Below are 72089 nucleotides of genomic sequence, written 5' to 3' on the forward strand. Positions count from 1 at the left end.
ATATGAACACAAACAATCAGCTGGATATTTATTTATACTGATATTATATCAATTTACTGTTAAACACACGCAGATGCTGAATAGGTTTGTATGAAATTAGGACCAATCAGGTAGTTATGCACAGTCAAGTCCATTTTCCAAGCCGTTAAAAAAAGATTTTAGATTGATAACCATTCGGTGTCGCTATCATTTAGATTCATTGCACATTATACTATGCAAAAAACAATTCATCACTTCTAGTAACTCACATTGATTTGTTGTAGTTAGCTATGGATTGCAGCTGCTAGCAGGAACTGTTCTGAACAAGATTAGAGTTTAATGGTGCGTTCAAGTCCTGCAACCAAGAAATGCACATCCAATGTTAAAATATTAACATGGTTTCAACGCCTCCTTCAAGGATGTTATAGATTTGTATTGATTATGATTACTCAAAAACTTGTGGTTGGTTTTCCAGGATTAGTTTTTAATCAGATGTTAAGAGTTAATCTAGATCCAAGAACGTTTATTACGAAAGTTATGAATGGGTTATAACAACTAAACAAATTTGGACAATTTTGCATCTTCACAAACGCATATCAAAGAGAAATAAGAAAAATCAAGGCAAAACCGGGCCAAAATTTCCACTATCTGAAGGGACTTATCAGCACAAATGCCACAATAACAGTTTATTATTTTGGCTATGAATGAAGCCGTGTGTTCCCATTTTTAATAATACCAAAACTGACCAAAAGTCTACTCACTGTTCTGTATAATCAAAGTAGCTGTGAGGAAAAAAAAAACAGGTTGTATCTTTAAAGTTTATGATTGTTGTATAAAGAAAAAGCAGTTTGTTTTTAGTACGGTTAACACGAGAGCAACAACCAGTTCAATCTGTGAATATTTTAGCGGTTCAGTAGAACAGAGTAAGGATCTGTGGACTGCTTGATCCTCTTTATTCCATGTACCTGTCCAAAAGCATCGTGTTACCCTCTACTGTATCTTGTGCTGTGCCTCCGAGACAAGACATACCAACTGCTGAGTTACCTAACGCATGACCTGAGATCCTCCCCCTCTTCCTTCCTGTCCTCAGGCGCTGCTCTGTGCTCTGGGGACGCTGTAAAGGCAGCGTATTTAAAAAGGCACAGCACAGCTACTGGATCCAAGTGACATCAGGTACTTGTAGGGCCGCAGGGGGATTTCATGACTGCACTGAGATCACACTTTTTCTGAACATGAAGCACTTCTCCTACTGGCTTGAGGTGATCGTGATATAGGCCTTTATGAACGTCAGACAATGTTGCATAAGATCATTGGTTAATGGAAATCTGAAGAGCTCTCAGAGAGGTTTTTGTTATGAGGCTGAGGCCGTGACATGCTCACAAAGAACCAATTTTGCTCTCAGTGAGCTCACTTTCAGTCTTGCCTACGCTGCGAAAATATTCATTGTGTTGTTCTATATCGGCACTGAAAGCCCATCTTGGTGTAATTTAAGCCTTTAAACACCACATGTACCAAAGAGCAGTATTCCTTTTTTGATATGAGGCTGTTTTATCCAGATTTGATTTGACATCATATTTTTAATCTGCACATTTTTTCAATTAATCAATTTCTTTCATGCAAAAGAAAAATATGAAAGAGAAACCATCTCGCAATGGGAATTCCAACAGTCAGACACTTGTTTGTGGAAGTAACCTACTTACAGTATGCACTCACTGGACACTTTATTGGTTACACGTTTAACTGCTCCTTAATATAAATATCTAATCAGCAAATCACCTTTCAGTCATTCAAAGCAGTTAGTTATGTAGACACAATGAAGGTGACCTGCTAAGGTTCAAACTGAGCAGGGTTGGTCCCACACAACCATCTCTAGGGTTTAAAGAAAATGGTCTGAAACTGGAAAATATCCAGTAAGGGTTAAAATACCTTGGTGATTTCAGAGGAGAATGGACAGGTTGCTTTGAATGAACAGGAAGGCAAAGGTAACTAAAATAACCACATGTTACATACAAGATATAGCCAACCAATACAAGACTGGAAAAACACTGCCTGGTGTGATGAGTCTCAATTTCTGCTGTGACATCTGGATGTTAGGCTCAGAATTTGGCATAAACAGCAAGCATGGACTCATTCTGCCTTTTATCGATGCTTCAGGCTGCTGGTGGTGTAATGGTGTGGGGGATATCTTCTTGGCACACTCGGCCACTTTGCACCAACTGAGCATCATTTAAACACCACAGCCATCCTGAGTGTTGTTGCTGACCATGTCCATCCTTTAATGACCACAGTGTACATATCTTCTGATGTCTGTTCTAGCAGGATAACACAGCATGTCACAAAGCTCAGATCACCCTAAACTGGTTTCTTAAACATGACTTGAATTCACTGTATTCAAATGTCCTCCACAGTCACCAGATCTCGGTCTAATAGAGCACCTTTGGGATGTGGTAGAACAGCAGATTTACATCATGGATGTGCAGCTGACCAATCTGCAGCTACTGCTTAATGCTATCATGACAATATGGACCAAAATCTGTGATGAATGTTTCCAGCACCTTGTTGAATCTGTTCAATAAAGAATTAAGGCTGTTCTGAATGATAAAGGGGGTGAAACCCATTACTAGCAAGACATATAATAAAGTGGCTGATGAGTGCAAGTGGTGGTTTCTACCACAATAGCCTCATTTCCTTCATGTTGTAAAACCGTAGCTCAGATGTGTTTCAGTAAGACTGATGCAAATGTTCAAAACTTTCTTCATATTAAAAACACTTCACACACAAGTGTTTTGGGAATAACTTACATCTCAGCTGTGTGAAAGCTGTTGGAGCAATTCCTCACGGAGATGCATCAGCCGTTTTTCTACATAAATTCAACTTGTTTAATGTCACTCGCACCTCCTCTGGTAATCAGTCGAATGTTTTATCCCATGTAATGAAGCAGGTGATGCCTCACGATGTCCTGACCCTCAGACTCGAAAGTTTTTTCTTTTACCCGCCCACGCTGAACATCAGAAGCACAGAATACCCTCCCACTCACTACACAGAAATGAAAAATAAGCTAAAGGACCAAGGACCAATCCTGTCCTCTTGAGTCAACCCACCTACATGTCCTCGGGTATTTTTCTCATTTTACCTCTCCTTTATCTATTTTCTGATTATTAGATGGTGAGCATCACACAGAGCCACTGTTTGCATAGATCCTTGTTTCCAGTAGCCGATGCCTGGCACCTCCTTCTGTAGCAGGTTGTGAAAGACAGCAGCGTAGGTGACCAGTCCACAGCCGGTTATGTGTCTCAGCTGAGTCACACTAAAAATTTATGACTGCAGTAGCCTAAGCTAACAGGGTGATCATCCTATCAAACAAAAATATTGTGTGTTTACTTATTGTTGTATCTGGAAGCAACAGTGCATATCCAGCCCATCTTATCTCTAAGGGATTCCCCATCTGCTCCCTTACATTTACTTTGTGGCTCATTCTGACTCACACATTCAGAAATGAAAATTTACTTAATGTTGCCTACACTCTCGGGGACCAGCGTCCTTTTTTATTGTGAAGTTGGATTGGTTTTACAGTTAGATGGTGGATAATTAGAAGATTTTTCACACTGTTTGAATGCCTTCTTCTAAATGCTAAAAGGCCTTGAGACATTTTGGAGGAGGGGACAAAAAAACAGCAGTGGATGATTGCATCATGTACATAAATGCATCTTCTCAAAGGAATGTCATTTGAGGCTCTAAAGCTGTTCAGGGCTTCCACTATGATGCATCAGTTGGGTAGTACAGCGGTGCAGAGAGTTATATTGGAGGTGACACCCGTCAGGGCTATAAATAGCTTTGCACTTTCCCCCCAGGAGCTCAGCTAGCGCTCTCCCAGGCATTTGATCACTTGTTTGTAGTGAACTGACATCACCCACTTCTGCCTTTTTCTCACTGACTTTCTGACTCCTGCACATAAACACACGCACACATACACACGCATACAAAACGCTGTAGCTTAATTATAGCTTGAATACAGTGCTCATGGAGACCTTCATCAGCTGCTGTGATGATGGTGCCTTTGAGGGCAGATAGTTTGCCTCAGGGTTTCCCTAAACTACGCTACTACACTTACTGATGACTCACGTAATCGCTTAAGACTCAACTGCGACTGCTGCGAACAAAGCCGTGGGCACAGAGTAAAGTCAATTCTCAGATACAGCATCACTCTTTAATAAATAAACTGCTGCTCTTAATTGAAGGGGAAGGGGATTTGGGCACAAGCCTCATAACATGTGGGAGTATGAAGCGAGTGAAAACGAAAAAAGATACACAAAACCCCCTGCAGGCTGTGTCTGACCCCGGTGAGTCACTGTCTACGCGAGCTTCTGCAGAACTGAACATGACTCAGTAACAAGCACAAACATTAGTGAAGTGCACTTCTATTGCTGGCTACCTTACTCCAGCTTGGAGTTTTATCTCATTTATTGGAACACAGAGTGCCGCTTGTACAGTTTTTGCTTTTTGAAGTGCAATTCCATTTTTCCTTTAGACAAAAATGCCTCACTGAGATGTTACAAAAACACCGAAAATTGCAGTATGTTTTGGAGACGGGGTGAGCATGTTCTCTTAGCACTTAATCAATTTACACTTTAAGAATTTTTAAGGAAGAAACAACTTTGTTAATGGTTAGTAAACTACTATGGTTAATGACCAATTTATGGGCAATTATAAAGTCTGAATTCATATAAAAATAGACTGGTATTTAACAAACAACATGATGTAAACTGATTAAAACTTAATTTGATTAACATTTTATTCTTGTTTAAATGATTAATAATGGTTGTGAACCCAAACTTTGTTTTATTAACACCAGTTTTTAAATTGTCAGGCAGTGAAATGTTCCAAAAGTCACACCCTTTGACATAACATTTAACCCTATAAGCATTTATAAAATACTATAATTTATAACTAATCGCTTTATTAAACAGAGCACTGTCGTACCGAAGTTTAAGGAAACCCCCTTGTAACTTGACATTAAGAAAGACTTATGGCTGTATATATAGCAAATGTTTCACTTACTAATGATTTAAAGCTCCACCTTCCAAAGTCATTAACATGAACAACTTCAGTGCGTCCAAAATAACTAGCTAAAATGGATTATAACACTATCCGCATCCACTGAAAGGTTTGCGAACTGACAGAAGGCTAACAGAGGGTGAAGAACTTATTTTCTTAATTAAAGACCTACTGCTTCTGTGGCCGATTAGAAGTCAGTAGATCGAGGATTATTTAACTTTGAGTTACATACGTTATTAACAAGATCATTGCCAAATTAATAAAAGGATATAACCACATGGACTCCTGAGAGACAGCTGATGTCTGATCTGCAAAGCAAGGGCATTTCAGTGAGTCTTTCCAAGTCGGTGGGAGAGTGGGACCAAAAACACAGCAGGTTTAAACAAAATTAAAAACACAGTTTTCAGGTTTGATTGTGTGAAAATTGGTGCTGTATAAGAATTTACACATATCTTTATGTTGGATTTTTTTAAACAAATGACAAAAGTAAACGTTAATTTTTCTTACTCGTTGTACTCGGTTACATTCTTACTGTTACTGTCTATGCTCCAATCCAGTGGAGTTGAGTACTCTTAATCTTACAGTCCTTTAGTCCATCGTATTTGATCATGTTTTAATTTCTTTTTTGTTTTACATAAATAGAAAGTGAATTCAACGGGACATTTTTTGGCACTGTTCAATGTCCTCCCCTTAAAAATGAATCAAAGATAAATTAAATGAAAAAATAAAATATAAAATCGATTCAAGATAAAATTGTGTAAAGAATTTTTTTTTACTGTTACTGCAGTAATTCGTGGCAAATAAATGTTTCTTCGTATATTTAAGTCAAATTTTAGGCGAAAATCCCGTTAACAAAATTTAAAAAGTGACATTCTAAAAGTCCTACCTTCAAACTGCAGTCTGTTTATTTTTGCATCTAAGACAGAAAATATGACATGCCAAATCTATGCACGTAATAAATAATTCATATGAGCAAAAGGGGGGCGTGTGCACCTTGTGCCATTTGGTGACGGCTGATCCGTCTCCCATTATTCAGAAACACATCCCGGAGTTTATCTGCGCCCTTTGCCTCTACATCCACGCTGATTGGGAGCAAAGGGCGATCAGTGCGAAACTCGCCGGTGAATAACTGAAGCGTGACGACTTGTGTTTGCGCTCAAGTTTGCTCAAGGTGAGCCGAACGAGGCATCGACAAAAGATTCGAACATGTAGGAAACGAGGTGAAGCTTGGGTTCATTTTTTCTGTGATCATGTTTTTGTTCTGTCATTCATCACACTTGCTTTTCTCGGTGCCCCACAGATCGCTCTCTGCCTGATGGCTGTTCCGTTCGCGTGTTGTTCAAACTGTCGTGGCTGCTGAAAGACGTGACCCCCGCACATCGCAGAGCGCCACAAGCGCACCTGTCGGATGTAAGTGGGAAGCGGTCGGTGAGGGAGAGGGAGAGAGAGAGAGATGGTGACTGCTGGGTTCAGCACGCTGGATAGCGCTCGAGGAATTTGGAAAGTACGGCGGCGGCGGCGCGCGGACGCACGAGGATCTAAGTGAAACGAGTGCGTGGAGCCGCCGGAGAGATGAGCGACCATGGTGGATTTGAAGTTCTCGTTTACAACAACAGGCGCAGGTAACGTGCGAGTGGACTTTCTGGAGTGAGACATGGACTTTGCTGAAATCATTTTCGCTTTGTTCATCGTCGTGGTCGCGATCGTCTCGCTGTTGTCCAACTTGTTGGTGCTGCTATGTTTCGTCCACAGCACCGAGATACGCCGACAGGTGCCTGGTGTTTTCACCATGAACTTGTCTTTCTGCAACATACTCATCACTGTTTTGAACATGCCGGCCACTCTGGTGGGGATTATCAGAAAGCAGCAGCCCTTCGGAGATTGCGTTTGCCACACGGTGAGCTTTCTGGAGACTTTTCTCACTGCAAACACCATGCTGAGCATGGCGGCTCTCAGCATAGATCGGTGGATAGCGGTCGTCTTCCCGCTCAGTTACTCCACCAAAATGCGCTACAAGGACGCGCTGATCATGGTGTGCTACTCCTGGCTGCACTCCTTTACCTTCTCCCTGACGGCGCTGCTCTTCTCCTGGGTCGACTACAGCGACGTTTACGCGTCCTGCACCTTGCAGCCGAGCGAGGAAGGCAGCGACAGGATTAAGTTTACAATCTTCACTATCGTTTTCCACGCCACCAGTTTCATTCTGTCCCTGCTCATCTTGTGTTTCACCTATTTGAAGGTGTTGAAGGTCGCTAGGTTTCACTGCAAGAGGATTGACATTATCACCATGCAGACTCTGTTCCTGCTGGTCGATATTCACCCAAGGTAGTTCACCTCGTGTATTGTGAGCATGATTTCTCCCGGTCTGTTTTGACAGTGGCCTTGTGGCAAAAAAGTCTAAATGTTCTTTGCTGTTTTCAGCGTGAAACAAAGATGCTTAGCAGAGCAAAAGAGGAGAAAGCAGAGAGCCACGAAGAAGATCAGCATCTTCATCGGCTCATTTATCATCTGCTTTGCTCCTTATGTAATCACAAGGTGAGTCAACTCATACATAATTCAACTTACTGCAAAACTACTGCTTAAGAAATAACTGACCCCACACATTTGTCAAATAATACATCTTCGACAGCATTTGACTAAGTAAAAAATACATATAGCCAGCATGTTAAGATCTGCATCCACACTGATCAGCTTTGCAGACCTGTTTTCTTCACATGCTAATGCAGTACAAACTCACAAATCTGTCACAATGTCAGATCAGATACAAGCAAACAGTTTATTCCTAGCTGACAGCACACCGCTCATAATTTCAATGATCATTTCCTTAAACTGTGATATGGCTCATTAGCCACCTGTGCTGCGCTGTACATAAACATGGCAGGCTACTTCCAGTGAAAGACACGCATTAGAGTCTAGGACAATAGATACAGTTCAAACAACCAAAGAGGCTCCCAGAGAAGCGTGGAAATGCTTTAGTGGGCCACAAATCGCCCAGATGCGGTGCTGATGATCCATCAATTTGACATTTGTGGTGTGCTCATATGTGCAAGGGAAGAAGGAGGACAAATTAGCAAAGAGCAGCATTCGAGGTGGAGTAACCCCCCACTGACCGTGCCTGCCCACAGGAAGTGTCTAGAGTGACAGTTGGCACCAAAGCATCCAATTATGATAATTCATACACATATTTTATCTTTTGTACTTATAAAGTAGTCTTTGCCTCTGTGGTATTTTGATGGTCCTGTTTGATTTCACTGTTCCACATCCCCCCTGACCAGAAGAATACAGGAGACTGTGTTAGAAATGTGGAGAGGCACTCAGCTGTGTGGTTTAAGTTGAAAAAGGCGAAACCCTGCGCTGTGTTTCAAATACTTTAACTGCTAATATAGTAAGTAAATAAATAAATAAATGAATAAATAAATAAGAAAATGTAATCTCCACTGGACAGAAAAAACAAAAGAAAAAACTTCTTTATTGGATAATTTGAAGCGCCTTAATAAAATCTACACATATCTATGGTCATATGTAATGCCTTGAAAAATTATAATTTCTCCACCTTTTTTAATGTTTTGATTTGATGTTAACGTGGCATTGAAAATTCTTTAGCATTTAATCCAGTAACTAACATAATGATTTGGAAACTATCGAAATATCTGTGTAGGTTCTGAGTAATCCAGGTCATAGTAGTCTAAGGAGCTTGAAAAGAAGGTGATGGGACTTGTTTAACTGAAGACGATTCTTAGATGAGACGTGAAACATCGTCAAAAACTTAAAGTCCAGTCATCTTCTTTTCAAGCTCCTTAGACAACTATCTAAACCCTTTTTAAAAAAAATTGTGTCAAATGAGACCGTGTTTTCAAAACAATCTGTTCATTTTTAATTTGATGGGACCAATATGTTTAAAAAACATTAACTGGTGAGACAGGGACACATCTGTCCCTGTGCTGCTTCAGCGTTTCTTCTACATGCTGTAGTTTTCAAATGTATTTTTTCACCTGCTCAGCAGAGTATCCTTGACTAGGATTTTTAGATAAAGTCTCCCCTGTGAGAGTTAAACCTCACAATTCCTTAAACACGATGAGAGTCTTCAAGGCCTTTTTTGGGTATCTGTCTATATTTTGCTTTTGTTTACTGGCCTCTTCAGCCAAAAAAAGCGGATTTTTAGGTTATTAGAAAGTGCCTTATCTAAAATATAAAAATGCAGTCAGTAGGAGGACAGCTTAACAATTGGGGCAATTGAGAGGTTTTTCTTGGTATAGTATGACAAATAAGCCACAGTAAATAAGCCTACTGACGTTTTCTTTCTTTACTTAGGAAACTTGGTTCTGTCAAAATTTATAGTGACATTGGCTTTTTTTTTTAACTTTAATCATAAAAATAAAGGGTGGTTGGCCTGCAGGGTAGCCAATCTATCATCAGGATCCCCTTACTGCAGAGTCATACTGTTAGATAACACACACAACACAATTTGGTGTTGTCTTGGTGTTATAATAGGTTACACTTTCCCTGAAAAGGACATTGTCTGTGTGGCAGCATATGTCACTTCGAAACCTGCATACATTATTCAGCATTAATGGGTCATCATAAATGTGCATAGTACTCATGTAGTGTGCACTAATGCACCCTCACACTGTCAGAGACAACAGCTTTTGAAGTGTGCTCTGATAACAGAAAGCAATGATCCTGTCATAGTTCTGAGACTTAAAGACACAAATATACATAAACTGAGGCTTAGTGGAAGGAGAGGGCTATTTATACACATGGGGTAAACAGGGAAGTGGAAACAGCTGGGTGAAATGAGACGGGTGAAAACAATCAAGACAATCAGAGGGAGGGAGTAAAATCCAGATACAGGAGACATGTTTGAAAGAAAAAATAGAAATAGCAAAAGCTCCAACCAAAAACAGGAACAAAAAATACAATAACAAAAAATCTGAACGGGATTTTACAGGGAAAATTCAAATCCAGATACTTTTACTAAGCAAACTGAAAACAGGGCCAAACTGAGGGACCACAGCAGGTCTTCTTAAATCCAGAGGACACAGCGTCTGTGATTTAAAAAAAAAGTCAGATTTAATTGAAATAAAACAAGAAAAATGATCAGTTTCATCACTAATATTTTGTCTGTGTGCTGTTTTTTAGTTAAAAATAGCTTTTGATTATTAGTTTTTGTTAACGTTTCACACAGCCTCCCAACTTTGGTCGAAAATGGAGTTCTTTGTTTGGTTTGTTTTTCATTTAGGCATTTTCAAATCTGCCACACAGTTCCTTTTGATCATTAATAACACGAGTGGTTTGAACATAAAAATCCGAGGTGAAAAAATGATAAAAGATCTCCTTCTTTTGAAAGGTCAGAGTTATAAAAAAAAATTACACCACGTTACACCTACCTTTGCAAAAGAAAAGAGCACACAATTGCATTTCCAAGCCTCTTTTATGATCATTATAGAGTACCTAATGTGTTAAAGGTTTTATGGTCAGTCTTACCTAATCATCTGACATAACATCAGGACAAATCTCTGAGCGGCACCTTCACTAAAATGCACTCTGTTTAGTCATGTTTCTCCTGACGCCCCTTCAGGTTGGCTGAGCTTCTCCCGTTCGTGGACGTCAACCGCCACTGGGGAATCATCAGTAAGTGCCTGACATATAGCAAGGCTGCGTCTGACCCCTTTGCCTACTCTCTCCTACGTCAGCAGTACAAGAAAGTCCTGGTCACCGTCGTCAACAGGCTACTCCGACGTGACCTTTACCCTTCGTCTGGCCATAACAGCTCTTTAGACACAGAGAACGACTACTGTCTCCAGAGGATCAGTTAATGGCAAATGCAGGACGTGACATATACACACGCTACAGCGCAGGCCAAAAATAAAGGTTGCCTCTTGCAGAAAAAAAGGTGGGTGGAGAGAAAAAAAGAACAGGAGAGAGAAAGAGAGGACAGGTTATTGTTAGAAAGAGAAAAGAGAGTCGAAAGATGGGACAAGGAAGTGGGTGGAAGGTGAAGAAGAGAGCAAAAAAAACCCATAAAGAAGACGGTGGGCGGACAGGAATGAAAAGGTGGCGATGTGGGGGAGGATGAATGGACAAAAAGATAAAGAAGAGATGGGTAAGACGGCAGATAGGGAGCGACAGGAGCAAGGTGGAGACGTTGGGGAGTGACGGCAAACAAGGGATCTGTGATTCATCAGGAACAGCAAGCCCCAGAAACCACACGGCCAGTCTATTTCACTGAATAAGTCATTGGCTCATCTAAAACTGAGGGGCCGCACAGCTGGAGATGAGGTCCCTTCTTCACTCTGAGCGACATGTAAAAGGTGGCCTTCCTCTACTCCAACAACTTTATAATCATTTCAAACCTGTTCTTGGCCCACTTAACATCGCACACACGGAGGCTGGTGGTCGATAAGCAGCCGAGCGACGACGGGCAAAGAGGGAAAGACGTTTGTTGCTCGTGCTTCTGTATAATGTACTGTCAGTGAATGGATGCAGACTTAAATGTGGAGGCTCAGCTGCTGCACATTATTGCCATGTTCTGTATTGACTGTGTTAGACTACTTTGCAGTGTCATGTCAGTCACTTAATATTGATGCACTTTGTCTAATTCTCTCAGAGATGCTATACCTAAAGGAGCCAAAGGCATTTGACATTTACACCCTAATCTTAAAGGATGAGTCTGGTGAGAGGCTTTATTCTTTGTTACTGTCACCAAAATCAATTGGTTGGTCGGTTTCTCAGTATTTTCCAACTTCCCAAGCATCCCTGTTCTTTGAATTTCTCAAGTATAGACAGCAATTAATGTGCATGTTTAGACTATTTCCATTAATACACAGGCCAGTCTTTAAAAGTTTATTTTTTAAAAATAATTGAAAGTTATATTTTGTATCCATCACACGTACAATGAAATATGCCAAGGCTTTGTTTGTTTTAGTTTTTCTAATTATGTTTTATAGCTCATGAAAATCACACATCCAGTACAACATTTACTAACGTCAATCATAGAATTATTTATGATGGAGAGATGCCCAACGTTTTAAAAGTATGCAGAGGTGATCTGTGGCTCTGCTGAGGTTGTTATTGAAGCGGGGCAGGTGCAGGAAAAAGAAATCAGGATCTCCATAAGGCTCGCCAGCAGATGAAAGCATGACACGCTCTGAAACCTCCTGGTAGATGCTCCTTTTACTTTGGACTTCATAAAACACAGTGGACCAACTTTTAATAATGCCAGCAGATGACACAGCAGCCCAGTTCATCAAGGACTGCAGAAGCTTCACACTGGACTTTAAACACTCCACTCCACTCTCCTCCAGGCACTAGGACTGAGATTTTCAAATAACATATAAAAACATATAAAATTTTGGGACATTGACCCCAACAGTACATTTCTTTCCCAGGTAAGATACTTCTGACATCTGTGGTTCAGAAGTGGCTTGATATTAGGAATCAAAGTGGTAAATGGTAATGGACTGGTTCTTACACAGCACTATTCTACTTGACTTGAACACTCAAAGCTCTCTGATATAACATGCCTAATTCAACCATTCACACCCATTCATACAAGCGCTTTTTTTCTACACCTAAGTGCTTTCTGTTTAACATTCACATACATTCACACTCTGATGGATACATTGGAGTGCAACTTGGGGTTCAGTATTTTGCCCAAGGATACTTGCACACTTGCACGCAGACCAGAGCAGCCAGGGATCAAATCACTAACCTTCTGATTAGTAGATGGCCACGACCAGCTGACATTTGCACGTGGTGGCCCTTGATGCCAAGTCACCAGCCTCAGTCCACTCCTCGTGAAGCCCTCATTTTCTTGAATTGACTTTTCTTGGCAGTCCTCTCAAGGCTACAATTATTCCTGCTGCTCATGCACTTTTCCTACCACACGTTTCCCTTCAAGTCAACTGTCCATTAATATGCTTCAATTCAGCTCTCAGTGAAAACAGCCAGTCTTTTCAGTTGAGACTGTCGGTGGTTTTACTCTGTTTGTGGAGGGTGTTGGTGATCGACATCTGGACAGTCGTCAAGTCAGCAGTCTTCCTGTTGATCGTGGTTGCGAGGCCTGAAATAGAATCAGAGAAATACAGTATTTATGACGTGTGAATAGCAATTTACTCAAACTGAGAATGAAATCGTAAGATAACGAGATACCGGATTTCTGATTTTCATGACCTATCATCAAAGTTACAGACAAAAATATGTCAGAAATATTTCACATTGCATGCAATGAATACAATGAATGCAATGAATATTTTAATTAAATTGAAAATAAATGAACCTTTTCACAATATTGCAGTTGTCAGGATACACTTGTAGACGGCAGAAAGAAGATAAAAAACTACTTGACCACAAAGCATCCATCACTGAATACTTGGGTTTCTTGGTTTTCCCAAATTTTATGTTAGTATGCATTTGAGTCATTATCTAATTAAATATGCACCAGTCTGCAGGTTGAATAAAGCTAGGTTGTGTGGGCATATCCCAAGAAATTAGGAAATGTTCCTTTGATCAGTCCATAATTTTATAATGCCATTTTAGCTTGGAGGGTTAATAAGAGGGGGAAGAACACTTTTTTTTTTTTTTTCATTTTGTGGATTTGTTGACAGTAAGAAAAAATATGGCAAATTACCAGATTTATACTTTTAAGTTAGAGTTTTTAACTGAATGTACCTGATCGCCCACTTTTAACTGAAATGCGTTTGTATAATTGTGTTTTGTTTTGCCAGCTGACTGGAGAAGTCGTTTCTATGGATATTTACATAATGATATTACATATTTTGCACTGTACAGGAACAACTTTTTGTCTAGATAAATGGGGAGCAACGTGATGTAGCATAGGAGTGTTTTCAAAGTGCTTTAAAACACACTGCTCTGTGTTTGTGCCAGATTTAAATATGTGATTTTTTCCAGCTGTTCCACACAAGAACCAGAATAGCTGCTTTATTATAATAACAATTATTATTATTACTAAAGTAAAAATCTGTTTATTTGGATGTATTTTACTCACATGTATTTTTTCCTCCTGTGAGCCACTTGCTGTTCTTTGGCAGTGTGATTAGCTATTAGTGGAATATGTGCAATAATAAAAAGCTGTCAATTATAAAATATGAATATGAATGTTTTCACTGCAACGTTGCTGAACGTACACAAATGTCCTTTAATTACATCATATTTCATCTCCAGATTTGATTTGCCAGTTTTTATATTGAATTCAGCCCATGGACACGACAGGCCGGCACACTGAAAGACAAATAGCATGTCTTTTATTTAAATTTGGACTCATTAATTTCAGATTTTACAGTCTTAAATAAATAAAGATGAAACAGATGCATTTGAAAAGGCTTACACGGGGACGTGTTCTAAGTTATTCTCTGAATAATAAAAAGCTTTCCGGGTCACACCTGTTTCTGCCTCACAGCCCTGATTGTGGTGCAGATAGCATGCAACATAAAAAATGACTCTGGTGTCACATGAAGAACTTCTCTTGCAATATCGGCAAGTATAATTAAAGAGAGGAGTTCATCTTTGTCAATTAATATATTCAAACTCAGTAATGAATCTCTTTTAATCTGATGCGTGGAAACAGACCAGCAGTAATTACTGGCAACATTAAAATTAGAAATCCCCATTTTTGGTGGCTCGCTCAACCACCGGCACCTCTGAATTCACAGGCAGTTAACGCTTAAAGCAGCTCAGGCTTGTGCAGAAGCCAGAGCTCGGCTATTTTTGCACCTCTTAATTAACCCCAATCACCAGAACCTGATAAAGGAGAAACTGGTAATTAAAACTGCTCAAATGGAAAATGTATGCATGGCACAATATGTGTCACAGCTGCTCGGTTTAAAAGTACGGAATCGACTGAGCGAGTTTGCAGACTGTCGGGCCTCTCTTGAAAATATGCTTTCTACATGGCTATTAATACATGACTCCTCTCACACTCTGGAGCAGCCTGAGGAGGATTTAAAGATAGCAGCATTGTCTGCATCAGTGGTAAATACCTTAACCTCCTTCCACACTTCAGTCCACCTACATATGGTGATAAAGTAGACGAAATAATAAGCTTGTAATTAAAATAAGGAAGAAAAAAATCCAAGATAAACTGAATTAGAAGAGTCTGATTTCCATATAAGCAGCTTGTTTTCTATTATTATTCTAGAGTGTTGATGGAGAAGGAAGGAGAAGGTCAGAAGGTCAGAAGGTCATAGGAGAGGGCGCCACGAGAGGAACTGTGGTGCTGCATGAGGAAGTCAGGAGCGGCAGAGACATGTATGAAGGTGGTGCAGGACATGTATGAGGACAGTGAGACAGGGCTGAGGTGTGCTGCAGGAGTGATAGGTGGGTTCAATGTGGGAGTGGGACTACATCAATGATGATCGGCTCTGAACATCTTCTTGTTCGCAAAAGTCAGGCAGGAGTCTCTGTGGGCTGTGACGTTTGCAGAAGACTTTGTGGTGTGTAGGGAGAGTGGGGAACAGGTGGAGGAGAGCCTGGAGAGGTGGAGGTATGCTCTGAAGAGAAGAGGAACAAAAGACAGAATATATGTGTGGGAATAAGAGGGACACAGGTGTAACAGTGAAGCCGCAGGGAGCAGAGGTAGTGAAGGTGGATGAGTTCTTGTGAACCATCCACACCGCACAAGAGAGGTGAAGATAAGAGTGCAGGCAGGGTGGAGTGGGTGGGGATGAGTGCCAGGGGTGATTTGTGAGAGAAGGATAACAGCAAGAGTGAAAGGGAAGGTTTACAAGATGGTAGTGAGACCTGCTGTGATGTATGGTTTGGAGGCGGTGGCACTGACAGAAAGAGGCCGAGCTGAAGATGCTCAGATTTTCATTGGGAGTGAGCACGCACATATATTTGTATGTATATATATATATACACATATATATAGTTTGTTCATTAAAAGCTGTTCTAAACACTTTAAAACACTTGTCCGTTGCTACAGATCCACTCCTTTTTTTCTCCAGCTCAGTTTCCCACAGAGACACTTGATCAAAATCACAATTTACAAGTTTGTGCGTGTTTTCCATAGAGGGTCACGTCTCCCACGAGGCTCTTTTTCCATTCAGTTTCTGGGGCATGTAGTAATTTGCATAATACAAGACTGTGTTAAGGATCTAATCAATATTCCTGGTTTAGCTGAAGGATGTAATAGTATTTTTACTTTACCTCCACACCATCCTCCACCTGCCTGCATGATGAATACCCAGGCTTCCGGTTATGCAAATTCAACTCTGCCCAGCTTGAAGAAGAAAGGACTCTAAAACTGGCTCAATAAGAAAAACAGATCACCTTCAAAATGTTATTTACTACTAATAATATTTGTTTGTCTAATAATGATTAAGATTTCTGCAGTATTTTATGTGACTAAGCCATCTGAACATCACCGTAAAAGCTGCTATGCATCCACTTTGATTGAATGGAAGCAAATTAAGTCTCAGGTTTTGCACTATCATGGCAGCAAGTTTGAGGATTTTAAATTGTAAATGTTTCTTGGTTGCTAGGTTTATTTAATCACAGCCAACTGGTTGTTGCTCCAACCTTGTGAGTTGGACTCAGGCTTACAAATATTCTTAAAAAGTCTTAAAAAGCTTAATTAAAAATGACATGTTGTCCTATCAGTGCAAACAATAAATACTAATGGAGGCAATTTTTAACAAAGAAAAACAAAACTGACGCCAAAGAGTGAAGGCAAGAATAGATCAAAAGATATCAAGTACCTTAAGTATTTGCCAGATGTACAGCTACGTCAGGTGTGTTATATACACTCACTGGCCACTTTGTTAGGTACAACACTTCACCTGCCCATTAATGCAAATGTCCAATCAGCCAGTCACATGGCAGCAATTCGATGCATTTAGGTATGTAGACATCGTTTACAGTCTAAAGTTCAAACTGAGTATCAGAATAAAGAGGAAAGGTGACTTTGAATGCAGCATGGCTGTTGGTGTTACATTTTCTGAGTATTTCAGAAACTGCTGATCTGCTGGATTTTCACACACAGCCATCTCTGGGGTTTACAGAGACTGTTCTGAAAAAGAGAAAACATCCAATAAGCAGCAGTTCTCTGGATTAAAATGCCTTGTTGATGTCAGAGGTCAGAGGAGAATAGCCAGACTGCATTGAGCTCACAGGAATGCAACAATAACTCTGGTAACCAGGAGAAGAGCATCTCTGAATGCACATGTTGAACCTTGAAGCAGATGGGCTAATGATGGGCAGATGGGTAGTAGCAGCAAGAGAGGCAAAAAAGCAAGTCTGAGAAATCTTTAAAACCTTTCAATACACAAAATGACCAATACAGGAAAAATAAAAACACAAGTCACATAAAGACTTCACTAAAACTAGCAACTCTGGTACTAAGTACTTGCAACATACGTTATTATTATTATTATATGTAAGTTCTGACTGTGACTCACACACTGAAAGCAGCATTAGTTGCTTGTACTCTGTTTCTCTGCGGACACGTGACTGGTTTGGGGGGATTTTTGTGGATTAGACCGCTTTAAGTGTTTAGAACAGACAAATAAAACTAGAATAGTGTGTTTATATGTAGCACAAAGCTTCCCACAGGAAGGGGGATACAGAATGAAATGATAATCTGTGGCTTCATGACTACAAGAAGGCTCACACTGACATTTAATATGATGTTATAATTTTTTAAAAATGTTGATTATAGCCAGTTTAAAGCAAGAAGAAGCACCGACACGAACTATAAATTATTGTTCTTCAGAATGAGGATTCATGTGAAGTGAAAATGTGAGGTTATTAATCTAAATACGCAGAGCCAGTTTTGAGTTTCGAGTTAAACCGAGCAGCAGGCCCGTGAAACAGCCACCAGCTGTACTGAAAACAGAAGACGCAGCAAAATGTGACCGAAATTTTGCCCATCTTTTCATGCACTTATCCCCGTTTTACCTCAGAGCCATTTCCTCTGTAACTCGATAGGAAACCGTAATGCTTGTAATAAAGTCGCTCACAGAGTTGCTCGGAGGAAAGTTTTGCAGACTTGGGACACTCCAACGCGCACACTCACGCCCTCTGGCTCAGTGTGTGAGGTGCCACATCGAAACGGAACATAAGTGTCGGAAAGTGCGCATCATGCTGCTGATCCTGCTGCAGTTGTTGGTTTTTGCGTCTTGTGCTCCTCCGCGATGCGACCCGACGTTTCGAGGTAAACTTTCTGCTCCTTTTGCGATAACAAACTTTATGCTGATGTGCGCATCTGGACCTGCCGCGCAAAAACTGGACAGGACGTCACGTGCAGGCTGTGGACTATTTTTGATTCAGAAGCTCATTTTTGTGCAATTAGACTTGTGAAAAATTCTTGTATGTAACTTTTAAAAAACCTAAAGCTACAGGATGAGTGAGCTGAATTAGATAGTGACTGATCTAAAGTCTGACAGATGGTGTTAATGTTTTAGATGGAAGCAAGTTTAATGAATACGATTTATAGTCCTGGAAAATGTGATCCTCGAGGGACTTAATGATTCTTTGTACACTGACAGGCTTTATAGAGAGTTGTTGAAGCAAGCACAGTGTTCTGTAGGCCACACTGTGGCATTTACAAAAACCACCCTGCCATCTAGTGTCTACTCAGTGTCAGCTAATGGCATGCTGGTATGTCTTGCAGGACAGTGCAAGCCAATAATAGAAGAAAAACGTAAGTACACATGGGCTTAAAGCAAGAAAAGTGTCATGCATGTGCTGTTTGCTATCTTGCTTTTCTGTACACTTTCTAATTTCTAACCAATCAGTCTTTTGTGCCTCTAACACTGGAACAAAGTCAAGCCTCAAAGTCCCCCTTCTCCCCCCTTAATATGCCAAGTGACTGCAACAGGACTGTTTTTCACAACAAACAGGAGGAGATTATAAATGACAGTGGGTGTAGTTTTAGTGGAATCTGTCCCCAAAGCCATAAAATCATTGAGTATTTTTAGATGATCGATGGCAGCATGAAATATTCAAATTCTAATTTCCAGAGATAATAGAAATATTTAGGACTAGATGATTGAGGACGGCACAGTGAAGCTCATGATTAAGTGCTGCAACAGATGGAGACACACATCTTGATCTGTTACTTTCTAAGCTGATCCCTGATCTGTCTTCATTGTGGAATTTTTCTACTTAGCCAAATGCACAGATCTAATGCTGTCCTACTGCGATGACATGCCCTACACTCAAACCATGTTCCCAAACATCCTCGGTCACAAGACTCGTGAGGATGCTGAAGCTGGCGCTGAGTACCTCCTCATCAGCGTGGCTGAATCTCTGCTGGGCGGAGATTGCAACCCAGAGATTCGCATGCTGGGCTGCTCGGTGTTGGCCCCACGCTGTGAGAAGGAGAAGGTGCTGAAGCCGTGCCGCAGCACGTGTGAAGCCGTGCGCAGAAGATGCAGTCGCACGTTTGACAAGATACAGATGGCCTGGCCCTACTTCCTCGACTGCGATCGCTTCTTTGTCAGTGACCAAGAGGGATGTTATGACCCGCTGGAGGGCCTCAGAGGTGAGTATAATCACAGCATACTATCATTACTGTTGACCTTTGTTGAGCTGAATTGACCTTAGTCTTGGATGTGGCTGATGACATCCTTGTAAATGTTTTAAATACTGACATTAGCTTCTTTTTTCCACCTGAAAAAAAGAGCAACTAAAATAAAAAGCAGGCATGAAAATTTCAGCAGTGCACTCCTTCTCCTAAACACGTTTTCTGAAGACATCTGGTTTGCAGACATGCTTATGTGGCTCACTTTAAGATATAGCCTAACTGGAACGCCTTACTTCCCCTATAAACTGTCACTAATGCTTGATTCCGTGGTTATCTTCTGGTGTTTTTATTGGCAGTGGCTTTATAAACAACCCACAGTGAACCACAGAAAGGCACACATTGCTAAATCATATCTTCCCAAAATAGCTGAAAAGTCTTTATAGTAAAAAACAAAACACAAAAACAATAACAGACCCAAATATGTATTGTGCTACCACTCTTTACAGCTCCATGTGTGAACCAGACGAGCGCGTGAACAGCAGCAACTTCTGCACAGACACATGGAACCAATTTGAGTAGTTAAGTTGTGTCATTTCAACATTTATAGACAGTATAATGTGTACATTTCATGAATTGTATGCAGGTAGAGCTTTTTAAATTGTGTTGCAAAACTTTCATGAAGCACGGTCTGGTAGTATGTTAGGCTGATATCAGTATAAGAACTCCAGCTGTTCTTCTTTCACTGTGCTGCATATCATATTAGGACAGCAACATTCACGAGGGCAACTAAAGGTCTGCATTAACAGTGTTCTCCTGAATGCACCCTTATAAACTATATCATCTTAAATAATAAAACAACAGACACAACAAGCTGTAGCAGATACTACAATACATTCTTAAGTTTGGACTCCCCTCACGGGCCTCTCAGTTCTTTGGCCCGCTGCCTGACATTGTCTTACTCCTTTATTTTGCAGCAGTAAAGCTAACTTTACTTCTATCACTCAGCACAATAAAACTTAATGTTTGTAGGCAGACTGAGTCAGTGTGTGTGCGTGTGGCGCAGTGTGATAGGTTGATTTCCTCATGTGTCATTTCAAAAATCCTGATAATATTAAATCTTCCTATTTAGAAACATTACATAAATGTAAAAACATAATTCGGGTGCATACTAGGGACCGATATTGGCTCATATCAGTATTTATAAAGGCCGATAAATGAAAATTTTGAAAAAGTGGAAACGAGAGAAACAATCAACCACAACATGATGTTACATAATTTATCCACCAGAGGGCGCTCAAATGCAACAACAAGCTGATCCGAGCAGAGGCATTAGGTAGTGCTAGCACAAAACTTAAGCGAAATAGTTCGCAAACCTCAACTCTACTAATTTATTTTGCCGACCTTCATCAGAGGCTCAAACAAAATGGAGGTCATACTATTTATACACAGCAATTCGGAAGATGATACTGTCGTGCTAATCCACTTCCAGGTCTCATATCTGACAATCCAACAGCAACTACAAATCTTAAAACAGAACAGTGTGATTGCAAGCCTGGTTACAAGTTTTATCAGAAACATTCTGGGTTTTTTTTCATATTTTATATAAACATGTTCACACAAAACATTTTAAGCTGAAGTCGTCATTCAGTCCAGCAGACATCATCGGGTTGACTTGAGAACCAGCACGTTTCTCCTTGATTGCCCCATCTGACTTGTCCAATGTAAAGTTGAGGTTTGGTATAGCACCACAGATGAATGACCTGGAGAGGTGCATCTTCTTCAGATTGAATTCATGAAAGAAGACTACATTGTCAGTAAAGATTCATAAATAACTACAGATAACAAACATGATGGAAATCTGTTTAGGTTTTGTGTGTCTTACAGAAAAAAAGCATTGATTGATATGGTTTTTGAAATCACTAAATATCTGCATCAGTCTTAAAATTTAAAATTTCCATATTGGCCAAGCATACACTATATATCGGGGTTAGACAAAGTTTTCTAATGATAATCTCCCACTTTCTATTGAGATACATTATCAATACAGTAGTGTCAATTATCAATATATTTATAAAACATGCAGTTGGTCTTGGGTTGTTTTTCCTTGTACTGTGATTTTTTTGTTATATGATTGTCTCGTGCAACTCTGTGATTTCCACCCTTTAAATTGTATATATGCAAAGACATAATAGGGAAAAAGAAAGGGCCTCTGAGGTGTGAGTGCATGTACCATATGGGATGATTTCTCCACAATATGAGTGCTTATATAAACCATCTGTAGCTGATAATGTAGCCAGCAGCTCTGTGTTGCAGTCATAGATGTTCAAGTTTTCATATAATACAGTTTTACACTGCGTAAATCATGTTTTTTAAACCAGGAGTGAAAGGTTTTACAGCCTTTCTAGGTCTGGTCTCAGCTGGTGTCAGAAATAAGTGTGAATCCTAAAATCAGGGCAGACTTGTACAGATTTTGGGGGAGGGGCGGGGTGGCAGTTGAAATAAACACTTCTAACTAATTATAGATTTGAAGTACTTCAACTTTTTCTCTTTTAGATTTCTTTTGTAAACTGCAATATTTATACCCTGGAAAACCTTACACAAATAAGGATAGTACTTCCGTTTGAGGTAGGTGAGATGGAACAAGTCATTGTTAAACCAGCTTCACTATGTTTGTCTCTACAGGGCAGGAGGAAGAAGAAGCTGCTGATGCCCTGGATATTCTACTCACTGCGGACTCCCCTGACACTTTGCAGTTCACCTATCATTCCAACACTGACCTGATCAGTGTCTTAAAGAAGACCGAGGAGCAGTGCTCCAGCATAGCCCGGACCTACAGCATAGGCCGCAGTATGGAGGGCAGAGAGCTGCTTGTGATCGAGTTCTCTAACAATCCCGGAGAGCATGAACTACGTAAGTCAGGCTCCTCAGTCTTCATAAGGTCTGCTTTCTTTTTTCTTACAAATGTAGGTAAAACTTAAACGTGGCTCTCTGCAGTTGAGCCGGAGGTAAAGTATATTGGGAACATGCACGGAAATGAAGTCCTTGGCCGCCAACTACTCATCTCCTTGGCTCAGCACATGTGCTCAGAGTATTTGCTCGGCAATGAGCGGATTCAGACTCTAATCAACACCACCCGCATCCACATTCTGCCCTCCATGAACCCCGATGGGTATGAGATGGCTGTTTCCGGAGTCAGTGACAATAACTATGATTTTGAGCAGGTGAGCTATTTACAGTTACAAGCAGTAAAGATATTGATGTGCAGTTTGAGTCAATAGTTAAGTAATTAGTAATGCATGATTCCCTGCACAGAGCAGCAGAATATCAGCTCTTTAAACTGATGCCCATGAGCACAAAGCCAAACGCTCACCTTACAGAATATATTGTAGTCTGTTATAGTTGATTGGCAATTTCTGTATGACTCATACTGCTAATATCTAAAACACCTAAAACACATATTATTAAGGCAATAATATTTAATCCTCAGGAGGATCAAAGATATGATTCTTGGAACATCGGCCGAAATAACGCCCAGAACATCGACCTGAACCGAAACTTCCCCGACCTGACGTCCATCGTTTACAGCAGACGCAGACAAAAGGGCTACCGCACCGACCACATCCCAATCCCAGACTATTACTGGTTTGGTAAGGTACAGTGTGAATCCTTATCCATATATAGTGAATGACACTGCACATACTTTATGAAATAACGAGCTGTTGCAAACTTTGCCTCTTTACAATAAACTGACTTAATCAGTTAGACCAATAAGAAGTGTTAATGCTGAATTCCAGGTTGCCCCGGAGACCTACGCTGTCATGAAGTGGGTCCGCTCCATCCCGTTTGTGCTCTCCGCTAACTTCCATGGTGGAGACTTGGTGGTGTCTTACCCTTATGATCTGTCCAAACACCCGCTGGGACGCGACATGTTCTGCCCAACCCCAGATGATAAGGTAAAAAGGGTTCTTTTGGAAACTTATAGAGTTACAGAATAGTTTGTAATAATCAAAAACAAAGTGAAACCTAAACAAACCCCAAAAAATAGAAAATATAAAGGACCTCAATTATTACTGTCATCAGTACAGGTATGAACATGTAGTATATGTTTAGAGGAAGCTGGAAAAAGAATAGACTGTTGACTGTAGCCACAGACATTCTGGTTATTTGATTTGCCTTTTTAATCTCTTAACATCTGCCAGGTCAATGGTGGGTCAACCAATGCTAAACAAGCATAAACTACAAGATGAAGAGCATGTCTCTTAAACGTATTACAGTTCTTCCATTATAAGAACAGGTGAAAGTTTCACATAAAGGCTTGGACGTGTTAGATGTGAACCTAACCTTAATTTAATTGCATGTTTAGTCCAGTTCTCAGTGTATATATTCCCCTCTTTCTCATGAAAAATTGGGCATCCTTGACTCCTCTCATTGCATCTTAGGCCTCCCAACACACAAGCAAATAAAAGAGGTGAGGATTCCCGTGGAGCGAGGAGCCGGGGCAACAGGGATTTTTAAAAAAAGAAGAAAGCCATTTTAAAGCAGTGTTAATTAAATGATACCTGACATGACTGTATGATAAATATAAACACAAAAGATACACCAGTGCATCCTTTGTGACCGAGTGTGCATCCTCCAGGAGTGCACAATGCTCTATGCTTTTTCCTACAGTCACTGGTCAGTTCTGAAAACCTTCTACACCCTTATATTCTTGCTTTATGCAATATATCAGTCATGTTTTCATGAGTTAAAATCTATAAAGTGAAGTACCCATGATGGTGTAGACTACAGCTACTACAACTGTAACGGGACTGGCAAATCACAGTAAGGTGTAATATTGAATATTATTTGCAGTGTGCTCCCATAAAACACTTAATGCAGTGACATGCCTGTTTACTGCTCTTTGAGGCAAGATAGGAAGCAATGAGTCATCGCTAACAACAGAAAACAGATGGCAAAAAAATAGGACAAAACATTATTAAGATCAGCAGACTCTGATTTTTTATTTATTTATTTTGCCCTGGTTTTCTTTTCTAGATATTTTCAGTGATTGCTTTTCATAAAACCATGTGAACATGTGGTTTAAATCAGTGGTTATTTTTTCATCTGAACAAAGAGAGAAACAGTTAACCAGTTTTACATTTTGCAGGTTTTCAAATTTATCGCAGCAACTTATGCAAATGCCCACGAAACCATGTCCAATGAAAACGCACGCTGTGGATCGTCTCGTACTCACAGCCAGAAAGGGATCGTTAATGGAGCTCAGTGGTCCAGCTTGGCAGGCGGTGAGTTGGGGGGGCACACAAATCCAGAGAAGATTTCTGAGTCAGGAAGGAAAGTGCTGTTGTCTGCTGAGTCTACTAGAGGGTGCTGTAAGACCAGTTATGAACCTGTGAGTGTGTTTTTTGGATATTTGTTTTTTTTGTGGTCAGGAATGCAAGACTTCAACTATCTCCACACCAACTGCTTTGAGGTGACTGTGAATGTGGGATGTGATAGATTTCCCCCTGAAGAGGAACTGGCCTTTGCCTGGCATGAAAACCAAGAATCATTGCTCTCATTTATGGAGGCAGTAAGACTCTTTTAGCAGATATCCTGATTTTTGTTGGCCTGGCAGTTCAGCACATGTTAGCAATAGCATACTGAATTTCAAGTGCGATGAATGAAATGATCTATTTGCAAACAACTTTCTTGGGTGTTGGTCCTCAGGCCCATCGTGGCATCAAAGGGATTGTAAAAGATGAAGAGGGAAATGCTATAAAAGGTGCCAGGATATCTGTCAGAGGGATACAGCATGACATTACAACAGGTAATAACTATCACCCGCTAACAAAACATACGCCTTTACAAAAGTTCATTTAGTTATGACATTAGTTTTGTCTCTTAGTCAATTTTTAAGCTCTATATGGCCAACATGATTTTTATTCAGTAATTCAGACATGTAGCATCTTAAATATTAAAAAGATATGAGCTATAATGGCAAAAAAGGCATTTTGAGGTTGTAGTCCAGTATAAGTACAACTTCCTGTGTCAGGTTTTATGAAAAACCTGACACAGGAAGGTTTTATGAAAATCGAGCTCATAACAAAGCTCGATAACATCATTGTTTATTCTGATCACTACCTTCCAACCACCCTTCAACCATGTTATGAGTGTTACTGTTGCACAGTAAGGCACTCTACAACTTCCCTTAGGGTAAAATGTGTTTGGCCACAAATTCAATAACCAAGTGAGAATCTGAGAAGCATCACATGTAAACACCTTGTTGTGACAGTAAAACAAGATTCAGCATCAAGTAGCCACTAACAGCAGCACAAAACTTTGAAAATAATTGACAAATCTCAACTTTTTTGTCATATTATCTGAGTAATCTGTTTATTTTAGTTTTTTTCTTGTGTTTGGAAGGTAAAAAATATCTGATATATATATTTATATAAATCCTATCTAGGTTCTCGAAGTGGAAGTACCTGAAAACCAAATAAATATCTTACTTCAACTAAAGTTATTTAAGGCCATTGCAGTTCTTTGTGTACCAAACACCTACTCCCACAGTTTGTATTACAGGGTTTCTACAAGTTGTATAAATGCATCTTGATGTGTAAAATGAATATTTCTCTACAAATATATTCATACTCATGTACTATGTATTTATGTCAATTATAAGCCCAAACACCCTTTCTCTTCCTGCCCCAGCTGAAAATGGAGACTACTGGCGCCTCCTCACTCCTGGCATCCACATAATCTCCGCCTCTGCGCGAGGCTACACCAGAGCCACCAAGAAAATCCAGCTGCCCTCTCGCATGAAGACTGCAGGCCGGGTGGACTTTGTGTTGCAGAAAGCACCTGTGGACTCTGACGCACAGGAAGAGGACGACGACATCTCGTCCATGGGCACCTACGACAAGTTTGACCCTTACAACCAGTACCAGCGCTACACCCAGATGGCTGATTTGAGCCAGAACCAAGAGGAGAGAGCAGAGAAGCCCTGGTGGTGGAATTACTTTGCTTTGCCTGGAGTACCTGCCCCCACCTGGCTCCTGAAGCACTATTAGAGCTTTAACAAGAGAAGCAAGAAATGAGTCTGTCTTTCTACATTATGCAGAAAAACATGGAAGTGTTTCTTTTTACTGACGCTACTCCTGCTTCACAATTTTGCCTTTTTGTGCTGTGTCTGGTCCGAAGCCCAAACCTGAATTATAATGTAAGCACCTTACAAGCTTTTGCCTGGACAGTAACATAACTTTAGTTAATGGCCACGATTGAATAAAAAACATGTTAAAAGATTTGACCTGCAGTTTTATAGCACTATTTCACCAGAACTATGGATGTTTTTCATGAATTATTGGCATATTTAGACCTGACCCCTGACTACTTACAATTACCAAAGACAAGGTTTCTGATGGCCACTAGGGGGCAAGCTAAACCAACATCTGGCTGAAGTTGCTCCAAACGGTGATAACTCCTCAACACGGTGTGCAACTTGTAAAATTGGCGTAAATAGACATGTCATTGGGAGTAAATAGTTTTGCATTCATTTCTATCATTAGTGAGTCTAAGGAAGAATTTGGTTTGTGATATAATCTGTTATTTAAGCGATTATAAAAAGAAATTAAAGCTTTTACATTGACTATAAAACAACAATTTACTCACTATACACAACTCTCACCTGTCCAAGATTGTGAAAGTGTCCTCATATACAGCGCAGAACAGTAGTTTTCAACTTTTATCATTTTTTTTATGCTATTTAGATTTCATGAGTCATGATTCAAATTCAAAAAACACTTTATTTATTCCCCAAGAGGCAATTAAAAACACACCAACAGAACATCAAACAAACATAAACATGAAAGCATCAGTATAACTGACCGATCACAGTTCAGGTACACTGAGCAGGTCAATTATAAAATATAATATTTTATAATTATATTATTACTGTATTACTCCTAAAATGCATTCTTAACCTAAAACCCCTCCACACGTAGACATGCTGTCCTGCAATCTGCATCCTGCATCTGTATGTCGTTCCACCAAAGAGTGACTGGCCTTCATTGCTGAATAATTGTTAGACACTTGATGAAGTTATATTCTCCACTTTTCCCACAGAAAATAAACCAAACGTCTTGGAGGGATCCTGACCTCTTGTATAGTTTATTTACAACCAAGCCCGGGGTAATCAGCTCAAACTTCTGTCAGTGTATAGGGTGTATTGCATGTCGACCTTCCTTAGAGGAAGAGCGTTCGGTCAAATTAGACCTCATTTCTTTTGGAGTCCATAAATAGTGGCAGACAATAAAGTGCATTACGTAGACTTGTGTACAAACAACAATGGAGGAATAAGCAAGAAGTGCCAAGAAGATAAAGATATATCTTTATCTTCTTAGAAGGCAAATTTGTTACAGTTAAAGAAAAATCTAAACATCCACAACAACAGAATTTCACAGAGAAATTGGACACTAAATGGACACTAGATCCCGATAATGAAAAGTAGCCCAACCAGAGTAAGGCATGCATTCGCATTGGCAGCCCTGGGGTCCAGTGAAGTCCCAAATCCTATAAACAAAACAGCTCTTAAGAATTTTTTTATGAAAGGTCATGAAAGAAGCATGGGAAAAGCAAATTACCCCCAGATAAAGGTCGAGGAATAGTATTATAAAATCATAGTGAAAAGTCTGCTTAGAGAACTACTTGACCCATGACAAGTCAGTGAAAAAAACACCGGGCTTCTCAGGGGATTTATAAAACACAAACACATGATTTGGCACCAAACTCGGTCAGCCAAACAACAGAGACCTCCATCTACAGGAGAATAGGAAAATACTCCACACTCTCCCAGGATCACATAACCCTGTGTGCAGGGCTTTCAGCACACTGTCAGAGGGCATCAGAATGCCTGCAGGTCCATGCAGGATGTTACAAATACTGGATTTCATTATGTACCGTACTGGCATTGCAGTACCTCTAATGGTATTGTTTACAGTGATATTGCAATGGTACCTGCAGCAACATCTATACCACCATGTTCATGGTCACATACGGTATATCAAAGTAGTGGGCTTTAAGCTGCAAGCATTGATAACGTTTCCTACTCAGGGTTTGGGGTGGAAGTAGAGGGATGGGGTGGTGTCTCCTACACCAGGACTAATAAACGTATTCCTTTCTCCCTTTCTTATTCTTTTTTATTCATTTCCTGAATGTGGATGAGTGTTTCTTTAATGTCTGACTTCTTCAGTCACGTTATTTTGCTCATTCACTATGGTGGCCTTTGTTTTGTCAAGTAAACATATATGAAGCTGCTACACTAACATACCATAAATCTGAGGAGCTAATGAAGCTGCAAACTTGTCATAACAAGGTTCACCCACTGTTTCAGCAGCTTTAATTACAATCTTTTGGCCATCAGTTGTTCAGTTGTGGCGAAGATGGTTAAGAGTGTTATCATGTGACCTTTGCAATCACTTAACTGTCATCACTTGTTGCATTAGACTGAAAGCTGCGGAAGCTAATAAGTGGATCTTAGGTTGACAAGGTCAAGAGTGAAAGTTCAAGCTTGACTGAGATAAAGTAGCTCTACAGGTGAACACTGCAGGTAAGGTTTAAAAGGTCTCAATGGAAATTTGACATTGCGTGACATTTTAAGTGCAATAACTGACAGTTTGGCATACAAAATCCAACTGTTTATCCAACAGGATATCACCATTGCAATGTCAGTTTATAAAATTACTGTCCACTTAGATATTCTTAGTGGTATTATCGCAAAGTGGAAGCATTTAGGAACCACAGCGACTAAGCCGCACAGTCGCAGACCATGTAACTACAGAAATCCTAACATCCTCTGGCATTAACATCAGCACAAATCCTGTCCACTGGGAGCTTCATGGGATGGGGATCTATACCTGAGCAGTTCCTGTTGTTTTAATGTGTAGGTGGTCCAGTACTTTTTTCCATATGTTACTGCTGGCTGGGTTTTAAGGATAGTGTTTCAGATATTTTTCCTTTTTCGTCTCTATTTGCCCTTTTTTCCTTTAATTTCATGAATGAGTTGATCAAGTTTCACTTGTTTTTTAGTTTCTTTTTTATTTTTGTTTTATTTAAACCATGTGCCATTCAAACTGTTTTTACTGCACTTTGCAGCTCTTGGAAATTACAATTAAAACACCAGACATATCAACATGAGAATGTAATATAAGAAACTTTAGATATTTTATAGACAAATGTCCTTGATTTAATGGCGCTCCCATGCAGGTCCCATGCAGAATTGAACCTGTTTGCTTTTCTGGGCCCGCTTCCTTGAGCCTACGATGTCAGGTGGGGTGCCAGGTCACCAATTACTTGGTAAGGCTGAGAAAGTAGCAAAGAGCTGCCCTGAGCTGCCATGTTGTGTTAGCATCATGCTGCTGGCAAGTAGGTAAGTAACGCCTCATTTCAGTTCAGTGAACCTGCTCTCTTTTCTCAGAGCACTTTTAATACGCTTATGTCCCACCTCGAGACCAGTTTGTTAAATATGACTATTTATGAATGCTTAGTCCACCATGTGGATACAGTGCCACCAGGTGCCAGCATTGAAGCAGGGGGTACTTTCATTTAATACTCTCATTAACTCATTTTAGTATGAGACTGACAAGTCTGCTGCACGTCAGACAAAGTGCTGTTATCTGTGTAAATGTATATTAATATAATACGCAGACATACTTTTATCATGTTGCGCTTTTCAAAACAGAAGTCTCTTAAAAAAGAATAAATTGTGGCAATTGAGACAGAGAGAGTAATAAGAAGCAATAGGTAAATTGCAATATATATCATATATAACTTCACAATAGGCTAGGTGCTTTTATTTGTGGGTTAATTGTTGGTTAAACATTTCTTTCATATATCATTTGAGAAAATGTTCTAGGACATTAGAAGTTACAACAAAAATTGAAAATGCCATCCACCATGGTGAAAAGAAAGTACACCCACTTTAAATTCTGAGGTTTTATGTATTAGAATATTATAACAATTACCCATCCTTAGCAGGTGTTAATTTAAATAAGCACAACCTATAATGAACCACAAAGCTTGACTTATTTACACAGCGTCATTATGAAATTTAACAAAAGCTAAATCAAAAAGCAGAAATAGTGTGTGAAAAACAAAACACACCGCTACTGATACCAAATGAATTAAGGCGCAAAGGTTTTGGCAGTTTGCAGGTCTGGAGCGTTCAGGTGTGTGCTAACATAATCACACAATCTTCCCAGCAAATTCATCCTATGGTCAGACCATGCACAAGAGCTACATCTCAGACTCTACAGGCCTCAGTTGTCATGTTAAATGTTAAAGTTCACAATAGTACAAAAGACTGTCCTTTTGCACAGATAAGGCCAAAGTGTTGATGTTTGGCCATAATGTGCAGAACCACAATTGAAGAAAACCAAGTACAGCATATCAGCACAAACACCTCACCTCAACTGTGAGGCACGCTGATGGAGGGGTGATGATTTGGGCTTGTTTTGCAGCCACAGGACTTGTGCACGTTACAGTAACTGAATGGACCATGAACTCCTCTGTTTAGCAGAGTATTCTAGAGTCAAATATGTCTGTCTAACAGATTGGTTGAAATTGGTTCATTCTACAGGACAATGATCCCAGGCACAGCAGCAAATCTAGTCCAGATCTCAACATGATTGAAATATCCTTGAATGCTTGCAAATGTCAGTGAACTCAAACAATGCTGTTGCAAAGAGTTTGCCAAAGAGAGCAGAGAGGGTTTGAATTGGAGATTATGCATCGGAATTTCAGGAGCAGGACCACGCCTCCAAACACGCTCCTTCCGGTTCTCATCTATATAGGTTCCCCCAGTTCTGCAAGCTGTTCAATCTCGTTTACGTGCCCCACCCTCTCTCCCTCTTTGTTCTCAATTCTTTAACTTCTTCATTTCTATTTAGTACACGGGGATCTGCCACCAGTCCCCTTCGAGGCCCTCCCCAAACCGCAGCTCAATTCATGTCCAAGCATTTACCTTTACCTACTAAAACGCTGTCAAACCTAAAATGAGGACATGGGCCCAGCTAATGAAATGATGATAACCGGACAGAAGATAAGTAAATGTATTAATAGCTTCTTTCACTTCTTGTTTTTGTTTATTTGTTCTTTCGTTTTTGTTTTTTTTTAATGGTACAATAAGTTGAGCGGTATTAGAGGTCAAAGACACAATCAAGGTGAAGTGTTCCCATTCCTGAGCTTCTTTCCGAATTTACAGTTAGTGTGTAATGCAGGGGTGTCCAATTCCAGACCTCGAGGGCCAGTGTCCTGCAGGTTTTAGATGTGTCCTTGATCCAACACAGCTGATTTAAATGGCTAAATGACCTCCTCAACATGCCCTGAAGTTCTCCAGACTAACTAATCATTTGATTCAGGTGTGTCGACCCAGGGTGATATGTAAAACCTGCAGGACATCGGCCCTCAAGTCCTGGAGTTGGACATCCCTGGCATAATGTCAAGGTCTCACCTTTTTGTTTGTTTTTTCATGACAGGAACAAGAACTGACTCCTCTGTAATAGGTGTGTGCTTTTGAAATGTTAGCACGTCTTGCAATACAAGCACTGCTGTATAGCTGTATGGAACCACATCAAGTCTAGTCATTGAGTGGGTAGCCATAGAAAATCTACTCACCACAGGAAGTACTAATACCAGGGAGAAATATAGTTTAGTGGATCTCAAACTCAACTTTTATTCACAACTTTCAACCAGTTGTGTTGCTTACAGTGAAAATCATGCCTCCGACGTCAGACTTCCACTGCCTCTCCGTGACTGTAACTCTCTTTTCATAATCCTTACAGGGGAGAGTCACTGGGCCCTGCCAAACTCCCATAATTGGAAAAACAGCATTTCATTTCCTAATAATGGCTCAATGTCAAGTCCAATTCAGTCCGCTTGTTAAGCGGCAGCAATTACTGAATGGTACATGTGCAGACAACTCCTCCAGTGGGTGATAATAAGCCACTTTCTTTGTTACAGACCCTGAACAAACTCGTAGGGGAACACGTGAAGCAAAGATAATGCGACCAGTCGAGCGAGAGTGTATACAAAACCCCACCAATCATTCTTGTAGAAAACCCCTCAGCTATGACAAAAGCAGGTCCAACTGGGTTAAGGTGATTCCACTTTAATAGTGATGGGATCCGCAGCCACAACACCACATAACAATAGAACATACAGCTGCTCGTTTGTGGAAGTCACTTACTTTTGGGAATAAGAGGCTGCGTCCGGGTTGACTAGCTGCTTATGTATATGAACTTGGGAGGTACGCTGCAAATCTGAGAGTTTCTTTGTGGACTTCTTCTGTTGGTTTGTTTGGGGTTTCTTCTTCAGCGTGACAGTCAGAGGTCATCGTCCAACAAAGCCACACAGGCTCCAGAGTGACCTGCAGGCTCAGATGAAGAATCATGTTTGTTGACATGTTCCCATTGTGTTCATTTATTTTGATTTATTTCTGCAACGCTCTGATACTCTCTTATAGAGGGGGATCAAAGTGAGGATCTTGTGTTCTGGTTCAGTTACAGGGCTTTGTCTGTTGGCACAGGAGCAGTGCAGACCATTTCATTTTAACTGAATCTGTCAAATCATTTTGTTGTAGCAAAAGTAAATGTTAGAGATTTCTTTTCAAAGTTAAAAACTTTTTTTTTATTCATTGTTGGGTAAGAAATATCTTTGAATAAGCCATACAAAAAGAAAAAAAAGTTCTCTGAGCTACAGATGCATGATGGACAGAATCACGCTGCTAGTATGGCTAAAGTATTGTTAGCCTTCTACATTAGGGCTGACAAAGGAAATATCCATCCATCCATCCATCCATCCATCCATCCATCAAATCCATCCATCCATCCATCCATCAAATCCATCCATCCATCCATCCATCCATCAAATCCATCCATCCATCCATCCATCAAATCCATCCATCCATCCATCCATCAAATCCATCCATCCATCCATCCATCCATCCATCAAATCCATCCATCCATCCATCAAATCCATCCATCCATCCATCCATCCATCCATCCATCAAATCCATCCATCCATCCATCTGCTTATCGGGGTTGCAGTTGGATTGGAGCCTATCCCAGCTGTTATAGGGGAAGAGGTGGGGTACACCTTGGACAGGTTGTCAGTCTATTGCAGGGCTAAAAGAAAGATGAATACCAAATTCAATGCAGAAAGTGAGCCTACATTTAAACAAAAACATGCGGCCAAAACCAACTAATCAAGGGTTTGTGAACCCTTTGGTGCAATCTACTTTCTTTTGAAAGAAAGGACCTGGACAGTTTCACATTATTCAGCACAAATACCCAGCAGCAAAGTAAATACTTCCTCCAGATAAACAACATAACTTCTAGTGGTACTAACTTTAGTAAATAACTCAACGTTTCTTTAAACCAGCCATCTCTTCTAAAGATTTAAATGCACCGTATGAACTATTATTTGTGTAATCAGTATTTTCAGATCCTGTATACTCTGTAGTATCAAGCACGTCTTCCCTGTTAGACAAGATGATCTATTAGCTGTGGTTAACGTGACAGTGATTTATTGCAAGGTTTAAATTCACCACTCTGTCAAGCCTAATTCACCCAGACTCAACGGAAACAGACCGAGTTCACGCAATAGAAATGCACTCTGACAGCTACTGAAACATGAGAGTAACAAAATCTGGACAATGGGGATAAACAAAAATTTGCCATGACACTAAATTTTTCATGTCTAAATTTAGGAATATGTGGCTTTAGCAGAGAGTAATTGCACTGGACATTATTCTGTGTGGAGTTCTTCACAAACTACAGTTCCAAGCATAAATATCAGTGCCATACAAATAATGTCATTTTACATTATATCTATTATATATTCTATTTGTCTTTTGCTGCCCATTGGCAAATCAGTGTAAACACTGTGTTTAAAATGCACACTGATGATGATGAGACCACATTCATTGTCCCAACAGTTGTTTCTCCTTAGGCTTGCAGAGCATAATTACTGCGATGTCCCTTCTGAAGCAGCATTTTGAAGCAGCAAAAATATTAACTGGAAATGACTTGGACTTTACAGTACTATGTAAAAGTCTTGAGCAATAGACAAAGTGATCCTGAGCAATAGTTCCTCAAGCCTTCTGAAGCTTTTACAAAGTTTTTCATGAAAATTGGCTGCTTTGTCACTCATTTTCAGTCCAGGTCTTGGACTGAAGGGAAGGGAAACAGGTAGAAAAGGTTGAAGCATGCCAAATTACACAGGAACTGGACTGAAAATCAGTGGCAGCTGGTCTTATGGTGTGATGAATCCAAATTACAAGTTTCAATGGTTCAAGGTCAATATGTACAGAGGTCAACAGAGAGACACAACCGTGAGTGTCTACAGGCATCTGTGGAGGCTCTGTCATGGTTTTGGGGCCGCATTTCAGCCAGTGGTGTTGAATTGAGTTGAACTGAATTGCCTTTAATATCATGCAACATACAAGATAGGACACTGACTAGAAGATGCAGTGCAGCAAAAGCATACCTGGACAGAAAAACACACAATATAAGTATCACAGTTTTAATATTAGTCATGGATTGGCCTCCCCAGAGCCAGAACCTCGGCATTATTGAAGCAGTGTGGGATTATCTTGACAGAGAACAGATCAAAATGCAGCAAACATCTAAAGAAGAGCTTTTCTTCAGTCCTTCAAGAATCCTGGAGGACTATGGCAAGGAATGGTAAGAAAGCTTGCCTCAGAGACTTCTGCCTGTGTTGAAGAATAAAGGTGCTTATGCCAAATATTTACTTTCAAGCTTGTCAGATTTGTGCAAACTCCGTTTTTACCTTATGAACTGCATTTTCATGTATGCTTGCACATTTTCATAAATGACTGCATCTATTTCCTATTTTCCCAGCAGAATATAAAGAAATGAAAGGTCACTCACGACTTTTGCACAGTAAGTTTGACTTGCAGGATAAAAATTTGGAGTTTATGAAAAATCCTTCATCTTTGTTTTGTTAAAGAAGGTTTCCTCATATTTCGCCATCATGGGTGATTTTCTTAGTGCTAACAAGCGCAGGGGTCTGTGTGGATGTCATTGTGTTCCACTGCTTTGTTGAGCTGCTCTGTCACTGCCTGGATGCTACGAAAAATAAATTGTGGTTTGGTGTCAGGCTGAATGATTGTGTATGTTCAAGACGAATAAAGGATATTTTACTTTTCTATGATGAAAGCATCAAACAGCATGTTTCTGTATTAAGTTTTGAAATCTCTTGGTTCCCAGGCTGTGAAACTGGGTGTGCGTAGGTAATGACAGTACCTGGAGGCTTTCCAGTGTATGAATGTGAATAAACAGACTTTCACATGGACTTAAATTCATTGTGTCAGAGAGAAGGAATATTTTGGCACATTTTAAGGGGTTGCATTACACAGCTCTCATATTCTGTGTTTCATTTGGTCTTGCGGCCCTTGAACTTGTGTTTCTTATTATTGCACTGTCTCAGTAATCTCTGCACAAGAAAAATGACACTATACCTGAAACACTGTGAAACTCCATCTGTTAGAAGTGTAGCTTAATGAGCTGCCAGTGGTAAATGCTGCATAAACAAAACAATAAAGCATGCTTATTTCTTGCATATTAACGATTATAGAGTTTAGCATACATTGTATGGAACTGAGGCACAGAGAGTGGTTTGCTATGACTTGTTTTGTTCATTTTGATGAAAGGTCAGGTGAGAGTTTCACACAGATACATTTTAAATCACTTTGGTTGTTCATTGCAGTCACCAGTTTACCAGTTTGTGGATTTCTTTGGTCAGTCTGATGTATTAAAAAGTATTTTGGCTCACTATGAATGTGTTTCATGCTGGACCAGTTTAAAGAAACTGGTGAGTGTCTTTGTTGTTGTTTTTTTTAAGTCTTTGCTTCTTTCCCAGATATTTCATTTGATTTTTCCACCCTGATAACTTTAATCTGTTCAGCTGTCTCTCCTGTCTTTCTACTTTTGTCAGTCCATCCTTATGCCAACCTGTATTTCCAGCTTTTGTTTCTTGATATTGTTTCTCTGACATCCTGTTTTCTTGGTTTGTGCCCCCCCATAAAAAAAAAAAAAACAACATTTACTTTTTCCAGTCCTTCCATCCATTTCCTGCCACTTATCCAGGTCTGGGTCAAAAGGCTGAAGTTTAAGCAGAGCTCTCACCCTCCACCCCATCCTCAACCATCTTCTAAAGCTCACCTAGGGGGATATCGAGGTTTTCCCAAGCAAGATGAGAGACATAATCTCTTCAGGTTTTTTTGGGTTGGCACCAAAGTTTCCTTCTGGGGGACATGCCCAACACAACTCAGCTAGGAGGCATCCAGGAGGCAGCCTCGTCAAACTGCTGAACCACCTCAACTGGCACCTCTGCGGAGAAGAAGTGACTATAGTGAGTCCCTCATGAAAGATGAATCTCCTCACCCTGCCTCTAAGAGAGAGACCAGACACCCTAGATAGAAAACTTATTTTGGTACTATACTTTGGATTTTCTTGGAAAAAAAGTTTAAGTTTGCTCTTTTGATCTTTTTGTATCACTTTTTATTATTTAAACTCACCTGGGGTCGCCTTAGTATCTGACCGTTTCAGTGTCCTCCATTTGGGTTTGACAAAAAAACAAACATACATGTAGTTAGACACTGATGAACAATTCCTCTCTATAGTCATGTAATTAACAAAGACTGTTTTTGCTTTGGGAAAGAAAGAAGTCATTCTTGGCAAAAACAAACAAACAAACAAAAAAAACCCTAACAATTTTCTAATGTTACATCCTTAGAGTCAACTTTCCTGCAACAGCAGGAGATTCTCCCATTTGAGCTATTCTAAGCAAAGCTCAGTCTAGACACTGCTAAATTTAAGGGCCGAATAAAACATAAAGCACAATTGAAATAAGTGTTCTTGATCTTAATGCACATTATCGCTGTGTCCCAGGGATAAAACACTTAAAATTCAGTCATGAGGAAGAGAAAGCCTGAGGGCTCTTTAGGCTGGGTACATGTCCGTGATGCACCCAGCTACTTTAGCTGTCATGCAGCAATATCTCAGAGTCTTCTCTGGGTGCACTGATGCTTGGCTTAAGCCATTTAGCAGCGCCCTGGTTAACTGAAACCGACAAAACTTCTGATTCCAGCCTGATCTTAGAATAACACCCCTGGCAATTGCGAAGCTGTCTTTGCCCATTTCATCCAGCGTGGTCCCACAACTGCATTTGTAGCTGACACAAATGCAGAAGAAGATGCTTCGTGATGTTACAAATGTTTCCCCGAGAATTAAATCAAATGTAAATCATTTAAAAGAGAAATAAGATCTGGTGGACTGTAGTGGAAGAAAAAAAGGGGGCTTGAGCCTTGCTTTTGCTGGAAGAGAGTGTAAGACTAAAGGGTGCAGAAGTGCAGTAGCATAAATAAAACACGATGGCATTTGGCCACTTAAAGCCAACGGCTGGTCCAAAGGGTAAAACGATGGTTGATTCCAGTCTAATATTTGCCAAGAATTGCTCTTTGCACAAAGTAGTTGCCTGGAATCATGCAGAGCAACAACACTGGTGATGAGATGTTTACAGCTGAGTAGAAATGTTAACACCGGGCACATTAAAAGTCAAACTTACTCATAACACTGCAAAAAAAATGCCACTATACATTACAAATTCCACTTTGGCAGCGTGTGAGGTCTAAAAATGGCTGCCTGTCCAACACATCTTAAGCTGACAGCAACTGAGTGTCTTTCTAAGCCCATCTTTGTTTTGTGTAAGGCTCATTTGGGCATTTAAGCAAGATTAAGCATCAATGTTAGCAAATCTTGTGCTAACATATAATGCTACATTAGCTGACACGACAAAAGCAGCAATTGGATAGTTGTACTGTTGTTTTCAAGAAACATGCTGGCCTGTCTGCAAACTGGCTAACTACTAGCTGAACAGTAGGAAACCTTCAAGTGTGATGGAAACTGAAAAAGCAATGCATTTGACTTTTTAAATGTGTTGGCTTCAGTGGTGAAGCACAGTTTTAACTTTAAAGGCAGTCCATTTCCAGTTTGTGACTCATTTTTCAGTTTCACTACTCTTCGGAGATTAGCTGGATATGATTTGCAGACAAGCTAGCATGTTCCATGCAAACTATTAGCGACTGCAGCAATGTGTTAGCAACTAAATCAACCACAAAGAGGTTTTTGTTAACTGGTCACGAAATGCTCTTTTTTCTTCTTCTCATGACTGGTAGTTGTTGATGATCACTGACTTGTCTCTAGGACTGTGTGACTGGGGCTTTATTCACTTGATCCTACGTTGTCGGGATCACTCAAATGTTATTAGTGATCATGCTAAACCTCAATAGCCTACATCATTGGAATGACCAAAAACATTAACTTCTGTTGATTTTGTGTGTTTTTATCAGATGGAGTTTTTTCAGCAAGGCGTCCAGCAAGGGCCTCTTGTGGTCCAGCAACAGCAAGGGTCCAGAGTTATGAAGTTATGAAGACCTGGACAGCCTGGTGTTGACCACGAGACCATCCCATACTTAAGTTAGTTCTGTGATGCAAACTCTGAAGAATTCTATGAATCTGTCTTTGATGAATACTCAAGTCTTACCAAGAAGAAACACTTCCTCTTAATGCAACTGTATTGAATATATAATATTTATTTTTCTCTGATGTATCACACCCTTGTTTTTGTGTCATGCAGCACACTTTAGCCACTAGTAAAGTGCAGCAGCCTGACAATTTGTAAAACAAATGCAGTCCATAAAGGCCAGTGTTTCTGTCGCAGCATGCTCATGCTAACAAGTTAATTAGGCATAGTCCTCTGCACATGAACTTTAAGCTTGTATTAGTGGTCAAAAGAGATCTGTTGTAAGGTGCACTGAGCTAATTATGCGTTGAATCTCCTATTGCATGGGGTAATTTCTCTGTGCTCTTTAAAGATAGTAGAGGATATGGCAGATAACTGCTTGAAGCCTTTGCGAGTCAGCAGCAGCTAAGCTAAATGTGGCAGCAAGTGTCAGGCCAAATCAATACACGCTTCCCAGGATTCCTTTGGTGCCATAATCCAGGCTGTGGTGGGCACTGACCCTGGGGAGGCCTGGCCTCTTGTTTTCGTGCCCTGTTTTTTATAAAAGCAGCTGCACTTATGGAGATGACAGCATTGAGCACAAGCTAATTACCTTAAAAAAGGAGCAGAACTTGTGCTGTAAACCACTTAGCTCACAGCTAAGATGTGCTGAAACCTCTCCTCCCAGTGCTGGGCAGGTAGATAGCACTGGGGAACTGAACCGTGCAGAATTTAAACAAAGGTGTTTACAAAAATTGGCGGTGACTTCAGGGACATAAGCAATGCAATTTTTAGGAGCTGTGAAACTGGGCTGTTAATGTGTGCTGCATAGATGTTCCATGTGTCAAACATTCCTTTTGGACATGCACTTTTGTTCAACTATTGCACTTCAGCATTTCATGATTTGACTGGTATGAGCTGCATTTTGAAGACTTTCCTTTGAGAGAGGCCCCTGGTGTCTTCCAGCTGATTTCACAGATCCCATTAAGTCATAATCTTGTGTTATTTGCCTTAAAATAACGAGAGATAATCCTGGCATCAAGCAAATCAGCCATAAAACTGAGGAATCTCTGACTGGATTACATGTCTGCAAGTTCACAGAAGCAATGTGCAGTAATAACACAAAAAGTATAGTTTTTCTCCAAATATATATATGTATATTTATTCTTAATATTCACTGTACAATCTTCGTGAGTTCTGGCTTTTTTTGTTTGTTTTAACAGAAGTCCCAAAGGAGACCAGCCACCAGGAGAGATCATTTAATCCAGAACAAGGAGGTAGAAGGTGTGTGGAAGAAGATTTCCAGAACATCACATCCTCGCTTGTAAGCTGTACTCACTTACTCAAGCCATCAGACCGTCATTAAAAATGTAAAATTAACGTTTTTAAAGTGGAACATGATTCTGTCCTGGGCTCAGGAGGCAGTGAAGCGCAGCACTTGCATATGAAATGCATTTGGTCATCCCCCTGGCAACAGGGAAGGAAGAGGTGCAGTGAGTGAAACAAGAGCAGATTGCTTTTATACTTTATTTAGAGAGTTATTCTTGACACTGAGCCACAGATGCCCCACCATTGTGAAAATCCTTCCTGCTCAATTGAGATTGTTGAAAGAAAATGTTGGAGGCTTGGCTCTCTGTGGGGATGCATGGAAAAACAATCATGTATTTTTATTCATTTCAGTCATGTTTTCTTTTAAAATTGTAAATACTGCATGTCACAGATATGAACGGCTGACATTACACCCCACCTCACCCTAGACAACAGACTATCAGGATGAACACTTACTTACTTTTTTCTTTTAACATTAAAAATAAAATAAGTGTGAAACAACTAGTAGAAGTGGGAGGTTTAATGTCAACAGGCAGGATGCTTTATGAAATGAGGTCCTCTTAACACTAATGTTTGGCCTGGAGCTGTGGCCACACACTTAAATGCACTTACATTAACGTGTTCCCGATGTGCTGAATGTAATGTGTTCCATATTGTTGATTTTCTGCAGAAACAGTGCATCCTTTAGAGTCTACGCCACTTCACATCACCCTCTGTGTGTAGTAGAACTTATAATAAGTTGCAAAATTAACTCATGTTTCTCTTTTAAGTAACAAGATTGTGCAGTCCAGTAGAACCAAAAAAACTTTCATATAAAACACCACTGCAGAATATTTACTCCAGAGCACACAGTTTTTGACGTAATGCTTGTTAAATTTTATTCTTAGGCTTTAATCACACAGGCTAAGATGGAGAAATGTGTATTTTCTGTCTGGACCGGGTAGTTGCTGTAGGATGCTGGCTGTCACTTGGTGAAATTGGTTGCAAAGAGGATCGTGTACCAAAAACGTCCTTGGGATTGCTTTGGTCGCTGACCCATTGGTTAATATTAACTGTGATTTGTCTGCAAACATACCACAAGCTGGGGTGAAACTTGAAGAAATGCGACACAAACTGGAAATGGAAAACATTCAACTTCAAAGTAAAAGTTGTGCCTTGCTCCTGCATCCAACACAAAAATATACAGTTTTTACTTTGATGGTAAATGGTTTCGGTTTCTGGTGTGCAAGTACTTGGTTAGTGTGTGCAGACAGACTGGCATTTTCCATGTAAATAGAAAAGTAACTTGTAATAGATGATGACCTTTGTGTGTTAGTTATAGGAATTATATTTTGACTTCACACATCGAAAGAGCAGCAGGGAATTTCTAGCAGAGTTTCCAGCATCATTAACAATAACTTCCTGTTTCATATATGCACATGCAAAGCTTTAATTTTGAATTAATCAAACTTCTGAGTGCTGCAGTGGGAGGAGCTCCCATCACAATTCATACATCCTTAACTAACCAATTGACAAAAATGAGCTGAATGCTTGTGTTTTATGGGCAAAACTGCCTTTCCTGTGAAAAAAAATCAATTTCACAAACACAAACAGCAGCCAGTTTCAGTATGATTGAAGGGAAGTGAGCAAGCTTTCCATGGATTGACTCCACGCCTAACTGAGATGATGAACGCAGTAATAATGTTCAAAAATACAGTGGAACCCCGACTTACGAATACCCCATTTAACAAAAAATTCAAGTTACGAAGGCACTTAACGGCAATATTTCTGCCCGTGTTACGGCAAAATGCCCGGTAACGAAATCCGCTAACAAACACTGTACTATCTTCAAAATCTGGCATGAGTTAGGCTATATCACATCTTATTAAAGATTATTTGTTGCTAAATAATTAAAAACTTTGGACAGTGTCTCTTGGTTGAAGCTACTGATACTGCTGGGTCATTACATTTTCTCCAGCTTCCTTTAAAGCTCCTACTGTGTAGCTTTAAGTAAGGAACGGCTTTTTCACTGAGAATTTAAAGGCACAAATCATTTCCCCTTCTTGTCATCATCAATCATAATTACACTACAATTTCTTCACCTTGGATCAATTTGTGCCACCAAGATCAAACAGTGTTGTTAATAGTCCCCCAGATTTCCTTAATCTATATCATGTGGTCCATGTACCGCTCTTTTAAACCTCAACTTTGTCAGTGAAGCCGTCCTGCACATCAGAAGGTAAATACACTCATGTCCCATTTGAATAGTTGATCATGATATTCTTAAAAAAGGACAAATACAGACAATGTCTATATCATAAGTTTCATAAAGCTCAATTAGGTAGTGCTTTCAGTCCCATATTTAATGAAGGGTACACAAATTTCCGTGTTTAAAGATCTGCTTTTTTTAACGTGGCCACCTTCCTAATTGCTATTGACAACCGAACAAGCCCTAATCATCATTGTTTCAGTCACAACACAAACTGGGTCTTCAAAGGTTTCACCCTGGCATAATTACACTAAATTACTCTCACCAGTGGAGTCAGTCAGGGGCTCTGTTTTCAACTGTCTCTGCATGTACACAGGATGTTTGAAAGTGTTATGAATGGATGTTGTGGATCGTGCGGTTAGGACCACTGAACCTTATCGTGCAACTCATACTCGAAAAGCTGAATCCACTCAACATTTCTGCAAAACCTTTTAGCGTTTCCATCAGCAGGCATAAGACGGAGTAATCGAACATCAGAGAGGAACTGAAGAGCAATTCCAGACATAATGGTCTGGGTAATTTCCCCCTCCAAAGTTTTTTTGGTTCTCTTCTTTACTAGTTTTAATGTGATTACACTCAATCATGTGGAAAATGTTCAACAGTTTTCGACAATGGAGCAATAATCCTCTCAGCGGACTTTGATGTAGCCAAATCATCAGAGTCCAGAAAAACAGTAAATGAGGGTATGACTAATACACTAAAAAAAGATTCAAAATAGGATTTTGTTCTGTTGTGTTTTTCTTTTAAATGAACCTAAAAATAAAGGAAACAAGCTTGACTTGAGATCCACTTTCTCGTCAACACCAAGTCCTTATAATAGCTACATAGGATCCATGACAGGCAGATAACATGAATAAAAATCTGAAAAACCTGAATTTGGACATTTTTAGGGATATGGAAACCTAAATAAAAAATATAATGGTAGTTGGGGACTTTAAAAACAACTAACTAACTGAAACTGGAACATGGAAAATAATACATAAATGTATCAAAATGTAGAACTAGATTAACACCCAATAAACACAGTTATAGTCTTTCAAAATAAAACTATTGGCCAGTTTTTACGGTCTGTGCCTTTCATCATGAGACACATTTTGATGGACGTTTAGTTTAGCACTGCTGGTTCATTTGTTTTTGCTTCGTCTCTGTGTTTAGACAAAATAAAACACTCGCACAATGAGTTAGACTCTTCGGCCAATTTTATCACGCAATCCAAATTTTATTGAACCACATCATAAAGCCGCTGTGCTTAAAAGGCATTAGCATCTTCATACCCAGGAGGTGTAACACTATAGTGTTGGGAAACACTGTAAGAAACCGACTTCTCCAGATGAAAAGCCATGAGCCCATCGCTGTTCCTTACATAATGTGTTTGTAGTTAGCAGGAGGCGCTTGTTTCTTACCCCCATGTACTGTAGTTTAAGCATCCTGTCACTTTAATTTAGTGTGATTTGAAATTTTGCTGGGTGACTGCTGAGAATGCCTTGAGAGCTGTATCCTGTGGCTCTTTTGGCTCAAATCAAACCCAGAGAGACATGAGGAAGAGCCAGGCAGCAGGCCTGCCCACTTAAGAAAAGCTGGTAATGTAATCCTTCAACAACTTTGTTTGGGCTCACAGAGTTGGTATCATGGGCCTGATTCTCCAAACACACGCCTTTTTCATCACAAACTAAAAACATTAAGAAATCTTTGGTATGACAGAGAGGTGAAACCTAAAAACCACTGTCTTAACAGAGGATTTGTAAATTTGTAAATGTTTACTTCATCCTGAAATATAGTGTGGATATGCTGAATATGAAGGGTCATGCATCTGCAAAGTGTTTTCAGTGAGCCATCTTTATATTTGATATATTACTCTTGTCGAGCTATTTAACAAACAGTATATACTAGAATGTATATTTTTTTAATGCTTTAATATTTAACGGCTACCAGGTACAGTCTGTTATTACTCAAACAGCAGGAAAAAGAAGCTTTAAAGATAAATTATTGTGAGTAGTTAGTAGCCTCACAAATTTTAAACTATGGCTAGTAAAACAAACTAGCATTAGCAATGAATGATATTTTAAAAGAAGGAAATGGTGACATCATGTTAATATTAAATATATAATCAGTAACTATCTGGTAACATGCCAAAATAATAACAACGCACAACTGAATAAATGAATAAATAAGATGCAGTAAATTGCTGGCTAGCCAGTACCAAGTGACAGCTGCCAAAAATGAAACCAGCTGGCTCCACAAGTCACTCCCCGCAGACTCCAATCTTTGGTTTCCGCACATGGATAATTTATTTCACTTTTTTTTTCTTTTTTTACAGCTTATCAAGGTTAGGTTAGTTTAAAGTCAACTGGGTACTTTAGTTGTAACTGGTGTGACATCAAAATCAGCTGTAGTTGCTGTCTGCTAGCACCTTGCCTCTGCTAACTCTTGACTTTGTTCTTGTTGCCTACAAGAGATTTTTTCTATTGAATTTTTTGAAAAATAATACACGATGCAGTGTGGTAAAACCTACCTTAAATTATGTGCTACACTTTTTGTTTTTTTCTGTTTCTTAAAGATATATGTGTCAGCTTATCACTCCACCCTCCGGTCCAAATATGACCTCTTGTTGAGGCTTCAAAATACCAGAAACCCCAAGTTGCCATCACGTTAGCCAAGTCCATCTTTTACTAAGGTTCTGCAAACATGTGACTGCTAGCCACATGTTTACCTTTCCACAATGGTACGAGTGTAGGGTTAAACGAAAAAGGTCCCAGTCACACAGGCCTTGAGACTGGTCTGTGACCACCTGACAACCAACGAGTGGTCGCTAGTTTTCCCACTAGTAGGCAAAAATCTTGTGATTTCTGTAGTTGCTAGCAGATTAATACACTCGCCTCTTGTTTTCTTAGAAAGTTATCTTCAAACAGACACCAGCTGCTCTTTAAACAGCAGTAATGAAACAGTGCAACACAAACTGAAGCTGAGGCCCTTTGCTTTCAAAGTAAAAGTGGCACCGTTTTAAACGTTTGCTGCAGCACTATAGCATTCTCTGTGTCCCATTTTCTACCTTTCAGCTGGTAGTTAGTGTTTACAGACCATTCTGTGTTTTCAATGCAAACTACACGCAACCATGACAATCTGCTAGCGACGATGTCCAGTGTGACTGACGACTCTTGAGCACTGACAATGTGTGCATGAAGTCGAGTGAGATACCTGTACATACAGTCAGTGGCTGCTACGACTGTTTGTGGTTACTGCTGCTCCACATACTCACGCTGGTGGAGATGATCTTTTTATATGTGCCAAGATTAAAAGTGAAATTAACTGATAGCAGCACAGTGGCACAGTGGTTAGCACCGTTGCCTCATTGTGGTACTGAGTTCGACTCCACCATCTGATTGGGGCCTTTATGTTGGGGTTCTCTCTGGCTGCTCCGGCTTTCTTTCGCAGTCCAAAGACATGAGGTTAGTGGGGTTTGGTTAATTGATTATTTGATATTGCACATAGTTGTAAAGACTTGTCTGTCTTTACGTGGGGTACATAAAGACAGACCAGGGTGTACCCGGCCTCTTGCACTATGACAGATGGGATAGGCTCCAGCCCTCCCTGCGACTCTGATAAGGACAAGACTAACAGAATGGATGGATGGATCTGTTGCTTAATTACTTTGATGTTGTGTTAAATGTTTGAAAACCTATGAAAATACAGTTTAACGTCCAAAAGCTCTACTCTCCATCAAATTTTCTAAAGCTGTCAAGTGGGCCGGACTGGTGTCTTTGCCAGGCCGATTCTGGCTGCTGGGCCTTTTGTTTGACAACCTTGCTTTAGAGCAACCCATTCTTTGTTTGCAAAGGGACAGTGCATAACTGGGTGCTTGATTTTATACACCTGTAGCAATGGGACTAAAGACACCAGAATAAGAATAAAAGCAGTAGCCCTTTTATAGTATAAATGAGTTGCCTGGTAAGTGCTGTTACTTAGTAGAGATGGACCGATCCGATATTACGTATCCGTATCGGTCCGATACTGACCTAAATTACTGGATCGGATATCGGAGAGAAATAAAAAATGTAATCCGATCCATTAAATATCAAAAAAGCACCTCACAAAACTTGCGACACGGCGTAACTCGGCTCATAACCGTAGCACGTCGGAGCAGTGTGCGTCACGTGATAGAGTGGCTGTGTGTATTTGTAGCCTCGCTACCAATCCGGCATTTCATCTCCGAGGAAGTTATCCCAGAGAGAAGTAAAGCAAGTGTGTAAGTTCATCTCTGAATGTTTGTAAAGCATTCCCGCGTTAAGCTTAACAATGGAGCGACTGCCTCTTCTCTCTCCCTCCCTCTCCTGCTGCTACTTCAATCGTGAAACTGATCAGTGATCAGCTGATCGGCTTTTCTGTCGCGAGTCCATCTTCTTGTTTGTTTATCGCCCACTTCCCGCCAGAAAGAGGAAAGCAGCGGCTGAACAACAGCAGCACGTTTAAGCTTGATAAGCTGTTGCTAGAATTTATTTAATATTACTTTCTACACCAGGATCTTTTTCTACGTAGCTGACGGCTGGTAACTGTGCAGGGGCGGATCTAGCAAAGTTTAGCCAGGGGGGCCGATAGGGCATGAACAGGGAAAAGGGGGGCACAAAGACATACTTTTCTTTCTTATTCTCATTTAAAATATCTAGCTTTTAATAAATAATTATCTGAATCTTACACCCAAAGTTTTAATCTGATGTAAAATGTATAGAAGTCCATTACTGTATATAGTAACTATTAAGTCTAATATACCCTAGTAAGCTATACTACTTTTTCCTTTGGGAAGATACCATCTGTGCAGTCTGCAGTTCTGTTGAAAAAAGATGTTGAATCTATTTAATTATTCTTGAAAAATAATTGATTTCTGTGCATTTTTTTTCACACTACATCAAATTAAAGTTGATTATGTTGATTAAGCATCATTAGGTGGAGGGTGGGTGGTTCCCTTTTTTTTTTTTTTTTGCTGGGAGTTTTAGAGCTCTATTAGTTAGGTTACTTACGCTTTAAAATACCAGAATAGGGAGGATGATGTAGGTTTAAGTTTATTAGATTGATCAGTATTGCTGAACTATGGAATATTTTGGGTGCAGTGTATTTTTTGCATACAGGTATAACAGAATAGCTTTAGTGTTTTTTTTTTTAACTTGAGTATGAACTTATATAAAAAGCAGCAAGATATTAAAAAAAACAGTTTTATTGATTAAAAAACACACTATATCGGATTCATATCGGTATCGGCAGATATCCAAATTTATGATATCGGTATCAGTATCGGACATAAAAAAGTGGTATTGTGCCATCTCTATTACTTATGTGTGTGAGATATCAAAAACAAACAAACAAAAAAACAATTGTTGACCAGTTTTTATTAATTTAATAAGTTGTAAAGTTTTCATAGGCAGCCAGGTCAAATCTGGGCCTCATTTTGAGGACATCACTGGAAAATGTGCTAACATGACAACATTTTCTTTTACAGTGGAATCACATATACAGCAGAATGCATTATTCTTCTTTTTGCACTGGCTCTTGGCAAACAAATAAATAAATAAAAAATCTGTCAGGATAGCTTTAGTGTTCTTCAGCTCAGAGGAAACACAATGTTGTTTAAGCACTTTATTGTCACTCTTTATCACGATTACTATATATATATTTTTTAATTTAGCCCAAAAAGTATGATCCATGTCATCAATTCTTATAAATCTGAGCACCAGTGAGGGATCCAGAAAACGGCCAAGCAAAACCAGAATGTGCTTTTTTGTCGCCCAGTTTAATTTGTTCATTCACTATTGATTCACGGGTAATTGCTGGAAACAGCCTTTTCATTAGGCAGCCCACTCCCTTGCAGGATATAAATAACTTAATCTTGATACCTCCTTTTAATTTTCCAATGTTGAACAACTGGTTTCTAATTTCCAAATGTGTGAGCATTTAATGGGGCCTAAGATGCTTCATTCTCCTCCTATAACGCTGTCTACAAAATTGTGCACTGTTGAGTGTAATCATGCAATGCTATCTGGCACAGACACACTCTGGCGGCAACGAGGCAAAACCTGCAGCCCAGAACTGCTCCACTTAAAGGAGGCTGATGTGAAAGGAGCAGACAGGCGAGAGTGGAGGGCCCTCCAGTCATGCAAAATGCAAAAGAAATATGACTTTATTACAGCTCCCTAATGGTGACATAACAATCTGTTCAGCCACTTCCCTCCAAATCTCCAAGCATTTTGGGAGAGTGCTTCAGTCTACAGAATAGGACGGGATGGAAAAATCTCTCAGTATGACTGAGTTTCAACACAATTGAGTTTGAAATACAGCTTTGACCAACTCGACGGTGATGGCTGTTATTTATTTTTTTGCTTGTTTTTTGCGTCCGAGCCATAAAAAATCCTGACAGACAAAAATAATTCACAACAGGATGCGAGGAGCAGGAGTCTTTGATCAGTGAGAGGATTTCTATAATAGCATGTGAGCTGTGTATTCTAAACATATTTGTAAACTGGTAAAAGATGAGAAGATTAGCTCTGTTCTGGTGTCACAGAATGGGCTAATAATAACGATATGTTTGTGGTTGTGTTTTTTTTTTTTTACACTGGAGTTGGTTGTGAAAATGAGAACAGACCATTTTCATAGATTGGTGCGTTCTTTTTGATTGAGTACAGAAAAGAAAGAGAACACCGTCAACCTATAAGTCGTTTAAAGTTTCGGAGGTGAGCACTTTATTATTTGTATGGTAGTCAACTGAGCAGAGCCAGATGTTGAATATCCATGAAACATGGATATTTATGCCCCGCTACCTCAGAACCAATTGCAGTATCCAGGGTTTAAAAATGAAACCTTCAAACACTGCAGTTCCTCTAATGGCCACTTGAGGTTAATACCGTATTTTTCGGACCATAAGGCGCACCAGATTATAAGGCACACTGTCGATGAGCAGGTCTGTTTTCATACATAAGGCGCCGGATTATAAGGCGCATTAAGTGAAACACAACAGTCAGATAAGTCAAACTTTACTCAACTCATTCTTCTTGCTTCCTCCACTTCCGTACCATTGTTCATTAATGTTGAATTCTCTCACAGCTGCTCTATTCACATGTTGTTGCAGTATATTAATGACTAACCTCGTATTGTGGATGGATTATCTTAGTTGTTCTCCTGACTGAAGTTTGGTCCGTTTACAGCATCCTGCCATGCAATTGCATTTGTCCCTAACCATCAGGAACCCTCGTGTTAACTTTTATCAAGTGGAAAAAAGTTAGCTTTTATCCTCCAGCTTCACTGTGTTTATGTTATGCTAACATAGCTGTGTCGCTAGCGATCACGTAGCACATAATTATATACCAACTAGTCCAACTTCAGTAACCCTACAAATGTCACTGCTGTTTAGTTTTCTGTCTTCATTTATGTTGGAAGTGATAGCAGAGCTGTACATTTTTTTTCAGAAATCTCTGTCAGAACATGGTATATCATGTTTAGGTGGAAACTAGCGAGCTAGCTTCCTGCTAACTTCTAACTCCATTAAATTTTTTTAAATTTTCATGGATGCCTGGATGTTAAACTTAATTGTTATACCTGGTAAAGCAGATCACTTTATTAAAGATGAAATAATTTAGACAGTTTTAACTCTCAGTGATGCTGCAGTGTTCGTTTGACTTTGGGACCTGAAGCGGACGGAGTTTTGGACTCAGATTACTCCGCGAGGCTCCTGAGCATACGGTAGCCGTAATGCTCCGACAATCCATCAAGCGGTGCGGCTTCGTAACTTACCAAAGTCGTACTAAAACATTTTGGGACAGATTTTGAGCGCCGTGTACCACATAAAATTGGTTTGAGTTCAGTAAGCACAACCAGAATTCATACATAAGGCGCACTGTTGATTTTTGAGAAAATTAAAGGATTTTAAGTGCGCCATAGAGTGTGGAAAATACAGTAGCTGAAGTCAATACAATCACAAGTTACTCCAACTGAAATAGTAGAATATAATAGATAATTAATTTTAGGTTTTCTCTTAATTTAGAATCCCCCCCAGGCCACCCACCCACCCATCCACACACACCCACTTCAAACCCAGCTAACTGTTCTGCTTCGGATAAAAAGAAAAGCTAATACCATCATAAACCTTTCAGGCTAACAGTTTGATGCCCACAATAAATTTTTAACCAGGAACATTTTGCAGCTATCTATTTGTGGATTTACTAGATAAATAAAATAAACACAAACTCTGTGTTTTCACTTTTGTGGGGTTGTGGAATTAAGGTGGTGAATAATACATGGCTGAAAGCATCTGTTTCTCTCAGCTGCATCATCTCTTGGACACCAGGGGATCTAAAGGCAGGGAAGCACAGATATTTGTGAAGTGTTGTTTGATTTCAGAACAAACAGATGTTATCCATTCACCTGAGCTCTCACCTGGTTTAAAGAGCACTTTCTATTGCTGACAAAACAGCACACATGCACGCAAACGTACAAAACTGCCTCTTTTGGCTTTGAAGTTTTTCACTTTAATTCCAGCTGAAGATGAGAGATCGACTTCTTAATTTTGATAATGTAATTAAATTTACAATGTTGTTCATATTATCAAGGAATTATGTCCCGCTGTGCTTTACGGTGTTGTTTCTGTTGTTTTTTTGCAGCTCTTCTAAGGTCCCTCAGCAGTCAGGCTGAGGGCTGGACATCTTTTTCTGCTATTCTGTTGCAGATTTGCCCTGTCACATTAACCAAGCTGCAGTTGTCCAACATATGACCTCACATTTGCTGTATAGTACTTTGATATACAGAGGATTTCACAATCCACTCAATGACTGCAAGGTTTCCAGGTTTGCAAAGCAAACAAACAAACCTAATCATCACCTTCGATCAATGTCCTTGACACCTGGTATGAAGTGTTTCTGCTGATATGCTTTTTGGTTTTCTCCAGACATGGAGCTGTGCATTATAGCCTAACATCTCCACGTCGGTCTCCTTTGTCCAAACAACATTTCTCCAGAAGTCTTGTGGTTTGTTCGGCTGCAATTTTGCAAACCTAAGCTGTGCTGCCTTGTTCTTTTTATAGAGAAGAGACTTTCTCCCCTGGGAACCCTTCAAACAAGACTCACTTGTTCAGTCTTTTTCTAATTGTACTGTCATGAACTTTAACATTTAACATGCTAACCGAGGCCTGTAGAGTCTGAGATGTAGTTGTTGGGTTTTGTTTCAGTTTCTCTGAGCACTGCACAGTCTGACCTTTGGGTGAACTTGCTGGGAATCCACTCCTGGTAGGGTTGTTGCCTTGGAGCAGCTGCTTTTACAGAGGTGCTCACACTTGCTGATGATCAAGTTTGATTAGCAGCACCTGGCTTCTACTTACCTTCTTAATTCCTACGGATGCATTAGGGCTCTGCTTAGATTTTTAAAACACTGCTTTTTTTTAAAAAATTGCAATTAAATATGCATTACGTTAGCTGAGTTAACCAGTTGCACTGAATGTATAGTATGCCGTTTTGTCAACTGAGAAAAACTCTGATGTCATCGCTGTCTCAGGTTAAAGACCTCAAAATAGAAAGAAAAAGATTGGAGAGTCTGATTTGCCAGGCAGGTAGAGTTTACCAAAGAGACCCTATTAATTTACGCTGATTATTTATTACCATTTAGCTTCTCACAAGTGCCTTCAGTTTAAAAAGTATCCTACTAAATAATAAAGACATAATTGGTCATGGTCATTGTGTCATAATGCATCTTGGACACAACCTTCCAATAGAAAGATTAGCATATTACACTTTCTTCCATCACTTTCTGTAAATTTCATCCACGATCAATTTCCCTTTATTTCTCTGATATTGGTCAATATGTAGATAGAGCTCTCTGGCATCTGTTAAGAGTTTGTTTCTTTGCTGTATGCACCTGGAAACATGAAAAAGACAAAAAGGAATGAAGCTGTGTGGGTGAAGTAGCATGTTTCAGTTACTGTTTACGTTGTTTTCAAGAAAAATTGCTTGTGAAAGAAAGCAGGTTGCGTAGTCTGCCATGATCCATGCGCTGAAAAAATTGTCACAGTCACTGTCACTAACATAAAATAAAAGAAGTAGCCTACTTTGCCCCACTTCTCTACTTAGACATTACTTATAGAAAACGACACTGTAACAAATGCAGATGTCAAATTACACAGAAATACTGGCAGCTAGAATAAACCTCTTATTTTACTGTTTGCCTGCTGTAATACAAACTATCATTACTATGAGTAATAACAGGTCTGTGCTGTACAGAATATGAGCTTTACAGTATAATTATGTCAGCTTTTTCTTTCCCATTATATTGTCATTTTAGTACTCTAATCTCTATAAACAGTACATGTATTTAAACAGTATTTCACTCATTATTATAAAAGTAATGTATTACAAATTACTTATTACTTTTTCCTAATTACTCACTGAAGAAAGCGAATCATTACACATCATTACTTTGGTGTTATGCATAATATGGCCTGAAATGCCTTTGCAGATACTTATCAGTTATTAATATGAACCACAGGCTGCAGTTCCACATCCTAACGAGGACACAAAAGATCTTTCTTTTTACATTTTTTACATATAAACACAAAGCTGATGACACAAAGAAAAGCTGGAGACCAGCACAAAGACACTTCAAAGTCATTGCCACATCACTGCTTTTGTTCCCTGGTGAAGTTCAGGCTCTGGCTGCTGGGCTGGGGGTCAGCGTTCACTCACTTTTTCACTAGCTTTGTGTTAGCATGTTGTCTGTGCAGCTGTTTGAAGGCGTTATATTCTAGTTGTTTCTGTCCTGTTCACGCTCTTGTCCAATCATGCAATAAAATTAATGTGTAGATGTGTCGATGTCTGCACTCCTCAAAAAGTTATTGACTGCTCTACCACCAGCAACTGAAGTCAGATGATCTTAGCACAAGTGTAAGAAAAAGACAATGTTTTTGTCTTCATATCAGCTCTTTGTGCAGATAATCGAAGAACCTTTGTATTTGAAGTAATAACATACCTGTACATGTAATGTAATTACTGATTTTAGTAATGTGTTACTGAAAAATATAAAGTGATTAGAGTAACAGATTACTTTGGAACATTTGAATACTACAAACCAGCTGAAAACCTTTTCAATCTTCATATTCCCCCATATGTCCCGAATTCATTTATTTGTTATTTGTCTTTCTTTTCTATGAGAAATAGTTGTCTTTGCACTGCAGAGTCATATAAAACATTTTAGCACACAATTCATTAACTGAAAAACGACAACAAGACAAAACCCTAAAACAATGCCGTGAGATTTTACAGATGCTCGGTGTAAATATTTTTTCCTCAAAGGGATCAGCATTTACAATATTCAACTGTATTCACAAATATCGGTACATGATCAATCACATACGATTCTCTGACATTGCTCTTGCTCCAATACATTTGTACATTTGTCTGTACAGATATGTTATGCAGCAATATTAAAACTGATTTTGTCCCAATTTTTCTGTAGAAAGAGAATCTCTGATAAAAGAAAATGAATTAAATAAAGAAGTAAAATAAACACATGCAGAGACAGAAACACCTTCAGTATTTGCTAAAAACAGATTAACAAATAGTGAAATGTTTAGTAGAGTGCACATGACGTTTAGCGCTTTCTGACAGACAGCTGAAGTGATGCAGACATTTGTTGACAGACTGAAGTGGCTGTGAACTGCGGCCCCAGCAGCAAATCATTCATTTCAGCTGATGAGTAATGTCGACAGCTCCGTTAATAGTAGTTTGGATTGCAGATGATGGGATGTGTGAGGGTCTTTTGAGGATCAGTTTATGATGATGAGATTTTAACCTCAGGTGGCTGTCGCGATGCTCGATTGAAATCTGCCGCAGAGAGGATCTGTAAGCCTTGATCACAGTTTTGAGCAGATTGCCTGATAAAATCTTTTTTAAAAAGATGTTATAATATCTTTTTTGGGCTGAGATTGTGACTTCTTGACACTTTCATAATAATAAGTATTTCAGTAGAGGCAGTCTCTTTTGAAAAGAGCTGCATATCCAGATAGTTGACTGTCAGTCATGCAGTTATTAACTGAACACTTAGTGTTGTTGCACCATCTGTATCTGCTTATCACTGAGTCACTGAATTTGTTTCGGCCGAATGGTTTGAGCAGAAATAGCTGGACTGTTACAAATTGTCTTTCACTTGGGAGTCCACCGAAGGCCAAAGAGCTGGTGAACAGGTCAGAGCTCTGCGGCGGTATCAATGTTCGGCTTTGGCGTGACCGCCGCTGTTCCAAAAATTCCTTCTTAGAGATCAAGTGGAGTAATGTGACTCCGAAAATAGTCATCTTTGGTGGCAGATTTAGAATGTCTGTGTCACAACAAAGTCATTTGTTTAAACCTTTTCTCTAACGAAGATGCTTTTAGCATTTAAAAACCATAAAATCCACATTCAGTAAAAACAAAGATAATCAGCACTGCCTCCTAAAATATACAACTTCTATTTTACACTAAACCAAATGCAACATGTCCTTTCATACCCCACCTCGGAGACTGTCTGAGCTTATTCTACAACTGTTCGTCATCCAATCATTTAAAAGCTGCATTTTCACTTTTACTCTTTTAAACTGAATGAGTAGATTATACTGTATGTGTTACTGACGTGTTATTGTATGAAAAGAACCACTAATATTGTTCAAACTGGGGACAAGCTGAGTGTTTACACCATCCCAGTTAAGCATTTAAGCAATTTTAGAGAACTTTTTTTAATGACCTTGCTTTTACTCCACTCTGCTGTTTGATTCCCTCCTCCTGCACTCATCTGCATTGTTTCCATTAGCAAGTAGTAAGCATATTAGTACATAGCTCTAAAATATAATAAAGCATTTAACAACTGAAGGGTCAGATATGTCCTTCAGGGACCTTTGTTGTGGTGGAGACCAAAACAGAGCTAAAAGGAGAGTAAAGGAATGTGCAAAGACAGTTTAGGATATGTCATCGCTGGTTTTTAAGTTTTAAATGATTTAAGTGATTTTTACACAATTTTTTGGTTAAATTAAATATTGAGATGGAGATGACTTAGATTCATGTTACTTAACGTATCTTGTGAAAGTGTGGGTGATAACAGAAATAGCATCCTGTAGTTTTTCCACACTCAGTGTAATGCTGCAACGGTCTCATATTGCTTTGGCTCCTACAGTAAAAACTGCATTTGTGCCTTTGAGTGTAACAGTTGTTTCAGCAGCTTTTAGATAATGGCACTTTGGTACTCTGAAGCCATGTTTAATGGTTTAACTGTAGTGATGACACAGACTGTTAAAGAGCCGCAGGTGCCTCTACCTGGCAGGCTGCCATTCGGGCTATTAGCCCACAATCCAATGATCTCTGTTTGGGGAGTAGTTGTCCTTTTCACAACTGCAGCTCGACTTGTGTTCCACTTAGTCACAGATTGCTCAGTGATATTGTGTGTTTACAGATGATGAATTCCCATAACTGGGCGGTTGCACTTGTGATTTTGAGCTGTCACACTGGATGAGCTGAGCGAAGCGCAGCTGCTCAGGCCTGAGGGAGAGTTGAGTGGGAGCACATGCTGCTAATTTAGATGGAGGCATAACGGTTGCAGTGCAGATTATTATATTTTTGGCATGAGAGATGTAGGTCAGGTTATCATCCTGTTGCCAATTGCCTGGAAGAGACGGGTAAATCAACAGGAAATACACCAGCTGTCAATTAATTGTCACTTTGACACCACTGTCATCTGTTGAGTCAGCACTTTGGATATATGTGCACATCGCAGATATTTCTGTTTCATCAGATTGCTATTTCTTTTTTTTGACACTGGGAGTTAGTAATGTCGCTGATTTCCAACCTTTGGTCAAAATAGGCTGTGATTACATAAGTTTGACATGTTTTTAGGTAAAGAATGGCTCATGAAAGAATAATAACTATAAATGCTATTTGTTTTTGTGTAAGTATTTGTAGCGATGTGCAGGCAGTGCAGTGCTGCAGTGGGTAGCACAAGTTCAATTCCACCATCAGGCTGGGCCTTTGTGTGTCGAGTTTGCATGTTCTTGCAAGTTATCATCAGGTACTCCAGCTTCCTCCCACAATCCAAAGACATGCAGTTAGTGGGGTTGGATTAATTGGTGACTAAATTGTCCATGGCGCAAATGCTTGTCTGTCTCTATGTGTTAGCCCTGCAACAGTGGTTGTGGATTTGGATGTTACTTTAACAGCTTATTATCTCAGAGAGGACTGGCTACTGCTGCCTCACTTTATACCTTTATACCTTTAACAGTACAGGAGTCCACACCTGTTTGCATTCAGTTAAACCGGACTACACTGTAATACAAACTTCTCGGTCTGTCAGGTGCATGCAACATTTATGACAGGTTTTAATGACAGTGTTGGTCAGTCTGTCTGATTAAAAGTCCTCTTTTGCAGCAAAGAAAAAACAAATGAAATGACACAAACAGATGGAGATCTTTATTTTATTAGAAACAAACCAGATATTGACAAAGTTTACCTTTGGGTAAATAATCTGCAGTTGAAAAAGAAGATAAATCACAATATGTGTTAATGCAAAACTCAGCACAAATTGCAATAATGGTGCCTCAGGAGTGAAGAATCATGATAATATGATATAATGGAGTCTCTGGAGGTTCCTACTGATAGTAAAAAGGCTTGGCATTATTATTTTTACATTTAAATCCTCCGTTTCTTTTTGCCTTCATTCTGATTGGTGCCAAGTCTCGACATCACAGCTGTGACATACTTAGGGGAGAAATCATTGTGAAAACAGCACACCAATATCTGCAAGGCTCAGAGAATTTAAAAAAACAAACATGAATGAATATCAGTTTTTATTCCATATTTCACATGTGCACGTTTCTAATCTTTAACAGCAGAAGGTGTTATTGAATTAATAACTAGCTATCGATTAGAAAAGAATCTCTCAGGACTGCTAAGAAACTGATATCTCTACATTCACACACATAAAAGATGCACATGTATAAGCACCCATACAGACGCGTTTGTTTCAGGGTGAGCATTCACAGACTCTCTGCCTCCCTGTTTCATGTTAGTCACTGTAGCTTCTTTCCAATTCAGTCGATAGGCTTCCATTAAGAGGGGGTAGGCTATCAGAGCAAACTGTGACCTCCTCTCGCCCCCTTGGAGCCCACTGGCCTGTGATGTCCGTATCAATATGAATTTCATCCCTTTGCACCCATCAGCAGCAATTTCCAATGTCCATTAGTCTCAAGTATCTGTTTCCTCCAACTTGTATTATTGATTTCAGACTGTCTTTTGTTCAGAGCATGTACTCGCATCTTTATGACAGGGACAGCTTCATACACTGGTAGACTCTGTCGCTGGGACATCATATTTTCTTTATATTCTACTTACTGAATGATTTCATAACCACTCTCTCTATCTCTCTGTCTGAATGGTGCTTTCGCTTTGGTCACTGCTTATGGATCCTGTTCAGCAGTAATCTGATCCTGGGTCAGGCTGACAGGCTAGACCAGTGCCCTTAAAGGTCAGGGCTTTTCATCTCAGAGGCCACAAAGGCATGACCTGTTGTCATACACAGACGGATATCACAGCAAAAAAGAAGGACAATATGGCCTCATGTCTCAGGAGACATGTTTTCCTTTTTCTTTTTAAATACTTACCAACATCTGTTAATTAAAAAGTGTAATGCTGGTTTGGGCCATGGGTATCTGTCCTACTGAGAGAAGACAAAGTAGATGTGGTATTATACAGTTTTTTGGCGGGGTAAATGAAACTATCTTTACAGGAGAAGAAAAGAAGAGCTTGAAGCTAAAATATGGGGTTAGGAATCTGTCATTGAAATTTACATTTATTGCTAGTTCTCCATTGAATAACCTGCTCTTCTGATATTTAGAACTCATACTGGAGAAAATGAGTGAGCCCCTGTGTGAATGATGTACTCCTTAGAATCAGGTGTTTCTATCAAGGAGATCAGAGATTAGAAGTTCAGGTGATGAAAGGAAAGTCTGGTTGGTGTGAATTTTTATTCCAACAACCTTCACAGGACCTTAGAAAATGAGCTGTAGAGATACGTAAAGTCACGCAGGTTACAGAAATGCATTTCACGATCAGCAGTACTTCATTGCAGCACATGACAAGCATGCAAAAGACCACCTGGATGCTCAAAATATCCCCAATTATCCCAATTATAAAGCATGGTGGAGCAAGCATCAGGACTCTTGTGCTTCTTTACAACCACTAAGGAATAAAAAAACTTTTATTCCGTTATTACCAGTTTTTACACAGTAAAACAGTGGAAAACGTGTCTTTTTATACTTGATTAAAATTGACTTGGGGGTTTTGCTTTTTTAAAATTTTTTACATGTAGCAACAGATGTTTCGGGACATTGATCTTAAATCAAAGCAACGAATACAAACATAAATACAAATCTAAGTTGCTCTACAATGCCTTGACCTCCTTACCACTTCCCGCCCCCCCACCCCCCCATGTGTCCAGCATTTCCAAAGTGTGAAGAGCATATGCTGACACTTGCTGGCTGCTCTCCACTGCTGTGACATATTTGCCACCAGAGGGGATCTGAAGATGAGATTAGATGCTCTTTGACACAGTATAGCAGTTCCTGAGAGAGAGAGAGAGATATGACCTTTGGCTTTATTTATGTCGTTGGCACCTTTTCATCAGATACGGTCATTGTAATCCCTCAGCCCCCATTCAATTTACAGAGGCACTCTATCACTGCAGACCACTAAAGTCGGCGAAATTAATGGATCAATAAGCCCTCTGAAAGCCTGGCAGGACGATCCAGATCCCACAGGTCGCTATCAGATTACAAGTCATAATGAATGGGGTGTTGTTTATGTTGTAAAGTGCAACGTCACTGAGTCCTTTGAACAAACCACTCTCTGAGGAAGATCATACGTGCACTTTATAATTGTTGTTCTTGCCCTTGTGAACAAGCTGCAAGCCAAAACCGCTTTGTTAACTGTAAATTTTATAGTTTTTACATTGCATATTGAAAACTGATGAAATAAGATACCCGGTGCATTCAATTTTACATTAAAAGGTCCTGGCCAAGTTTCCATGAGAAGCTGGTGAACTTGATAAAAAAAATTGCTCTCTTTATTAGATTATAACTGATATACAAAAATGGATCATATCCATTTTTCCCTTTTACATGTAAATATGATGGCTTTCAATGATCTGGTGCTTATTTGTTTTTGTGTGTGTTTTAACATTTGCTACTCAAGTTTTCAAAATAAAGATTTGATTAATTTAATTTGATAGATAAATATAATTATTGGTAACAATGTCTTCAATAGCACATTAAGAGGCATATTATACGATCACATTGTATATGTTGTGCACAGTGACATCACCACAGCTCTATACCATTTATAAAAGCACTGAGAGTGGAAGTACTCTGTGAAGTATCCTGGATAGACAGGTACTGGTATAGAGGAGAAGTCAAACCTGAAACAAAGAAATCACAGTGTTTTTTCCAGAAAATCTCATATTTTCAAACTGTTGCAACATCTTCCTCCCTCTGACACCAGGTTTCCAGAACCTGTTAAAAGTAACGATTTACTGTAATCCCATTACTTTTTTCACATAATGAGTAAAGTAAGGGATTACTATTGAAAAAAACGTAATAAGATTACTGTTACTTTCCCAGCGTTGCTGCGCATCTCTGGCCATACCAAATATTGACTTTCAAGCTTATTAGAATTGTGCAAAACTCTGTTTTTGCCTTATATACTGTATTTCCATGTTTCAGTATATCACTGCACCTATTTTGCCTGCTCCTAGCAAAAAAGAAAGAAATGAGGGCTGGCTCTAGACTCTAGAGTACTATATCTTATCTTACTACACTGATCTTATCCTTTGTTTATTTATACATGTATACATGTGTATGTGCCCTTTGTCCTCCTTAACAGGTTGGCCAGTCTTTTTGCACATTGCCACACATACATAATTATATTTTTGAAAAACATTTATTATAAATCTCAACTCTTTTGGATTTTCAGATTCATTATCCCCCCTGCAAATGCAATGTTACTTTTTCCATTTTGTTCCATGTGTCACGAACAACACATGTTGAAGTGCACAAAGTTGTGCCTGATCATCACTGCCTCTAGCTTTGAAAACTGTGAAACGTGGATGCTGACATTGGTCAGGAGGCTTAAAACAATATCTAAGAAACTGAGCCCCAGTGAGTCTTTTAGTACAACTGATTGCGGCACAAGATGAAAAGCCTCTCACCCAACAATCATAAGTGGTTATGTCCTTAAAATTGAAACAGGTTTGTTATATATTCAACTCTGTAGAGTTGCCATTAAAGGAAGCTGTAACTGTAGCAACTATAACTGTTTTTTATGAGGCTTCAAACTCTTTTTATGTTTGGGCTTTTCAACAGGACAGACTGTGGAGAGTTTTTGCTTTTGGAGTCAGCCTAAAGTTGACATTCAGGGGAACTACAGTTGTGTGAACTTGTTGCTTGAATTCTGTTGATTCTAATAGCATTTATTTATTTATTTTACTAATTAAACTCAGCTATCACAGTTAGTGGTTTCATCAGATCTAGTTTATCTTAAGGCAGCTTAAACATAATTAGTAGTCATTATAAATCTCATCTGAGAATGCACAAAGAATGCTGACTGCAAGAGGCCTGTTTTTCAGCACAGTGAGGCTACTGATGGCTCAATCCCAGGCCTACAGTATCAAACAACTATTTGGGGCATTTGGGTCTAGTTACAAACAAGGACAATGTTAAATGTTTGAAATGGAAATTTCAATCAAAGTTGTCACTCTGTGTTAAAAAGATGAAACCAGATATGACATGCCGTCCTCTCTGAGAGCGGAAAAAGATGATGATCATTCAGCTAAGACACATTGAAGAAAAGGATAGTGCTAATATGATCACAGTCTGTACAAACTTTGGTCGTCATCTACTCTTTCTGTGCTTTGGATGTGATTTAAAATGACTCTAACAAATGTAATAGGCTTGTTTAAAAGCAGCGCTGATGGTAAAATGAAGCCATAGCAGTCGGGTCACATCTCCAGATTTGCATGCTAGATGGCATGAGAGAAACTCCCACCACAATCATCCTCTGGAACCACATGATCACTTGCAATTCACGATCAAGGATTTCAAACAATAGCACTCGGCATTCATAGATTTAGCACAGAATTGAAACCATGTGCTGTGTGGATTACTGATGGTCACACTGGAGAAATGTGCTGACAGCTCAAGAAGGCCTTGAGGTGCACATCAGCCCTGGATAACTCTACCAAACTCGCAGCTCTGCTTCTTTATCGAAAAACAGTCTTTGTTGCCACTGTTGGCAGTTAGTCAATCGCATGTATTAGAGTACCCGCCAATGCTCGCCAGTCATTGATAGCTCTTAAGTGTGTGCATATGGAGTCTTAACTTTGTCGTTCTTTGTGATCACTTTGAGATTTTAATGGGGGGTTTTTTTTTCACTTCTGACAGGCGAGGCTGTGGGGTTTCGTCTCAGGGCTCAGGGCAGACTGCGTGCAGCCGGTGGGGTCATTTGAACCTTGTGGTTGCAGAGCAGAGTGCTGAGACACAAAGAGCCAACACTGCGTTCACAAGTGTCCGACAGTGGGAGAGTCAGGAAGTCTGGCGACTGTAAACCCCACCCGATCCCCCCACCACCGACACCACCACCCACACACCCATCTCTCAGATATGCACGAAGACACGCCAAGCGGGCACTTCTGCATAAACAAGTCTGTGCTACCATACTTATGAGGACATTTGTGCCTTTCACTAATTTTTAACTATAGCAGCCACATATTTCACCCCCAAATTTACACTGATCTAAAGCAGTAGTCACACCTGCACACAATCTGTCATTCAAGCGGAGTCAAAACCCTTAATCCACCACCGAAAAACACAGACACAATGATAAGAACTACAAAACTATTATTATTATTATTATTATTCAAAAACAACTTAGTTAAATAAGCCTTTGTTTTGATTTCATCACATAAGAAGCACACAGAAACTAATGTTTTCCATCATATGTGAAACTGTACCTTTGATTTATGTTGGACTTTTAAACCGAGACACTAGACATATAATTAAAATTATGGAATATCTCATCTAAAGTTTAGCATTGTACAGTTGTGCATTTGGCGTTGAAACTCTGAGCTCTTTGATTAAAACTAAACTTGGTGAACACTTAGCTTTCTGTTGAGCTAATCTACAAACTCTGTAGACTCATTTCTAAACACACGAGTAACACCATCTATATTCCCTCCTTTTAGGGCTAACACTTGGTTTGACATACAGTAAACTGGAGCCGTGGGTGGAATATCACCACGTTTAATTTTCATTGTGTGATTCATTTAAAAGTAAAGGTGTCTATCAATCTGTTTTAAAAAATACACCCTGACGTGAGGTTTAACATTGCATAAAAAATTTAGAAAGCTTACAGTTTTTGTGAGGTTTTTTTGCCCTTTTGAACTTTTAAAGGTGAATTCTTCCACGTTAAAAATCTCTTCTTTATTTCATTAACATAAAAGCTTACTGTATACTGACTGCACTGCCATATAATTGCATATATCCTTAATTATTCAGATTATGGGATCTCTGTAAAAGTTGCCTGAGATATATTATTATATATTATAAAATGTTCTTACTAGCTGGTTAGTTGCTAAATTAAATCCAACTGTGTGGAAGCTGAGAAGCATCTTTTCACTGTCTCCTCTAAATATGTTAAGAATTTAAATTATAAAGTAAATTATAAAATTGCAGTGTAGTGAATGCATTTTACACAAGCAGTTACATCTTTACTTTAGTTTAAATACACAAAGGTGCATTTGGGTACTTTAACTTGACATCAGAGCAACAATTATGAGCTACAGTACAACTCAACATACACAGTAATCGTAGACAGGAATTTAGCAGAGAAAACAGCAGATTTGCAGGCAGACTAAAAGGGTGAATGAACAGGTTAACAGCGATGGGGCCTTGAATGGCTGTGACAGGGAGAAAGCAGCGAGAGGCTCCATCTCTGAAGGGGGAAGTGACCCGGAAACGGTGAGTAAGTGCAGCTTGCTGGACCCTTTAGGAAAAATCTCTCTAGAAGCAGTGATGCAAGTCTACCTAAACACACATTTCTCTCACTGTTTATGCACAGATGCTTTACTCTGCTGTACAGATAGCGGGGAGCCACTGCTTGTCACTTATAAACCTCCCAAAAAAGTTAAGCAAATGCTCAAGACTTAAAAATAAATCTTTCTTTCTCCGTTGTAAAGAATAAAAAGAGCTTCTTTCTTGTTGAACTTTACAGTCTGTGGCGGTATTATGTGACATTATAACACTGCGGATGCACTGGGAACATATCAGGGTGGCATCTTACTCCAGGCCACCTAAATCGTGGTGTGTTTGTTTTTTATGAAAAGATTTGGCCCAGATTAACTCGTGTGGTCTGAAAATATGTGTGTTGCTGCAGCAAACTGGAAAATTGATCGGCAACAAGTGCTGCAGGGCGTAACTGTGCAGGAGCCAAGTCTTAATAATCACTTTTTAGTCTTTTGATTTGCTTATTCACTTACAAACTTTCTCTTTTTTTCTTTTCCATGAAATACATAGTTCATAAACTTACATCTTCTGTATAAGAAAAATCTTTAACTTTTGTTACAAAATTAAGAAAACTTTATAAAACTCACGGATTTGGTCAAACTTGCCGTACGAATGGATTGTTCCTTATTCATACTTAACTGTACATCACTGTAGGCTCATAGATAGATAGATAGATAGATAGATAGATAGATAGATAGATAGATAGATAGATAGATAGATAGATAGATAGATAGATAGATAGATAGATAGATATTCTAAGTAAACTTTTTAAGGGTTTTTTTTTTCCTGCTAATGGTGCTCCATTGGTATCTGTATATGAAAATAAAACTTGAAACTAGCAGTAACTCAATAATTATTATTATAAATTTCCTTCTTAAAATAAACAACTCTTTGGTTTAATAAAAATTCCTGCAACTTTTATATGCTTACTTACGTTGTTTGCAATTGTTTTTTCTAATTCAGTGTTTTCATTTGATGGTAAATTAATTTCAGAATAATAAAAAGAAAAAAAAATAGGCTCAACACATAAGATATCCCTGTGAGCATTTTGAATATTCTCTTTTTGTTTCCTCTTTTTTTCACATATGTGCTGAAACTGAACAGAAAAAGGGGTTTGTTCTTACCAGAAACAGGTCTTTACTCATCTCAGCGATTTGTAATATTTACTAATACTGTGTCTTATGCTGAAAATGATTATTCAATAACAATTTGATAATATTCATTCATCGCTTAACTTCAGAACTTACAAAATCTGCATTACAGCTCTTAGGTTTTGAAGATTTCCTAAATGTATTACTGCAGCAATATAGAAGAATTCCAGAGAGGCATTTATTTATTTATTTTTGGTGTCAAACACTGTTCAACTTTGTCTCTGGAAAGTGCTTTCTAAATAAACTTTTCTTCCTCGGTTACTTTCTGTAGCATATCAGTCTAAATTAAGACAATTTATTTGAAGGTTAACAGGCTTTTACAACTTTAAATTTTCTTCTAACTAATAAATCATTCAATTTATTTAAATATTTTTTATATATTTAGGATTTGGATTTTTCAATGGAGAGTTGTTACAGAGCCTTTAATTAAACACCAAGAAGTTGTCATCTGTTTAAACACATCCATTTCTGAGAGACAAAATGAGCATCCTGACACTTTCTGCGGTATAACAGGGGGAATGAACACACAAAAAGGCACTAACAGAGACTGTAAAGCTTCTGCAGATTTTAAAATACTTTTAGCAGCATGTCAACACAGAGGTGATAACTGGTGATCATTATTCAGCTTATGGTCTCTGCTTTTAATATTAGTTTTAAAAAAAACAGACGATTCTTGTCTTTTTTCTTTTTTTGTGGTACATTAGTTAATTCAGTTCAAAATGTATAATCATAAGTTGGTTTAACTACTAAATTTACAATTCGTTCACTGTAAAGCAAATGGTGTGCCCCGGATTTCTCAGCTCTCCGTTATTGAACTTTATTTTTCTCCCTGCAGTGATAAAATCCTGAAAGTCTACTATAATCTTTAAATACGATCTAACGCTGAATAAATCATGCGAAATGACTCTTACAAAGTGAAAGGAAAAGTAGGAGTATGAGTTAATAAATAAATAAAGGATTATTAAAAATGCAATCTGGGCGTGTTTTGGTGTTATCTGTGTTTTTTTGTTGTTGTTGTTTTTTTGTTGCTGTTCCTGATACAAGTCAACACACATTTAAAACTGCAAATATTACACGTTTTATTGCAAAATATGATCGTCGTAGAATAACCGTCTTCACAGTTTAACAGTCTTATAAAAGTGAAAACAAAAGATAAAAGTTGTTTTTTTAAAAACAAAACAAAACAATGATAAGGCCATATAAATACAAACCAAGTGTTGCTCCACAGGAAAAACAATGAACACACACAAACAGAAAGTATTATTGCAGGGTAGTAAGGCTGATGCAGCATCAGGAGTTTAACGTATGGTACATTCTTTCAGATGACATTACTGCGCAAAGGAAAACTGCTCCGAGGATTTGAACGCATGCACAATTCAAGATGATAAACTCTGTATATAAAATTCAATAATAATAATAATAATAATAATAATAATAATAATAATAATAAACCAAAAAGTGGCGCATGCACGTTGAATTAGTTGATATGTTGACAACTCATTTAAAAAAAGTTAAAAATGAAAAAAGGATCAGACGTATCATGCAAAAAAAATTGGGCTGACTGTAAGTCGGAGTGTCCACGCACCCAAGAGACAACTCAACAGTCTGCATCAAAGAGGCCAAAGTATTTGCCAGTGTTAGAGAAGTAAATGTAAGGCGCGGCGTTTGCCGTCGGGTACACGACAGGGAACGGCATGGGTAACAAACATCCGCCCAGCACGCTGCTGTCTTTGTAAAAAGTTGGTAATTGCACGTTTTTTCCTGCCTCTGTGAAGTGATCGGCGGTCAGCGGCCCCTCCATGTCCGTGGACAGCTGTCTCTTGAGTTTGTTGCGGCGGTTCTGGAACCAGATTTTCACCTGGGTCTCCGTGAGCTGCAGGGAGCTCGCGAGGCACGCTCTCTCCGAGCTGCTCAGATAGCGCTTCATGTCAAAAGTCGCCTCGAGCTGAAATATCTGTCGCTTGGAGAAGATGGTGCGCGTTTTCTTCTTTACCATGGCTTTGGAGTCCACAGTCTGCTGCTGCTGCTGTTGTTGTTGGTGGTGGTGGTGGTGCTGCTGCTGCTGCTGTGGCTCCTCAGCGCTGCACTCATTTTGCGGACAGGATCCAGCGGTGAGCAGCGGTGTGTTTCCCCCACGCTGAACTCTGGGCTTCACTGTGAACGGAGCGACAAGATGTGCTTTGGTGCAGCGGTAAAGGCAAACGTAAAAACACCTGCGAACAAGCTGAGCAACATTCCAGTAAAGCAGACACAAACCGGCGTCCTGTAAGCGCTTCTGCATTTTCGCACTAATAATTTGAACTTTGAGCGTTTAAAAAAAATCTATTTGGATCTTTGCGCTTCTAAACAGATTAATTAGCCTAAAATTTCCCTTTCATTCTATGAAATTTACAGATATGGTACTTGGGTATATCCGTCAGAGTTACCTGTCTCCTCTGTCCTTCGGACGTCCCACACATCCTCACATCGCTCCTCCAAAACATTCTTACATCCACCGTCTTTCTGCCCGTTTGAACAGTCCAAATCTCCACTTTCTTGCGGCCTCAGGTTGAGGATGTTGTCAATTGTGAAGGTCAAACAAGTGCTCCGACTGGGGGCATCCTCTTTGCTCATATTCCCCGGCATTTCATTTGCTCCTCCGAGAAACCCGAAACACCGACGTCTCCGGACGCTCCGAGCACCATTGCTCCTCGGCTGCCACTAGAGCACAGAGGAGCCGGTGCGCAGTAAATCAACGACCCGGAAGACTGCGGTTTAGCAGCTTTTGATTGGCGAGGTTGAGGGGGCAGATGAGGGCGGGATGCAGATTTACGTCTGGCTGCCATATTGGAGGTTTGTGCGCTTTCTTTCTGTCCAGCCTGCTTTCCCGGGAAGTATGCAAAAACTAAGAGTTTGGAAACCTTACTAGTTGTTTTATTTATTTACGTATTTATGTATTTATTTATTTATTTTTAGATGCTAAATACTTTTTTAAGTACCTCTTTAAAGAACATTAACATGTCATTTTGACAGCATTTTAACTACTGGCAGCATGAGAATTATGTAACCCGACAATGGGTTAAGGGGGCGCATAACATAGCCAAGTTTAACACAATAAGCTGCTCTAATCTCGCCTCCAACATTGTGCATATCTCAGCTTAACCTCATTGTTCTTTTTTATTTTCTTTGAAAATGTTACTCACACTATTAAAAACTATTCATCTCATGTGATGCCCTCTTTTCTTTCTTAATTGCCCCTTGGGCATAAATAAGTTGGGTTTTTTTTTTTAAATTTTCAAACCCACATACAACCTAAATTCCAAATAAAGATGCCAAATAAACAGCTGATGACCAAGAAACAGGTAAGAAATCACAAAACGCCTTGTGCATAAAATTTTATTCACATGTGAACATAGAAGTGTACAAAACTCTGTATTAAAATCGTCTTAAATTAACAACAAAAAACAAAAGTGTCAGTCAATCAGTGTTGCCAATAGCCTACCCCTGTTCACAGCTATCAAAAGTCACAATATCACAAACACCAAACTGGCTTTTATTTCATAAATGAGCTACATTTTAGTACTCATAGGTCACGTGTGTGGATTCAAATTTCAGAAAGAATTCAACAGTCTAAAGCCACATGAGAAGATGAGTGTGATGGGAAACTCAGCAGTGCAAAGAAAAACTTTTTCTGTAGCATGTGAATACAAGTTGAAAGCATAAAGTACAGAAAAAAGTATACAAAAATGAACTTTTGGCCCTGATTTTTGTCCTCAGAGGATTTTTCTATGTGTAACCTGATTGTTTACAGTAATTCGTGTTTTCATTTCCAGATTTTTCTTATACATTTACAAATTAATGAATTCCCAAAGTGTCTTTTTCTTTGTTTTATTTTTTTTTTGCATTGCTTTACAAGCTATAAACATATTGACCCTTCCAAGTACGTGGACCCCTACATTTTCCAGTGACAGAAATCATCGCAAAATAAAGCTTTAGTTGGAAACTATGTGACTATGTGTGTGAAATGTCCTCAGTAAAGCACAGAGGACAGGATGGTGGGCAGCTTGAATGGTCGAAAAATATCCATCACAATTTCCATATTTCTAGTAATACTAATTTATTCCTGGTAGTGCTAAATTTGGTACTAAATCTTAAAAAATGACCTTTGCTTACAATAAATTGATAAAGGTTCTGCTAATGATGAGGAAGTTTAATGCTGAAAGTAGACACGGGCACCTTGATCTAAATTTGCTTGTATTTGTCTAAATTACATCCAGAAAACATCCAAAGGAAACATTTCAACAGAGGATGACAATGCTCAGTGCACTGCTGGGATTAACTTTACTGAATATTCTAACATGAACATTTTGCAGCATCATTATTTGATTCATGTGAGTCACAGGTATACGAGATCTCTTCCACTCTTTAAGTCACACCAGCCCGGTCATCTGGGGCGTTATGAATGACACTGGATGGGTGAAGTGGCCAGTCAGCGGATAGTTAACAGAGTTAGAGAAGCCAACTACTGGAGGTGACACGTGGGGCAGGTTTGTCAGTGTCAGCGGGGTAGTGACGCTCTCGCGATACAACACGGGAACTCTAACCACCCTCTGGGCGGCGTACGGTGCAGTGGTGCTGCTGGCTTCTATATCTGCCGTGATCTGCCGTTTCCACTTGTTCCTACGATTTTGGAACCAGATCTTTACTTGGGTCTCGGTGAGCTGCAGCGACGCAGCCAGCCCAGCTCGCTCCGAGCTGCTCAGGTAACGCTTCAGGTCGAAGGTGGACTCCAGCTGGAACACCTGGCTTCGGCTGAACACAGTGCGCGTCTTCTTCTTTCGCACCACTGTGATGTCACCTGAGGCCAAGAAGAAGCAGTGTCTTCATTTAAAAGTTTCTTAACACACATCGCAACAGTAAAAATGTTATATATATTTCTAGTGTTGCATTTACAGACCATGTAGCTGTTAATTGATCAAATTCATGCTAACAAGACTCCAGGTGAATATCTCCAAATAGGCAGTACTGCTATGCAATGCAATGAACTATGCGGTGCTATTAAGCAATTTGCAATATTTAAGCTAATGTTCATATAGCATTTAGATATAAAGTTTAATATTTTTATTTTAACCTGTTATGTAATGTCTCCATTCAGTTACTAAATGTATCATCCTTTGCTTTTATCTAATTTCTACAACAAAATGAAAATCAAATCAAATAAAACATGTTGCCCACTTCTGCTGTAACAGGCAGAGCAGGGTATGGCCCTCAGACCCAAGAAATGCTAACTGCACCCCTGCTCTCTAATGCGAACTTTTGAAAACTTGGGTCATTGCTGCTGTCAGTGCACCTTATCAGAAAGAAAATGCACCTAACCAAGAAGCTCTGCAAATGCTGCTTTTTTAAAATCGAAAAAAAAAAAAAAATTTCCGCTTGAGTGAGTGTGTACTAGAACGGCGCATGCGTGTATCAAATTCCGGTTGTGCTTATAGCAGAGCACAAGACATTATTTGGGGATTTTGTGTACGTTTTTAATGAATTACGTGTACTTTGAGCTCACCTGTGTCACAGCTGTCCCCTAGAGAGACGCAAGAGGAGCGCGTGTCTTCCTCTTCCTTCTCATCTGTCAGACCGTCGCCTTCCTTCTCGGCCGGTTTGTCATTCTCCTCCGCCTGTCCCGTTAAAGTTGGGGAATCCCGTTCGCTGTTTAGCACAGGGTCTACGTGTTCGTGCGAGCGGCTGGTCTTGCAAAGAAGACCTGCCAAGGATGAAAAAGAAAAAAAAAAGTTACTTAAAATCATCCTACACACTGTCAGATTTGTGCACAGCAGGGAATTGCGCACATTCATGCTGTCTGCCCTCTCCAAGATTATAAATACGCATCAGCTCTTCGCTGCGGGTCTATTTAAAGAACAAGAGGGAGATTGTTGTGAGATCGTTGTGTGGATGCCAAATACTGTTGGCTTCTACAAGGCTGATAATCGGAGAGTCGGGATGTTTTTACGCACGGGGGAAGGGACAGTGAACCCTATTACAGACCATGTGTCATGTCCACTTTTGCCCCATTGAGACCCGAAAGCGAGATGCATAAATCATAAATGTTAGATGTGGGGGTTTGGGTGATGTTTGTTTATTAATAATAAAATGAGTTATATATATTTTAACCCGAATCTTGTAAACGACAAACAAGGAACACATCGTCGAAACAAAAACGATCATTTGTTATTTTCAGTAACCTTTTCGATGGGACGAAAAGGACGGTTAGGAGCAAACTCACTTCTTGAGCTGCCATTCGCTGTGTTTGCAAATGTTCCGCTCCCGTCCGAGCGGTCAGTGTCGCTCAGACGTCTCGTTTCCAGACCCGGACACATCCCCAGGTCGTGACCAGTAAGTTTGAAGCTCGGAGTCTCCGCTCGCTCCTCGGCTGAAGAACGTCTTCCTGTAGTTCCCAGCAAATTCTCAATGTAAAAAGATGAACCTCTTGATGGAGGACCGGATTTCAGTCTCGGTGTTTTATCATCCAGCATGCTGACTTTATGAGTCCGCCCGTAACAAAAAACCCTTTTAAAATCCACCAGACGTAAATTTTATACTGTCATTCCCGGGAAGGCGTCTTATCTCGGGCCAGAAGCGTCTTCTGCGCGCAGACCATCCCGACGCAGTCCATGTGAGGACAGCCTGCTGCAGTTACGAGAGATCCACAAAGCAAATTCGTTTCGGGTTTGAGCTGAGGGCAAAAGGCGAAGAGGAATTACTCCAGGAAATACCCGGACACGGTCTCGTAGTTTGTATGCTCTCGTGTGGGCTGTGCGATAGTCCGCCTTGAGGGACCACAGAGATTCTGTATTTAGGTCAATTAGGGAGCAAACCAAGGCAGAGATACGGTGTTGTCCTCAGGGCTGGAGATGGAGAAAGCTCCATGAAGAATGGCACAGTGCACAGTACCGCCTATTGGTTACTTTTGTCCATGCACACTTTATATTTACTATTCACAAAATAACTCTGTTACACTCAGGTTTCACTTTCTTGTCCATAATGACACAGCAAAGCAAACATTTCCCACAGAAATGCTATTTTTATATTTTATTTCATTGGTTACTCACATCCAGTTTTATGCCTTTAGATAAAACAGGGATAATAAACATAAACAAACCGTAGTAAAGCATTCCTTTTTCTCCTTAAAATGGCAAAAAACTCAAGACTAAGCATGATGTA

General features: G+C 39.5%; 4 protein-coding genes across 8 annotated transcripts; 2 read left to right on the forward strand and 2 right to left on the reverse strand.

The window, feature by feature from the left end:
- The first annotated feature begins 6082 nt into the window (after positions 1-6082).
- Positions 6083-14118, forward strand: gpr78b (G protein-coupled receptor 78b). 5 transcript variants are annotated; one of them, XM_063469996.1, is made up of 4 exons: positions 6083-6656; positions 6787-7359; positions 7456-7569; positions 10613-14118. In XM_063469996.1, the coding sequence occupies exons 1-4, from the start codon at positions 6607-6609 to the stop codon at positions 10848-10850; spliced, it is 975 nt and encodes a 324-aa protein (XP_063326066.1). In that variant the 5' UTR covers positions 6083-6606; the 3' UTR covers positions 10851-14118. The 5 variants fall into 5 exon arrangements, with proteins under 5 accessions (XP_063326066.1, XP_063326063.1, XP_063326065.1 ...); XM_063469993.1 differs by having other exon boundaries at positions 6083-6254; positions 6335-7359; XM_063469995.1 differs by having other exon boundaries at positions 6083-6242; positions 6335-7359.
- Positions 14119-18033: 3915 nt separating this feature from the next.
- On the forward strand, positions 18034-26799 carry LOC134624880 (carboxypeptidase Z-like). Its single transcript, XM_063469998.1, has 11 exons — positions 18034-18205; positions 18665-18694; positions 19163-19537; positions 22202-22429; positions 22514-22740; positions 23007-23171; positions 23314-23472; positions 24666-24801; positions 24949-25088; positions 25226-25325; positions 26210-26799. Exons 1-11 carry the CDS (start codon positions 18133-18135, stop codon positions 26566-26568), a joined length of 1992 nt encoding a protein of 663 aa, XP_063326068.1. The 5' UTR covers positions 18034-18132; the 3' UTR covers positions 26569-26799.
- A 39158-nt stretch (positions 26800-65957) lies between these two features.
- Positions 65958-67626, reverse strand: LOC134619140 (homeobox protein HMX3-like). The gene is made up of 2 exons (XM_063464898.1): positions 67322-67626; positions 65958-67049 (listed from the first exon to the last, which is right to left on the reverse strand). Exons 1-2 carry the CDS (start codon positions 67518-67520, stop codon positions 66493-66495), a joined length of 756 nt encoding a protein of 251 aa, XP_063320968.1. The 5' UTR covers positions 67521-67626; the 3' UTR covers positions 65958-66492.
- A 635-nt stretch (positions 67627-68261) lies between these two features.
- Positions 68262-71784, reverse strand: LOC134619148 (homeobox protein HMX1-like). Its single transcript, XM_063464912.1, has 3 exons — positions 71152-71784; positions 70435-70632; positions 68262-69732 (listed from the first exon to the last, which is right to left on the reverse strand). Exons 1-3 carry the CDS (start codon positions 71399-71401, stop codon positions 69305-69307), a joined length of 876 nt encoding a protein of 291 aa, XP_063320982.1. The 5' UTR covers positions 71402-71784; the 3' UTR covers positions 68262-69304.
- Between the last annotated feature and the right edge of the window lie 305 nt (positions 71785-72089).

This window comes from Pelmatolapia mariae, linkage group LG3_W, assembly GCF_036321145.2.
Source record: "Pelmatolapia mariae isolate MD_Pm_ZW linkage group LG3_W, Pm_UMD_F_2, whole genome shotgun sequence".
Lineage (NCBI taxonomy): Eukaryota > Metazoa > Chordata > Actinopteri > Cichliformes > Cichlidae > Pelmatolapia > Pelmatolapia mariae.

Excerpts from the sequence above, each read along its gene's own strand:
- gpr78b (XM_063469992.1), top strand. The coding sequence starts at position 6,689 with ATGGACTTTGCTGAAATCATTTTCGCTTTGTTCATCGTCGTGGTCGCG. Across the intron at positions 7,360-7,455 it reads CTGGTCGATATTCACCCAAG|CGTGAAACAAAGATGCTTAG; the intron begins GTAGTTCACCTC and ends TGCTGTTTTCAG. Across the intron at positions 7,570-10,612 it reads GCTCCTTATGTAATCACAAG|GTTGGCTGAGCTTCTCCCGT; the intron begins GTGAGTCAACTC and ends ACGCCCCTTCAG.
- LOC134624880 (XM_063469998.1), top strand. The coding sequence starts at position 18,133 with ATGCTGCTGATCCTGCTGCAGTTGTTGGTTTTTGCGTCTTGTGCTCCT. Across the intron at positions 18,695-19,162 it reads GCCAATAATAGAAGAAAAAC|CCAAATGCACAGATCTAATG; the intron begins GTAAGTACACAT and ends TTTTCTACTTAG. Across the intron at positions 22,430-22,513 it reads TCCCGGAGAGCATGAACTAC|TTGAGCCGGAGGTAAAGTAT; the intron begins GTAAGTCAGGCT and ends GGCTCTCTGCAG.
- LOC134619140 (XM_063464898.1), bottom strand. The coding sequence starts at position 67,520 with ATGCCGGGGAATATGAGCAAAGAGGATGCCCCCAGTCGGAGCACTTGT. Across the intron at positions 67,050-67,321 it reads CCGAAGGACAGAGGAGACAG|TGAAGCCCAGAGTTCAGCGT; the intron begins GTAACTCTGACG and ends CTCCGTTCACAG.
- LOC134619148 (XM_063464912.1), bottom strand. The coding sequence starts at position 71,401 with ATGCTGGATGATAAAACACCGAGACTGAAATCCGGTCCTCCATCAAGA. Across the intron at positions 70,633-71,151 it reads AGCGAATGGCAGCTCAAGAA|GTCTTCTTTGCAAGACCAGC; the intron begins GTGAGTTTGCTC and ends CATCCTTGGCAG. Across the intron at positions 69,733-70,434 it reads AGGGGACAGCTGTGACACAG|GTGACATCACAGTGGTGCGA; the intron begins GTGAGCTCAAAG and ends TCTTGGCCTCAG.